This window comes from Ambystoma mexicanum, chromosome 6p, assembly GCF_040938575.1.
Source record: "Ambystoma mexicanum isolate Mex_15411 chromosome 6p, UKY_AmexF1_1, whole genome shotgun sequence".
Lineage (NCBI taxonomy): Eukaryota > Metazoa > Chordata > Amphibia > Caudata > Ambystomatidae > Ambystoma > Ambystoma mexicanum.
In genome coordinates, this window is record NC_090935.1 from 924,848,820 (window position 1) to 924,920,908 (window position 72,089).

Sequence of the window (72,089 nt, forward strand, 5' to 3'; positions counted from 1 at the left end):
ACCATCCATCTATATAAAACACAAAACATAACTTTACACGCAGGTGAAACTAAGTATACGCTTAATCATCTCTTAAAATGTGCACATAAGGTAACATATCATAACACATGAACATACACCATGCAACACAAAAATAGGAAATTAACCCGCCATTCATGCAATGTATGGCCCTAAGCTTGACGAAATAGGCTTAAGAAATGTGAAAACAAATGCATGAAACTGTTTCTGTTTGAAAAAGGGCTTGACCGTGGTGACCCGAGATTAGCCAAGCAACTGCATGCACCCAAATATGTACTTTCAAACCAATATAGCATGCTGAGTCCTCAGAACAACAATGTTTATGTGTCACAGATGTAACACAAAAAAAACCCCAAAGGGGAAAAAAGTTCACATGGAAGAGTACTATATTAATTTGAGTACCCAATAATGGAAATAGAGGCGAAGAAGTGAAGGGAGCCCAATCATGATAAATTCACATTTTCTTTTTTAGTTTATTACCATTATAAAATTGCATAATATACAAACATCAAAACAACAATAAAATAGATGAATTAATTTTAATATAAAATACTTGTCAAATCTAATGCCTTAAAACATTCAATCGCAATTTGATTACCACAATTCATAACCTCGTATTACTCAAGGTAAAGCATCACTGTCTCATTTTCAAATTTCATTCGAATAGCGGAGATGCTGTAGAAAAAATGAATGGTTGACAATAGAAAAAAGTGCCAAATGCAACCAAGTGCTAAGTGCCAAATTGTTAACAATGGAATAAAGTGCTAAATGCAAAAAAGTGCTAGGTGCCACAGATTGCCTGGAAAATCCATTGACCAAGGATTGCAGATTCAAGGTGTATCATTAAAGCTTTAAAGAACTGGTCCGGAAAGACTGGGATGAATGAAAGTATGGGGATCCATTTGGCTCTCTGGGCCTCCCCTTGAGCTCCCTCCATCCTAACCCAGGTGTAATTTATCTAACCCCAAAATCTCCCAGCCATTCTCTAACAGAAGGTAACCCATACTATCTAAGCCTTTCTAACATTGAAGTGGAAGCCTAAAGGGCATGGCCCTTTCAATCTATCACTCTCCAGGACTTTATAAGGGAAACCTCTGGTCTGTTTACACCAGGAATCTCTCTTCCAGCCTCTGCCCTTCTGTCTGTCTGTCTCTCTCTCTCTTGCTCGCTCTCTATTGCTCCTTCCCTATCTTCACTCACCAACTCCCATGAGCTTCCTCTTCTCCCTCTCACTCTACCTCTACCATTTTTCTTCCTCTACCTCCCTTCTGCCAACCTCATACTACCTGCACCTCACCCCTCTTACCTCTCTCCCTTTCTCTCTGTACACCCCTCTCCTCTTTTGCACAATTAGCCGTCTATCCCTCCGCCTCTACGTCTTACAAACTCTTTCCACCTGTTTCACCCCACTACCTTCCTGATGTTTTTCTCTGCACTCACCACTACTAGTCCTTCTACCACCTTCCACTACCCCCACTCCCACTGACACTCGCTAAATCCCTTGCAGCGGAGTGCGGTGAGAGTGTGCAGTCTGGCAGCGGCAGAACATTGTAGTCTGATACCCAGCTCTATTGTCAGAAGGAGGAGTTTATTGAGGAGTTTGCTGAACAACCCTGCCGAGTCACGGAGCGAGTCACTGAGTGTGGCGAGATTGTGCAGTCCTGCAGTCCGGGCAAGGTGGGACAAGAAGCTTGTAGTGCACTAAGTGACAGCTTTGGTGTGTTGGTGTAAGAGATACAACAGGTGGACACCACAGGCGACGACCGGTCCTAGTGGTCCCCTGTTAACACATGGAATGTCTTGGACACACTAGCAAAACTGGTAAGAGAAGATGCCAAATAAAGAATCTTAAAACTCCTACCTTGACATACCACCTTGAAGCGCAGGCTGCCTATGCCGTTTATGGAAAATTCGAAGCCACTAAATGATATTACATTAGCCTTGAACTGGGTGACTGCAGGGTGGCCTCTACCATCCTTTGAGCCCAAATCACAGAGCAGGAAATCTGTAAAGAAAGTAAAGGCACACCATTATGTCAGAATACCTATTATTAGGTTACTTGCACAAACCCTCAACTTGGTAGATCTGCAGTTGTAGGAGACACATAAATATTTCTAAATTGCGCAATGGCAAGCTGAGCATATCAGAAAAAGGGTGCATAGCACTTCAAGTCCATGAAGAATTGGAAAAGCTTAGTGTTGCACAGCAACCCCAACTGGAAAGGAGTACTTTGGAACAGAATGTTCCTCATAAAGAAGCGGAAGACACTAATAGAGAATGTCAAAGTGAAATTGTGATGACATCCAAGGGGGACAATGTAGACAAAGGGGAAACCTTCAGTGAGTCTGTGCTGGAAGCAACCAGCATGCCAAGCTTGTACTCTGAAGTGTTGGGGAATGGTCATGATACAAACGAGGAGGCCTGGGTTCCGAGAAAGGGGCCAGCACGAGAAACCGTGATTGACATGAGCAAGGCTCATGTAACCTTTGCAAATCCCAATCTTTTGCCAACTGAGATTGTTGTGGGTGCAGTGATAGACTGTAACTTAAAGGAGCAACTCACAGGGCCTGGGATAAATGATAAACATCAACAACCTAAACACCATCTCTGCAAATAGTGACTATCTGTATGTACTGGACCATTCCTTCGGGAATCTTTGTAACGATATGGATGGCATCATGGAGCGCTCCCACCGAACATCTAAAAAAAAGCATGCTCCACTGCCACTCACAATATGAGTGCCCTAAACAGCACCACCATTGATCATCAGAACATGCACAGGACAAGACAAGCTCAGTGCCTGCCATCAGATGACAACTTCTTCACTCCTAAGAATATTAAACTGTGGCATGATTCTAACACTATGCCACAGATGGAAACCTTAGGACCAGCATCGATCTCGGCACTACATTTAGTGCTAGAATCTCACTTGAGGTTATATGACAATGTAAATTTGTTGTTGCAAGAAAATGCCTCAAAATGTAACTCTATGGATCAAGGCCTGACTAAATTTCTCACTATGAAGGGAGACAACTCATGTCAGTGTAAGTAGGCGGTTCCTGAATTTGAGATCAATAAAAGGGTAAAGGAAGTGGTCCTGGGTAGGGCTGAAAAATAACCTCAAGAGGCAGTACAGGATGAAATGAGGGAGGAACAGCACAAGACTCCATAAGAACATCTAGTGAATCTCCCACACCCCTTTCAGAGTTATGCCTGGAGCAAAAAGACACCCCTCGGGAACAGCCCTGTTTGGTGGAGGAGGTGCTTACCATCAATTACTTGGCAGGAGAGGAGAGTGGTTGAGAAGGCTGGATATGGGTGAATAGGCAAAAGAGGAAAGGAAAACTACAAAAGAAAAAGAAAATCCCCAAATCTTCTAGCCCCAAATGCCAATAGGTGAAATAATTCCAGAAATGTCATCAATGCCCTCTCAGGAGAAGAGACTGATGAAAATCAAACTCCATCAAACACGATGGCAAGAACTGCAGGCAACAAAGGAGCTGCTTCAAAAACTACAAACAAGAAAAAGCAATCTAAAATAACAGTTTTTCCAGAAAGTCCTGAGACACGTAATGTGGACCCTGTGCCTTCCCAGAACGCCTTTACCTCTAACAACACCAAAAACGAGCATGGACCTCCTGCCGTGCCGACGAGTGTGGTTGTGAGTTCAATCAAGGCGTGGAGGTTGCTGCACATAGCAGCGAACCCCAGCAGATCCAAGGCTCCAGCACACAGCAACCCGAACCAGAGAATTTCCAAGGAACTATAATGAGCTGGCAAATCAATCCACAAATATGCGGTTGACTCCACATCAACAGAGGGCAAATGATTAAGGGATTTAATGCTATACCCCATTTAAGGGCCCTAAGATTGGATGATATTCAAAGGGTTGCGTTCCCAAACAAAGGTGCTGAGAAGTCAGTCTGCTACTTTGTTTCCAATCTGATTGCTCAGACTGTGTGGAATAATCGACATGCACTCAAGTCCTTTGGCTATCAGTTGGGACAATTAAACAAAAGAGGATACAGAGGCCTATCTGTTCCCTGTGCCATTGGCATTAGCACGAGAAACAGTGACATCAATTGACTCCGGAAGTTCAGTAAAGGCAAGTATGGACTTGGAGAACTGGTCTTGGCTGGAAGCCACTATTGAAATGTTTGCCAACACAGAGGCCAAGCAGATGAGTCTTTGAGGGAGGCCCCCTGAATGTAATGTCCTGGAATACGTGCAGCTTCCACAAACTAGTTGGACACCCAGGAATGGACCTAAACACAACAAGTGTGATTCTTCTACCAGAAACTATGTCTACAAATACATTTGAGCTTGACGGATACCACATTTACTGTAAGCTAGCATCCCAAGAGCCATAAGGACGACCAAGAGGTGGCCTTATAATTGCCATTGATCTAAGCTCACTCAGAGATAAAAGTTAGGTCTAAAGATCTGATGGCTACTAACCTCTACCTTCCACACTTAAAAACGCATGTAATTATTGTGAATGTATGTTGGAATCAGGCAAATAGTAAACTTTCTGAATTGCACTTGGAATTTAGATCTCCTGTTCACATAATGGTTGGGGATAGGTAAAACTGAATATCTAATTGTGGGAGGGGATTTAAATGCAATTTGTGTACAAACACAGTTTAGGGGAGGGTCTGAATCGGTGCAGTTGGGTGCTGCATGAGATCAATATCTTGTAGCATGGGATAATCAGCCCTGTTTGCCAAGGGAACAAGACTTAAACGATGTTTACACATGGAGTGAGGTGTCCAAGAACTATGATAAAATGTTCATGGATGTTAGGCACAATCATATGCATCATATGCCCTTTCGGACCACTACACACAATTAAGACTACCAGTGTCAGTACAATTTCACCTTTGGTACAAGCCTGTACTACACAGTAAAGTGGTAGTGATGGCTGAGCAGCCAGACTTATCTCAAGAGTAAGGTGAGCAGTACAAGAGGTTACACAAAGGGCTAGCAATTACAGTGATTCAAGCAAACACTTACTCAAGGTTTTTTGGTAAAATAATATACATTTATTTACAGAGTCATTTGGAAAACATTTGACTAGCCAAAGCAGCTCAATATCACAATCTAATACACTACAGTTCACAACCAATCGGTTTCTGAACAAGTTAAGCTCCCCTGAAGTGGGAGCAAAATGGCACTTCAGTTACTTTAAAAAGGGGTAAAAAGACAAGGTTATAAAAATCAACAGCACAAATACATTCATAGGCAGGGCAAAGGGTCTCAGTTCACTACAACCATCAATTCAATTCAATAGGCCTGGGCCAAAGTCAATGGTTCATAGTCTTGTATAGACTAGCACACTTCTGGTAGTAAACTGTTAAGTCTTTGCCACAGATCTTAGAAGAATTTGGTCAGAAGAAAAGTTAGATGTTGGTGTAGGGAAGGACAAGCCTTCGAAGTTGGGAAAGTTTCACAAACTTTCACCGCGGCCGAACAGAGTTCTGCACCGCACTTGCACAGTACCTTGTAAGTGAAGAAAAGCTGTAGCTGAGGCAGTTGTTCCTGGCAGTTCCTGCAGATCTCGCTGTTCCTGAGCTTCAGTCGTGGGGACAAGAAGTAGGTCATCGGGAGGCTCCTGCACTGCCCAGGGAAGAGGCCCCAAGCTTGGAAAAGCTACGGTTTAAGGCGTGAGTGCCTTAAAGACCACAAAATGGTATCCTTACAACTGGATATCCGGTTTTCCACAGCACTCTGCAGACAATTCGACCAGTATGGGGACGGTGTCCCCAGGCGGCTTACAAGTTGGTTGTTCCCACCAAACTCAAGTGAAGAAGTTAACCTTGAAGGGCTTCCTGTCGATGGAGTTTCAGGCAATTCGGACCTGCAACAGGTCTTCACCGGTGGACCAGGAGTTGCAGCAGTCGTCTTCCTTAGACTAAGCACAGGGAGTTTCGGGCACCTAGCTCACATCCTGTCCACCCCAGACACTCAGGCACCAGAGGAGGGCTTTAGCACTGAAGCCCACCAAAGGCCAACAAACAAAGGGACCAAACCTGGTATGGTGCGCAGAGACAAACACGAGAAGGAGCTTTCCAAAAAGAAATGGTGACAAAATATGACCTGTTTTTACAGATTGGTCTGGGTCTTGAAAAACATGAATGACCCGATTTTTAGCTACCAGTGTTCGTGGTCGGGAAAAATCATGGTAGTTTGTTTAAAACCACTGCCACCAGCCATGTCAAGTAGGAAAGGGTAACATTTGATTGTTACATGAGTGTTTAGACTCAGGGGAAGCTTAGCAACCCCTCCAGCACTCTATAGTAATATAGTGTGTGCTGGTTCTGTACATTTAAAAAGACTTATAAAGTCAATTTAACTTTACATGCTCTGGGAGACAGTAGTCAGTCCCAGAGAAGGTATTTTAACCTTGGGGAGTCTGAAAGACACCCCTGTGCCACTGCACTGGGGGTGCTGTGTTACACACATAAAAAGATGATGCCTATGGAGTTGTTTTAAAACTCCATAACCAAAGAACACAAAAGTAAAACACATTGAAAATGAAAATTTCAAAGTCCCAAAATATAGCAAAACAGCTGGAGAAATCTAATGTAGAGGGAATTTAGGACTTGGGTGAGAAATCTCCCTAACACTGGACTGCGTGAAACATCTCTCTTCTAGGGGGCAAATAAAGGGAACTAATGTACATACCCATTTTTTATTTATTTTATTTTAGTATTTGTATAGCGTGCTACAACCCACGGGCATAGAGGCGCTGAGAAGAATATGTATGCAGGCTTGCTTAAGGGTTACAAGATAGCGGCCCAGTACAATGGATTAATACAGTTACATAGTTTACAATGGGTTACATGTCAGGTACAGTAAGCAATACAGATTCAAGTGGTGGAGATATAGGGAGAGAGTCATAGTTTTACAATGGGTTACATGTCAGGTACAGTAAGCGATACAGATTCAAGTGGTGGAGATAGAGGGATGGAGTCAACCAAAGAGCTTAGTCTTCAAGGCTTTACGGATGGTTGTGTGGGATTCGATCATCCTGAGTTGGTCAGGGAGGGTGTTCCAGTGAGTTGCAGCCAAGGTAGGGAAACTGGAGCCACCGGCTCGCACTCTTCGTGTGTCTAATCGTCTATACTAGAATCAGTGTCCTGATGACAGTTTGGTGCCTACAACAGTCCTGCTTTATATATGCTGCACCTATTCTAGCTCCACCCTTCACCGAACCAGAAACACCAAAATCTTTTGTGTTGACAACAATTGCATACTACTACTCATGCAGCAGTACATGAAATAACAGTCACTTTGTTTGATACTAACCCACACGTATGCATTTCAATTTGTGTTGTGCATACCTCACATGCCAAATAGCCACATGTCTATTTTTAAATATGTGTAAATGAAACATTAAACTTTGTTTTAAGACATTACTACTTCCTGGTGATCTTCTTAGGCTAATATATGTTAATCTAGCCTCACTGCAAATACAGGGTTACTTCCTGCGCATTAATGATAAGGGTAGCCTCTGACTCTTTTTGCTCTTTCGCTTCCTTTTTATATGCCATATGCCCACACAAAAAACAAAAAAAACTCTGGGTGTTGAAGGTGCGGTCACCTCATTGCTAGAGGGGGCACCCTATCTTCTTTTGTATGGGGGTTGCCCAATCATGGGACTGGGGGTTACCCCCTTACGTTTTTGGGGCTGTTCTTTGAAGAGGGGTTAGAAACGCTGCCCTTTCTCTCCTTGTATGTTATTATTCCCCTTGTCATCTGACTTAGATGTATTAGTCTGAGCCTTTTTGTGGACTTGAGCTCATAAACTTGTCAGCAGCTTTTGCAAGCTCCCTAGGGTATGTGATATTCTTGTACACTCAATTCTGGAGTAACCTCATCTTACATTTTAAGTACACTGTCACATGCAATCAAATTAAAGCCCTCAAATGTATAAACTTTGTTACCTATAACACGACTGTTCAGATACGTTAGAGATAGATGTGCAAGCACCTCACTGGTTTGACCTCTTTTCTCCTGTGGTACTGCTCGCAGGTCTTGTAGAACTTCCTGAGAATGGCAGCCTTAATTTCCCTATAAATGGGCCTGTCCTCAGGAGCAAACTGAATAATGACATCAGTCCCAGCCATTGGTAGGCCGCTCAGAAGGGCACAACTCCTACCTCACTTGCTGCATTCTGACCTGTAGGAAGCAGGCATGCTCTTTAAAGCACCCTTGGTAAAAAGAAAAACAGAAGGCCACTACCCAACGAAGTTGCCTGATGCCTGAGGACTCTGTAGAGAGAGCCTGGGAACAGTGTCAGACAAACACTGTTGAGACATGGACTAGTAAGGCTTATATGTATTTATTAAATTCATTGTGCATTTATAAGGCACTTGTAAAGGTACAACAGCTAGAACAAACAACAGACTCCCTGGAGGGAATTGGATTGCTTAACTCTTGGAGCTTTCCACTATCCAGTAGGCGGAGAGAAGGAGCGACTTCTCATTTACCAACAAATCATATGGTTGGGAAGGGAGCCAGGTCGGATTGACTCCTTTGTCATCAGTCTATAATGGGAGAAAACCTGTAGGCGCATGGAGTGATTGGGTGCAGCATGTGTGTGAAATGCATAGCCCTATTAAAAACCAATTGAAATGGGTGAGATTAGGTGATGCACTGACCACAATAAACTACCAGATCCTGGGAGGAGGATTGGAGAGCCTGAAGCCTGAGATTTCAACCCGCAGAAGGAGGCAAGACCTATGTGGCAGAAACCCTCAGGTGAAACAGGGAGAGAATTCTCATTGGGGTGAACTTTAAAATGTGAGAAGGGAGAGAGAGAGAGAGAGAGAGAGAGAGAGAGAGAGAGAGAGAGAGAGAGAGAGAGAGAGAGAGAGAGAGAGAGAGAGAGAGAGAGAGAGAGAGAGAGAGAGAGAGAGAGAGAGAGAGAGAGAGAGAGAGAGAGAGAGAGAGAGAGAGAGAGAGAGAGAGAGAGAGAGAGAGAGAGAGAGAGAGAGAGAGAGAGAGAGAGAGAGAGAGAGAGAGAGAGAGAGAGAGAGAGAGAGAGAGAGAGAGAGAGAGAGAGAGACAAGGCCCTTGGTAGGATGGCAAGATCAGCTGTCTGACAAGGACCCTCAGGTTAAGGGATGTTGAGTTAAGGAATTAGGTTAAGGAATTAGAACACTAATCTAGAAGCATAAGCCAGCAATAGGACAGAGAGATAGCTGAACTCTACGTTGCCCACAAGGGTGAAGCAAACACACTGAATAATGGTATGTAGGGCACCCCATACCTGTTAGACCTGAATACATGGCATACTGAAGTTGAGGGAATGCCAGATACTTTGTGGGCTCCCAGGGCATTTTCAGACAGATAACCACTGCTTTGCTAGGCCATAAAGACCCTGCATATGGAAACTAAGGCACAATATCCATATACTAGTGACATGACAGACACGAGGTTCGATTTCCAAACAAGTCTGGTTTATTTCAAAGTACGCTCAGTCAGCTGACTGGGGTCTAACATCTCGCAACGTGTGTAGCCAGATCTCGTGAGACGCAATAGAGCAAGCAACGCTCAAGCAGCAATATGTATGTATAACATATAATCTTTGAAGGCAATTCAAACCGCCCATAATGTATATTTTTAGGCTAGGGTTCGGTGATTGACAATTATGACAATTTTGACAATTATGACACGTTATGACGAGTCTCTATTCAGTCTAAATATACTTATTCTAGCAACAGTAGTAGATACAGTTTTTTGTTATGGAGAACATAAAGCTCTTAGTTCAGCAAGGATATCATGTTCGTAGGAGAGAAACATTCCTTTGCACGTTATCTATGTGTTTCTATTCATGAACCAAGGGTCAGACAGGTCTGAGGCAGAAAATACCAGTCTCCATGAAGGAGTACCGCTAAAAGAATATAATTCATGCTTTAACTGTCTATTGCTACAGCGTTTGTAAGACAGGCCGGCTCCTGGGCCACTGATTAGATGCAGTTTCTGCTCACCTCCAAGGACTTCATTTGGGAGAAAAATAATATATTTTGGTATCGTCTGGCATTCCTGTCTAGGTTGATCTTTCAACATGCAGGCTGTGGCCTCGCACCGTGCATGAGTTTGAAACATAGAATACATTTTGCGAATCGCTTTTGACAGAAAAAAGAAAAAGCAAATGGCGGATATTTCACAAAATGTACGCCCTCTGGTTACATTGACGATTCTGTGTATGCAATGTTTGTCACATGATGCGATTGGTTTCTGGACAACATAATATACATACATACTATAGGGTTGTTTCTGGTTTAACAAACCCTCCTTTTGGCCATAAGCCAAGAGCATCATCTATACATCGCATCTTCATCTGACCATGTGTCTAATTCTGAATTGCCCATACTACTATAATCATCATCTGAAATATTAATTGCCATTGCCATGAACTCTTTGATTGTTTCATATTCGTGTTGGGCACCTTCACCCAACATGCAAGGGGGTTTCATTTTGATTGCAGGTACACATTCATTTACAACTTGAGAGCAGAGGATTGGCAGGCATTGTATGCAACAACAGCACAACATGGCAATTCCAAGTATCGTGATCAAAATTGCAATTAGTTTCCATCCCCATGATCGCAGCAGTTCCCAAAACCATAAACTTATATTCAGATTCCAACCAACTGTGTGGACATGAATATCAGAACTCAGGACATGCAATTTCCTGATTGCTTCAAATATCGTGGGGGAGGAGTCCCTTACGAATATGCAGCACACTGACCCCACAATTTTGCACACACCTCCACGATCAGCCAAAATTATGTCAAGGACCATTCTATTCTGATGTGTCATTAATCTGACTGTTTTCTCTTCCAATGTCATATTATAGAGTATGGGCCTCATTACACGGTAGGCGGTAACCATGGCACTATTAGCGCCATGGTTGCCGCCGGTATTTTACCGAGTCCGCCTTGGTGGATGGCGGAATTACCGCCCTACTCCAAGGTGAGCGGGGGCCGTAATTCCCCATTCACCAAGGCTCTTCCCCATTCCCATTTTTGCCCCCATAGGGCATAATGGGAATGGGGAAGGTGCTAATTACGGTACAGCAAATTGCGGTACCGTAATTAGCTCCGAGATCCCTTTGCGGGACCCGACTTTAACGGCTGGTAAAACCAGCCGTTAAAGTCGGGTCCCGCAAAGGGAACTCGTAGTAAGGCGATAGGGGTTTACTGGTACCGGTAAACCCCTACCGCCTACAATGTAATGAGGCCCTATATCTGTAGTTTCATTTATCTTTTTTTCTAACACCCTAGACAGTTTCCTTATATTCCATGAATTTATTGCTTGTCCCCAAAATGGTATGAATGACTTTGCTATATCGCTTGCAGTAAGTCCCACTACATCATCTCGCCGTGGCCTAAATCTGTATAGTTTTTATATTTCTCAAGTTTTGGAGAGAAATACACCAGGGAAAAGTATACCCAAATAACACGTCCCTCCCCAAATTCTAGGTAACCATGGATAGACCTGACCTCCACATATAAAATAAACAGAACCTCCTATATATAATGGTTCCCCTTCCTTTTTGAGTACTGCAGTATTCATGCATCTAGTAAATGTTCCCACGGGATAGGAACCCTTTTTCCGTAAGCAAAACGGGACAGAATGTGGGCTGTAATTAACAGTATAGGAGGGAGGCACAGCATCCTTATTCCCTACTGGAGCCATGTTAAAAGTGAGTACCGATTTGTGAGGCCCAAAAAGTCTATCTACTTGTTTTGTTGTTACCATGCTTGTTTTGCTTGCACCTCTAAATATGAAACAACCCACCAGTTCCAATGCCACCCTTTCAAACTCATATATGTTTGTTCCATCCAACTGACCAGTATCACTGCCATTCCATTTTCCGTAAAATAGCATTCTTAATGTTGCATAACATGCAGTATTAAGCAGTAAATCTGTACATACCAACCCATTCTTTTCCACCATGCTTGGGCAAATGAGAGCAGACCCAACAGTTGGACCTGTTCAAGATAGCAAGTGTCATATTCGTAATCAATAACAGTGTATTATTGTCATAACCTTTTCTATGTTTCACTTCTTGTGAGGGGAGAGTGTAGGAGAGCGCATGTACTGGGCTACTTGTAGTAGGAGCATTGGTAGCAGGCAAAAGATACTTCAAAGGATGCACAGTTTCCAGATACCAGAATATAGGGATAGGGACCAGTATTGTCAAAATGCAAAACAGTATCATAATTATTGCCTTATTCTTTCCAAACCAATTTTTCCCAGGAACAAGCTTAGTCTCTATTTCTACAATATCATCAGCGTTGGTGCAGGAGGGAGCAGGAGTGAATGTAGGCATTGTCTGTAACACTTATCTCAGGAAAGGTTTTCAATGTTCATCGTGGAACAGTTTTCCACAGCAACACACATTAACAGCAAAGCGTCAAAGTTGCAGCAAAGCATTCAGGCCAGTTCAGGCTAGCCTGCTTAATGAATGACAGCATACTGATGTGATTTCGCACAGGGCTCCAAAAAGGCAGAATCAAGCATCAATTGTGTCAGCACCATATGACCCCCACTTGTCCATACGGGGTCGCACTGGCCCTTCACCTTTTCAATTGTAGCACCGGGAAACCGCGTGTCAGAGCTTTCAATATGATGCAGCTTGATACAGCTCATACGTTCCTTTTCCCTAGGCCTCCGTTTCCCACTTCATCCATATTGGGAATAGTGGCAAAACAAACAGATCACTTCTGATTTTGTGAACGTAGATTGTACCTTATTGCTCTAGGTACAGAATGATCGATGAATGCACTCTCATTTCCATATGCAGAATCCGTGTCAGCTTGTGATGCAATGAATGATGACGCGGCAGTACTCGGACAGGGTGGAGGCACCTTTCCCCATTCGATCTTTGTTGCAATCTCCTCAGGTACTTTCTCGGGCTTAGGAAGCACTTCCGTCAAAGAACTGGTGATTGTATCTTTGTGATCAAGTGCAGCTGTACTTCTTTCGACGTCAGGATCAGGCAGCTCTTTCAAAGGAAACGGAATTCTTTTCGTGTGTGTTGCGTGGATACAGGACTTGCGGCCATCCACTCTGACTGCAGTCTGTGTAGCCAGGAGCACCTGATAGGGCCCCTTCCATCGGGGTGCGAGCAAAGATTTTCTCTCAAAATCTTTAATGAGTGTCCAGTTGCCAGGCTGCAGACAATGTCCTGGGCCAGTATATCTGACAGGAAGAGCCTCCTGCACCTGCTGATGAATCAACTGCAAGTTTTGAGTTAACTGTTTACAGTAATTAATAAGCAAAGGGTGTCTTGCAGACATTTTGGCTGCGGGGCATTCCAAACATTTGATGGTCTCCCCTCTCCCCATGATTATTTCATAGGGGGAGAGTCCAGTCCTTGCCTGTACATATTCGCATGCACAACAAAGCTAGTGGCAATGCATCAGGCCATTTCAAATTACTTCCCTCACAGATCTTACTGATCTAATTTTTCAAAATACCATACTGGCGTTCCACCAAACCGGCACTCATCGGGTGTCTAGCTGAATGGAACTGTTTGTCAATTTGGAGGCCTGCACATATTTGTAGTATCACGGCTGCAATAAAGTGTGGGTCGTTATCTGACCATATGACACGGGGTAGGCCAAAATGGGAAAAGTACTCTTTTAGCATAACTTTAGCTGTGGTCATAGCTGTACAATCTTTCAGGGGATATGTCTCTACCCATTTGCTGAATGCACAGACAACCACAAGGACATACTTATAGTTTTGGCACCTTTCCATTTCTAGGAAATCAAAATGGAGGACTTCAAATGGCATAGAGGGGGGGGCCGAAATGTCCTGTTGGTGTTGCTGTACCTTTTCCAATGTTATGTTAATGTTAATGTTAATGTTAAAGGTCATTTGTACCGCGCACTATCACCACCGAAGTGGTCCCCTGGCGCTCTGGCGGCTCTGAAAAGGGGAGGAGAGGGGGTGGGTTAGTAGGAATAAGCTGGAAAAGTGCAAGAGAGCAGTGATGTGCTGTTGGCAGCCTCAGCCCGGTGGTTCCGTCGGCTGGGCTTGGGGTGTTTTATGGTCCGTAGTCGTCGTGTGCTGTTGTGCAAGTCTATGTGTGGTTTGTTTTGTTGTTGCATTGTTGTGAAGTTTGTGCGGATTGCTGCGTTTAAGGCTTGTGGTTGTGTTTGGTTATAGTTTGAGAGGTGTATGCAGATGGATGGAATTGTTAGCTGGTTGGTTAGTTGGCATTGCTGTCCTTGCAATTGTGGGATTCCATCTAGGTCCGGTACATGCTAACAGTCACATTTCTATCTAGATGCCTGTTGTAAACAAGTCATACAATTTTGGACCAGTCTGTCAGCAGTTTTTCTAATATGTGGATTATGCCATACAGAATCTAGATGTTGAATCATTTTCTTCGCACAATGTGTGGTGGACTGTGGGCCATAGTGACCATCGCCGTTACATAGGCGTTTGGCAACATCCATCTTTTGTTCTGCTTGTCCACCCAACAACCCTCAATGTCTAATTCTGCTGGACCATCATACCATGCTTTTATTTCATCTGCAGTAGCTTCTGCTTGCATTTCCTTAACTGTGGCAATCCCATTCTCTATCATGCAGGGAACTTCTTTCATTTTTTCAACATACATTTTTGTGTGTAAATCAGTGGCAGTTTGTTTCGCAATTCTGTCTGCAAGTGCGTTTCCCTTTCCAACGTTACATGTTACCTTTTTATGCGCTTCACATTTCATTATTGCTAATCGTTTGGGAAGCGCAAGTGCAGACAACAGTCTCACTATCAAAGTGCCATGTTGGATTTTTTGTTCCATGTGATGTCAGGAAACCCCTGTCAGACCATAATCGACCAAAATTGTGTACCACCCCAAATGCGTACTGACTGTCAGTGTATATGTTTACATTAAGCTTTGCAGAAATTTCACATGCTCTGGTTAACGCTATTATCTCTGCAGTTTGTATTGAGCTGTATGGGATTCTTTTGCTTTCTACAACACTTTTCAGTGTAGTGATGGCATACACAGCAGTTGATGTACCATCAGGTAATTTAAAACAAGAACCGTCACAAAACAGTTCTCCATCTGGCTCTTTCTGTGGCATATTAGTTAAGCCAATTCTTCCTTTTGTCTCTTGTTCAGTAACCATTTAACAATCATGGGGGAATTCTTTTTTGCCCCCTTTTTCATTGGGAGGGGGCATTACGTCGGCCGAGATTTAAAGCGCTAAACCTCTTGATTTGTATATACAGTGCAAACAGGACAATTTCATACCTTGTTAATATAGCTGATGTAAGGTGTTGCGTCTGCGTTCTATTTAAAAGAACGTCCACTGAGTGGGGCACCATGACGGTTAAAGTTTGACCTAAAACCATACCCTCGGTTTGTTTTACTGATGCGGCAGCTGCAGCAACAGCTCGCAAGCAGCATGGCAAAGGACATGCAACAGGTTCCAACGTGGAAGAGAAGTAGCCGCATGGTCTATTTCTCCCTCCTTGTTCCTGAGTCAAAACAGCCAAAGCACAACCATTGTTTTCATGCACAAATAACTTAAAACTCTTGTCATAATTTGGTGTGCCCAAAACTGGAGCTGAACATAATGCAGCTTTGAGCAGGTCGAATGCTTCCTGACATTCCATGTTCCATGGCAAAGGTAAGGAAATATCTTTCCTTGTCAATGCCACTATTGGTTTCACAATCATAGAGAAATTGGCGAACCACTGCCTACAATATGAAGCCATGCCAATTAAAGCCCTGACTTCTTTCTGCGTTTTTGGAATAGGAATATCAGAAATGCTTTCTATCCTTTCTGGTGTCAATCTTCTTCCCTCCTTCGAAAGGAGGTAGACCAAGTAGGCTACTTTCTTTTGACAATACTGTAATTTCTTTAATGAAGATTGTGTCCCTGTTCTGCTAAATGTGTCAATAGTGCAACGGTACTTTCTTTACAAATTTCTTCTGTGTCTGCTGCTATCAATAAATTGTCTTTGTATTGTAAAATAACACAACCTGCTGGTAGTTCTAGCATATCTAATTGTTTTTTTAATGCTCTACTATAAATACTGGGACTTTCATTGTAACCCTGCGGAATTGGTGTGACTGTAAATGATTGTCCACCTAGAGTAAAAGCAAATAAATATCTGCTATCTGGATGTACTGGAATGCAGAAAAACACATTCTTCAAATCTACAACACTAAAGTATGATGCAGATGCTGGGATCATAGCCACAATTGTAGTCATATCCGGGACTAATGGAAATTGTGGATTAACAACTTTATTCACTCCGCGCAAATCAATTGTGAAATTACCTCATTACCTCCTTTCTTGTAAACTAGAAGAATCAGACTATTACAAGTGCTGCCAGAATTTTCTTCAATTACGTTTCTTTTAATCAAATTCAACACAATGCATTTCAATGGTTTCTCTCCTTCGGCCGAAATTTTATATTGTGGAATGCACGGCAAAGTAATTCCTTCTTTCAAAACAATTTTCACTGGCTCTACTTTTAAACAACCAACATCATTGTCATTTACCGTCCATATACAAGCCAGCACTTTCCTCAATTCAGTCAGTAATGGCTTAGACAAAAATTGTGATACAAGTGTCTTTTGTGGCGCTATCGTCAAATACACTCCATCAAGGGAACAATAAATAACTACATTCAATTTCTTCAGCAAATGTAATCGCAACAAATTCTCACCACAATTGTTCATCAAAAGGAATGGGCAAGACTCGGTGAATGGATGTAGTGTTATAGGTACTGATTGTGACACTGGACTAATTACTGGTGTACCTGAGAACCCTAATGAGACATTGTCATGCCCTGAAAGTGGTATATCTAAAAACCTGTTGATGGTCGATCGAACATTTTTGTTCACCTGTGTCCACTAGAAAAATGTGTTCCCTATTCCCAACCTTCATTTCTGCGTAGGGCCCTTTCTGGTCTAGGGGAATAGATACTGGTTCCAAACCCTGTCTTGGGCTGTCCTAGTAAAACAATACATCATCAGATGTAAAATCGATATGCATTGTACTGATTGTCAAAAACATTTCCATCACTTGTGCTGTTTCGCAGTTGATTTTGATTCTGATTCCCCTGGTTATTCTGAAATTGTGGCGCTCTTTGGTTTCTATTCTGTCCTTGTGTTCCCGGGCGACCTCTATTCTGTCTTCTCGGGAAAGCCCCATTTCGATACTGTATCTGCGGGCACTGTGCTTGCCAATGGCCTTCTTGTCTGCAATAGGCACATTGATTAATCCCTATTGGACCACCTTGCATGTTGGAAAATTGGACTCTGGATTGTGCGTTCCCACCACCTCTATTATTGTTTGGCACTTGCTGCATCAATACTCTCGTTTTCAAATTCCCTTTGTCCCTTATTTCCTTGTCCTTCTCCACATTTATTCTGTTATCTTAATACTGGGCCATTTGTAATACCTCACTTTGTGTTTTTTCTTGCCATGCACTTTCAGATGTCATTATTCAATTTAGAATTTTTGGTAATAACCCTTGCACAAACTTATCCATAAACATTCTCTTCCCGGGTTCAGTACTCAAGTCTCGACCACTAAAATCTGCAAATATTTCTTCAAATCGATTAAAATAATCCATCGCTCCTTCATCTTTGCCCTGTAAACAAGCAGTTAATTTATCCCAAACTATTCTCTTCTCAGGCTCCAAAGTTTTCAATTTCTCTATTATTCACAATGGTAAAGTCAACATGATGTGCGGCAGTTTTTCTCCAGCCTTTCTCTCACCATTAATTCTAATCAAATTCTCCCATGTGTCACTTAACATCGTAGCGTCATTTATATTTCTAACCTGTTTCCATATGTCTACAAGAAGAATCACAGGAAACAATAAATCAATGTCACTTAATGTAAAAACAGATGAATTCAAAACAGATTTGATTTCTTTATAGAATCCTGACGGGTTTATTCTAATGTCAGGGATCGTCTGCCTCATATGATTTACCTCTTGTCTGGAAAAAGGGACATGTACAAAATGTGCGATATAATGAGCTTCTATCGTGTGTGCTGCAACCGTTCCAGTGGCAGCAACTTCTAGTTCTGGGACAAACGTGGGAGGCACTTCCCTCAAGGGTAATTGCAAACTAGGTGTTTCTACATTTGCTCGTTTACTAAGCAATAAAGCTAAATCACGAGTAAAAGCAGTCACTCCAGTTTCAGGCGAAAAAGCTCTTTTGTAAATCGTTATTAAATCAGCAGGACAACATGTCTTATTCTTCATACATTCATCTTGCAAATACTCTACCATGACCTGTAATACCTTTCTCTGCATTTCTGCTGTATACTGACTAAACGTATCATGCACTTCAATTGGTTAGATGGCGGCATCTGACATCCATCTAAGCGCATCTCGCGTACAAATTCTCATCTCCTGACTAACCTGTTTCAACAGTGGAAAAAAACGTTGCTGGACATCTGACATATACTGTTTATCTTTCTTTATTATTTCTCTATGCAATTGATCAAGCTTGTGCTTAAACACAAATATTCGGCCTACATGTTCTCGTACCTTCGACACATTATCCCACAATTGAGAAGAACAATCAATTCACGCAACCCTTGCGCTGCCAATGTGTCAGTTAAATTACTCAATTTTTTCACAAGATAATTAACCATGTATTCTTGCAATACCTGCTGTTCACTGAGGCCTCTATGGTCAGATATCGAGCTTTGCACGGCTGCTTCATCGCCATCTTCAATATACGTTTCTGCCCGTTTCTCAGCTCCTCTTTCCTGTCTTTGCTAACTGTACTACGAGTCACTCTACTGCTTCCTTGCAAAGGCCCCACCTCTGTAGAACTGCCTACCAAAGCAGCTAACTCATGCCCTGAAGGTGGCAGAGGAAATAGTGTCATGAGCACAGGGGGAGATGCTACTGGTGCAGATGGAACAACGGGAATGGGAGGTACATAAGGAGGAGGTGCAACTGGGTCAGTATTTTGATGTTCATTTCTTCGTTCATCCAATATTTTATTTATTAGCTCATCTGATGGATGCAAATCTTGCTGTGGATATATTTCTTTTTGTACGCCTAATTAGAACGCCCTATCGATGTGCCTAAGGGCCTCTGTCTGTTGATGCTGATCAACCTCTAGCGTGTTCTCTGCGTTCATTTTATGTCTGCGTGCTTGTTTCTCTCTACTTCTCAAACGAAGATTAGCTTGCTTCCTCCAGTCTCTCACGGCGCCCTGTCAATGGTTTTGACCCATGTTGAATCAATAGACTGGGTAGATGTGGGGATGAGCTGTCGCCACCCATTATTCTATCCCAGAACAAACTAAATCAATAGACTGGATGCATGTCGGGATGAGCTATCGCCGCCCACATTCACGCCAGAATAGGAGAGCTGCGCAGTTGGCACGAGACCACTCCAAAGATACAACCTTCTTGTGGGGGGGTTCCACATCACCACTCTACTGTAAGGATGCCATCAAAACAATGTTAAGCAAGGGTCCTATACTATCAAGCAAAAGACCCCTCTATTGAAATGCAGTAATTCAAGACAACTCAAAAATGGATGCAGTACCGACAAATTCCCCAAGGTGGCGCTAGCGGTCTAAACTCTGACAGGGAAACTGTATTTAGGAGTTGCAAGAGGGGCAGGGACTTCAAAGCTTGTTGGTTAATTGGAAACCTTAGCCACCTGCTGTTCCCATAGGCCAAGAGGCTGGGAAACCTTAACACCTCAGAGATTCCCACCCCAGGAGGCAGGATATCACATGACCCTGTTGATTGATTGAGGAGAGACTTCCAGGCAGCCTGCTGGAGCCCACACAAAAGGCTCTTTCTGTTGAATGGGGTATGTTAATTTTGAGTGTTTCCTGTCAACAGCCCTCAGCCAGCAAGGAGAGACATGTGATCACTGACCCACCCAGACTCCTGGAGGCGGACCCAAACACTTGGGGGAGTTGAATTGCAACAAATATATAGTTTATAGAAACAGTGATAATTTATTGTAACCAAATGACAGGAATGTACGACTTTGAGAGTCTTAGTTTGAAAAATGCCCTCACGATTTGAGTCCAAACTCCAATTTGTACCATGTTCTGGGGCAAAACCCTGCTAATTATGAATATTGTGGACAATGTATTTCAGCTAGAGACATGGAAAGTAACTGGGATATATGTGGAAGGGAAATGTACCTTTGTATAATTTTTGATGAAAAACCACTGTTGCAAAACCCACTAGAATCGAAAATAAGTTGCCATTTTTGAATGCAAGCTCCTAGAAACGCCAGAGTCGGGACAGGGACTATCTTTAGTAATATATGATGTGTGTATGTGATGTCAACAACTGTGTACATGGGAAATATGTATTTGGATCAGGAATAGATTTGTGTGCACATTGACCAGGGGAGTGTCATTTCTGCAGGTCATAAAAATGACATCACTCTGACACACTTCCCTTCCCAAATCAGGGACCAAAGAATCTATTGACCTATCAAATCAAGAGAGGGACAGGCTCAGTTATGCCACGCACACACCCACTTCCAAAACACATAAAAAGAGGCTGCTGGGACAGGTAGAGTGAGGCAATTCCATTTTCTGCGGGACGCTCTGCCGGGAGACTCCAGACTTCAAATCCATCAATCTCCAAAGACCAGAACTTTACTTCAGAACTTAAAGCAAGGGCCTAAACCCACAAACTGAGAACTCTTCTCAGCAGGCCTCAGCATCCTTAAAATAATTTTCAAACTATTCTACAGCCGGGCGAGCTGTTTGAATTCTTTGCCAAGAACAATTGCCAGAGACCAGACCAGAGATCCAGAGAACCACAGGCCGCTGTATCCAGAGAGCTGACCCAGACCGCTGTGAGCAGAACCAGAGATCCGGATCGCTGTGAGCAGAACGGGTGCCTGATTGACCCGCCGAGCAGAGAGAACCGAAGTCCAGTCCAGTTGACCAGATCCGTGACGAGGCCCATTCATTTCAAAATTAGGGGTGAGTGTCCGCCAGAACTGTGCAGAACCCAATCTCTTAGTTAAAATAATCTAATTCAAGGTATTTTAACCTAATTAGAACAGCCCCCTAGAAATCGTGTCATCTGTCATTTTTAAAGCTGCACAACTGTCACCTGTCAATTCTGCAGCTGCAAGCTGTCACCTGTCATTTTGAGTTTTACTTTAAATCCAAAAATCTACCTTTATTAAATCATCCATATCTCCTGACCCGTTTGTGCTAGGAACTAGTAATCGCGAGACACGCACTTGCAAAATATACCGCGATTTGCGATTTGGCCCGATTTCTTCATCTGTAGAAATCAGCAGCTTTTTGCTTCTCTTTGCTAAAATTTGTTTGCAATCTGCTAATCATTCATAGAGTATTGTTAAAGTGAGCCTGAACTAATATAAAGTAGCCATCACCTACCCTGAACCTCTAGAGGGAATTAAAAGCAATTTTAGCACCTTTTCACTTCCTTGCAAACCACATTAAAGTAATTTGCCTGTGTTTAAAACTCATCCGTGTTTTCCCTGAACTTGCTGGGAGAACTGGAACTGTGTATTGCATTATAAAGTGTGATTTGTTGGGATTCTTGAAGACTGTGTGCTCTCCTTCCATTTCTTGTATTGCATAGGGGGGGAGTGAATTGTCAAAAGACAAAGTGACCATATTACCTTTTGATAAAATCATAACAAGTTATTTCTGTACTGCATTTTATTCCACCTTGCGTTTCCTTGAACCATATAAAGCATTCTTTCCCACCTTATTCTTCCGTTCCTATTCATAAGTTACCTCTTGCTGACTACTGCTCATATTCCCAACAATTCATTATCAATTTATTTATAGAAGTGTGAGATATATATATATATATATATATATATATAGTTTAAATTTTCAAATAAAACTTTTAATTTGCAAAACAAACCTACTTCTTGGCTCAGTGGGGTCAGGGGGATTCTAAGAGGGGGGTGTTATACAAGGGTTGTCATCCAGAGTACTGAACTGGATATAAAAATACATCAATAAGGGTTTTCCTCAGCATCCCAGCTAGGCATTGACTTAGATGTAGTGTTGATTGAATATCGCTTCCAGCCCCAAACATCTCTCGATCCTGGCTCGACGGCTTCGTCCTCGACTTGTTTTTGCCTTCTTCAAATTCACTGTATTCGATGGAGCAAAAGGGAGAGGGTCCCTGTTCGGGCACCATTTTTTGCTAGGCCATAAAGACCCCGCATATGGAAGCTAAGGCTCAATAACCACATACTAGTGACACAACAGACACGAGGGTCAATTTCCAAACAAGTCTGGTTTATTTAAAAGTATGCTCAGTCTGCCGACTGGGGTCTAACGTCTCGCAACTTGTGTATCCAGACCTCCTGAGACGCAAGAGAGCGAGCAATGCTCAAGCAGCTATATATATATATATATATAACACGTAATCTTTGAAGGCAATTCAAACCGCCCATAATATATCTTTTTAGGGTTGGGTTCGGTGATTATGGAGAACATGAAGCTCTTAGTTCAGGAAGGATATAATGTTCATAGGATAGAAACGTTCCTTTGCACGTTATCTATGTGTTTCTATTCATGAACCAAGGATTCAGACAGTTCTGAGGCAGAAAATACCAGTCTATGCGAAGGAGTACCTTTAAAAGAATATAATTCATGCTTTAACTGCCTATTGCTACAGCGTTTGTAAGACAGGCCGGCACCTGGGCCGCTGATTAGGTGCAGTTTCTGCTCACCTCCAAGGACTTTGTGTGGGAGAAAAACAATATATTTCGGTATTGTCTGGCATTCTTGTCTGGGTTGATCTTTCAACATGCAGTCCGTGGCCTCACACCGTGTATGAGTTTGAAACATAGAATACATTTGCGAAGCGTTTTTGACAGAAAAAAGAAAAAGCAAATGGTGGATATTTCACAAAATGGACGCCCTCTGGTTACATTGACGATTCTGTGTTTGCGATGTTTGTCACATGATGCGATTGGTTTTTGGCCAACATAATATACATATCATACATACTATAGGGTCGTTTCTGCTTCAACAGTTAAAGATTAGGGGAGGGCACGTTTAGTATAGGCTTGAAGACATTTTTGTTGGTCAAAGGATTATGGACATTTCTGTTTTAGGTAAAGGCAAGCCTGAAGGCTAAGAGACTTCATAAGCCTAGGATTGGAACATCTATTGGCCATTATTGGATTCTTGATTAGATCAGACTAAGATGTTTCCAATTAGAAAAATACTTGTTAAGATTCCACTTTTTACTTTGTTTTACAACCAAGAGAGCATCCCGAGGTATAAGGACAATACCAACCCTACGTGTTAGGTTAACCTTGCATTGGCACATTTTTTTAAAGTGCCTTTTATTATTGCTAGATATCACCCACTGTCCCATTAGGAGTCTGCCCATCTGGCCTTGTTCTGTCAGCTCTTAACAATACACCTGACTAACCACCTATGAACAACTCCTTTGTATCACATCTCGGCATCCTAAATGCAACATTGGCACCTTGCTGCAGCCATTTTTAAATGAATGGCATAGTCATACTTGACCGAAACATTCTGTTGGATTTTCATTGACTTGAAGGAACAAAGGGAATATGTGTTGAATATGGAAAATATACACAAAGGGCACTGAGGTACAGAATGCAGGTGAATTGGACCGACAAACAAGTGGCTTGAGGGGGTCCTCCCAACACTCATCCCCAGGGCCGCATAAAAGGTGTAATCAGCAATGGAGGAACAGGGTTTGTGTGCGGAAGGAGTTAAGTGGGGTTTACTGAATATTTGCGGAATTTAATTTGCGCTCGAATTTGGCGACATTTATTATACTCTAGTTCATCATGTATGAAAAAGTTTTGTTAATTTTGTATATTTTTGGGATATTAGACTTTGCAATCAATGATATGCAATCAATGATATGTCACACAGGTGTTATATTCCAGTGCTCTGCCCCAAGACTCTATCTTCCTTATGAAGCTGTAACTCACAGAGCTCATTCGGGGCCCAAGCCTTGGTGCTGCACAAGTTTATAGGCCACTAGTGCTGCATCTTCTCGTTATGCATGATGCAAATACAAGTTGCACTGCCACAAAGAAAATCAGATCCTTCAGTAAACTACAGACATCAACTGGTTATTTTTTTAAGACAATAGCTAACCCAGTTCAATCAGAGTACCTGTGAAGTGAAGGGTGGCAACTGCAACATTCCTGCAATCCGCACACCCATAGCATCTTCCCTAACAGGACAGGAAAATGAATGGCTAATACAACATCAGTATTAATTACTCAGCAACCCATACCATCTTATTCGGTACTAACAAGCAACATTTGTTTACCATCCACAAGTCTTTAAGAAAGTAATTAACTCACAAATCAATGAGGATTGAACCTACTAATTAAAAGAAAGAGGAATGCCTATATCCTTCACGGCACCTTCTGAGGAACCGCCTACATTAAGACGGGGAAACACCTGTCGAGATCCAGGCACTTTGATTATATTGGAACCTACATAAGGTTCAGGTACTCTGATTGAATTGGAATCTAGAAAGCTTTACAGTGAATCCAACTGAATTTCATTTTATGGTTTTTCTTTACTTTGAGGTCCCGGTACCCTCACCGAATTGGAATTCACAAGGGGCAAACTTACAAGTCTCAAACAGTGAATCTAACTGAATTTCCATTTTGGTTTTCTTGACTCATAAGTCCAGGCACCCCAACAGGATTGGAACTCACAGGTTCATCAGTGAACACAACTGAATTATTTGTTTGTATATTACTTCCAAATAATAAAGGAACATAATTGAATCAATAATTGAAGGTATCATATCCTTTGCTTGTTATCCATTTCAAGGTGCAAACAATACATATGAAGACCCACAATGCATACAAATCAGAGGCACACACAGGGAAACTAAAGTAAGGGAGAAAGAAACAACATCACCAGAAAATGTCAATAACATTAAAGTTAATCTTCATGTATACAAATAAATTGTGTGTTGGAGGCCTGCTTATGGCCCGTGTATGTGCACCATGAGCTGCACTTGCACATTCTGAATGCTCACAAGGCCTAGTATGTCCGCTTCTATCTTTCATTGTTGTATTTGTTTTGTATCCTCATGTCCCTCCCATGCTGTCCTGTGAGTGCTTTGGAAAACAATTTACTTGACAAATGCACAATAAAATCAATAAATAAAATAGACCAATTCCTAAGGAGAGTTTTTTAAGAACATTCGATACGGTAAACAACTAGATATAGAGCACCTTTTGAAGTTTAATATTCTGACTATGAGTGAACAAAACCAATGGCCTAGATATGTGATGTCATCAGTGATGTCATCAATGACATTTGTGATGTCATCTTTAATGTCCTACTTGTAACCATAACGTCCATTTTATAAAGTGTTTTCACTGAATTTCATAGGTTTTTATTTGTGCAACTTAGTTGCAGGGACATTTAGTTGAGAACTTAATGCAACAAAACCCCTGAAATACAGCTAAAGCACCTTAATATAGGCCCCTTGTTGTGCAGCCTATGACCACAATATTGACATCACAAATGACATCCCAGATTACATCACTGATGACATTTTTGATGACATCACAAATTACATCATCTATGACAACACTGATGGAATCTCTGATTATATGACAACACTTATAGGCTATCGCCAGTGCCCACAGCATTTGCCCATGCCCACTGCATAGTTTGACACATTATGCGGCCACTAGCCATGGCTTTCAGCAATGGTCATCTGTCAAGGCCTTCGGCCATGCCCATTGTATATTTTAACACATTTAGGTGCCACTAGCCATGGCCAGTGGCCACAGCTTTCGGTTGGGCCCACTGTATATTTTACAACAGTAACTGGACACTAGCCACAGCCTCTGGCCAGGCCCACTGTATATTTTACCACATTAAAGGGGCCTCTAGCCATGGCCTTCATCTATGGCCAGTGGCCATGCTCCTCTGTCACATTAAGGGGCAGTAGCCATGCCTTTTAGCCATAGCTAGTGTCCATGGCCTTTGGCCATCCTCACTGTATATTTTCTAACACCAATGGCCCCCTAGCCATGGCCAGTGGTCATGACCTTCGGCCATGCCCATTGTAGATTTTACAACACTCATTGGCCACTAGCCATGGCCTTCAGCCATAGGCAGTGATCCCAGACTTCAGCCATGTCCACTGTATACTGTAACACATTAAGGGGCCACTATCTATGACCTTCACCCATGTCCAATGGCTATGGCCTTTGGCCGCGCCCACTTTATATTATATGTGCAACACTAACCAGCCACTAACCATGGCCTTTGGCCATGCACTGTGTACACAGACTTAGCTATGGCAAAAGCCACTGCCTAAATTATTTAGTTCATCAAAGCTTGTATTAGCTAAGTCATAAATGCTATTATTTCTGATGTCATTGTTAAGGTTTTCAATCAGGCAATACACCCGGGTCTCAGCCTAGCATGAAATGTACAAATGAAATACTTATTTATTATGTCTATAGGTTCAATATTCTCAGTGATATACCACTCAACTCACACCCCTTCTCAAAATACACCCAAGTCACAATGGACCAGGAATCAGGCTGGTTGGTTATGGTAATGTTTATTATTTATTTAAAATTCAAATCAAACAAAAGTTTTAAAATACGGGGCAGCAATCACCAATGTGGTGACAATACAAATCAGAAAATAAGTAAGGCAGTTGAATTCACTTATAGCAACACAGAATATAAAACACAGGGAAAGAACAGTTTTGGCTCGTTGAAAAGATGGCATTTAAGTTAAGGTTTCCCCCTGCAAATTTCTCAACTCACAAAGAAGCAATTCGACACAGATGTGAGTAAGCAGCAGGTATTCAGGAATAAAAGAACAATGTACATGGTTTGAAAGCAATCTTCCCTCCCGAGACAAGAGAAAAAAATGTTTTGGAAATTTTACACTTTTTTAAAATGACACTCGAAAATGGCTTAGAAAAACAATTACAAGTATGCAAACATCCTTAAATTGATATAAATTCCTATGGGAGCAACACTGAAAGGATCCTAACAAACATAAGCTATAAGATGAGCAACAGTACACACTTTAAATCAGAATGGAAGCATGGGAATACTTTGAATGGGAAAACACACGTGTAAAACTTTTGCAAAAAAATGCGAATTCCTGCCTAAATTTCTCTATGCGATTTTTAAGAAAAATGGGTCAAATAAATTGTTTCTGCATACTAGGGTATTCAGGCTGGTTACCAGTTTGAAACACAGTAAGCTCCAGAGTGGTCAGCAGAACCAATTCCCGCACCTCTGCCTTGGAGGACTCAGTCGGATTACCCGAGGGAGGATTAAGAGTTTGGGATTTCACAAGACAAAAGGATTGTAAAGAAGTTATCACTAGCACAAGGAATCAAAGCAAGGTTTCAAGACAAGGGTGACAATATTACAAGTTCTTAAGTTAAAGATAGGATGAGTTATAAATTGGGATAGGACAATGTAAGGCAACTATACTATGGGTTACTGTGATTCCTATTGATACTTACAGTCCACTTTAAATTAAGATTTTGGACCAGCAAGGTTTCTGGTCATCTGGATCGGGTCTACAGACAGCAAGGCACTTCTGGTGGGATAGGTCAGCTGGGTGGTTCTGGTCAATTGGACTGGCACCTCAGACTGGACTGGATTGGATTGGATTGGCCCTTCTGGTTACTGGACACTGTAGATCAGATGGCGAGTTTCAGCAGGCAAGCATTCTTGGTAGCAAGCCAGACTGGATCAAAATTATTTCCCTTAAGTTTTGGGATGGTTTCAGGATTTGGGCCTAGCTGAAGTAGAGTTCAGCAATGCTGAGGCCTTGGTTTGGTAAAGAGTCTGGAATCAGGAACAAGATGAAGAATTCAGGAACAAAGCGTCACACAGAAATCAGGATGGAGTCAGGAATCAGTGTCTGTCTGTGTGTTGTGAGGTTCCCTTTTTTATCCTGCCAAGTCACATCACTAAGTGTATGGTAGGGGCAGACTTACAACCCACATCCACCAGGCTAAGAGTGGTCAAAGGCACAGTTCCCTCCTTGCTCTTTGTTGATAGGATGACAGAAAACGCTGTCAGGTTTAATGATGTTACTTGGGACCTCTCACAGTTATTTGGACCACAATTTTACTTTCCCACAAATACATATTTATATTCTTATTCCCTATAATAAAATCAGACGCATACATTAGATATTTTGTAGGTTACATTTACATCTAACTCCCAAGTTGGTACGACCTGGCGTTGTCTTTCTGTGGAATTTTGCCAATTTTAATCATAAAGGTTTGGCCTAACAATTCCTAATTCGGTACATATATGCGCCATCACCCATAGAACATGGGTACACAAAATTAGATTTGCAGCATTAATAGTTTCTGCACAATTAGTGTTTTTTCATAACTTGTGTTCCTTATGCAGTAAAAAATCCTACCAAGTTTTCAAATGGCTAGCATGAGTTCAAAATTATATGTATGTACTTTTCACTCATTTACCTATTCTTGCTGCCAAGTTAAATGTCATGAAGTTTGGTGGCAAAATAAGCAATTTAAATTCAAAATCCATGTCAGGTTTTTTTTTTTTCTTTCCTTCACAAGTGTGAGGAAATCGCCAGTCCTTTGAAGTTCAATGAGAAGGCTCTTCCCAGAGAATGGAACATCCTGCCCCTCCCCTTCAGGGATAAGTGCTCAAGCCTGCCTTTGTCTTTGCCTGGGGCCCAGACAAAAGTCTGATGAGGTCCTTTGTCATGAGTATGTGAGGCCTCCCCCCAGTAATTAGTCCTTTCCTGCCAGCAGTGAAGTGTCAATCTTTCCCAAGCGGAGGACTGTCAAAGCAGAATTGTAATAGTTAATTAACTCAAGACAGAATTTTAACTTTAAGTTACCTACATCTTTCATTAAAACAGATACAATAAACACAGTTTATAGGAAATTCATACATTAGCAATCCTTTGACATTTCTTAAAGAATTAGGCCTTTCAAGAAAAACATGCTTTCCAGATAGCCGATTTTGCACTTTTTTCCTGGAAAAACACATTAAACTGAGTGCTTTCAAATCCGCTTTTCCTATGCAGCACACACATTTTATTCAGCACCAGTTCTTCCCTTAAGTGCTGGGATTTGTTTGTAATATGGCTACATGTATCCAGCCTTTGTTGAAAGCTTCTGTCTGCACAGCTGAAACTGTTACATGTTGTAATTTTAGCTGCATTTTTCCTGTAGAACTGATAACAAATGTTCCTGGACTGACTTTTCCCTAGATACATTTCAGAACTGCTGTCAATCAGTGAGGCCCGTTGAGTACCATTTTAATCTCAATGATTCAATGGAAAATAAATGGATCTAGCGCCAAAAACAGCACTTTTGAAGCTTGCAGAGATACATTTTAAAAGGCATTTTCAGATGTCAGCACAATCCTGCTGCTTTGCTCCATGTTGAATGTAACGGAACCCACTGGCATGATTCTGCAGTGAGAACTCTGTTTTTCACCACCCCCTGATGGTGTGTGGCAGGGTGTGCAGCTTTTTGTGGCTGTGACCCAAACGCAGTTTTGCAGATTTGTGCCCGCACAGAAGTCAGCCCACCCATTTTGGGTTGTTTCTTTCCCCATTTGTAAAGTGATGTAGTGTGGAACCTTGGAATGGGTCAAAATATCCCACCTCATCACAGATGTAATCAGTGGTGTTAAATATCATGTAAACAGTGATGTCAGTGATTCTATCAGTAATGTAAAAGACAATATAATTAGTGATGTCATCATCTGTGATGTCATCATTGTGGCCATAGGCTCAACGACAGGGGGTGAAATTTTTAGGTGGCTTTAGCAGATTTTCAGGGGGTTTGTTGCGTTAATTTCTCACCTTAATGACCCTGTATCTAAAGATTTTTCCTTGAATTTCAAGGGTTTTGTTGTTCCATAGATTGTTGCTGCACCACTGGCCATGGCCTTTGGCCTTTGGTCTTTGTCCTTTGGCCATGGCCAATGGACACAGTCTATTTTAAAACACTACCATTTTACCACAAAATCAGACAAATAGCCATGGCCTTTGGCTATGGCCAGTGAGAACAGCTTACTGGGCCCACTGTATATTTGAGAACACTACGAGACACTAGCCATGGCCGAGCAGGGCGTTTGGCTGTGACCTTTGTCCAATTTAGAACACTACCAAATCACTAGCCATGGCCTTCCTTAGTGCTTATTCCAATATCAATTTCATCTGATTTATTATTTGCACTTACTGTATCATTGGGTCTGTTATACAACACAGCTATACATTGCCAAGGAACAGAATCAAAGGCCTTTTCGGCCAGCTCGTGTGTTTTAGGATTTTTGAGTCTTGTACCAAAGCATTTGTAGGTTTAAAGTGGTCTTTTGGCCTGTAACAAAAAGGCCTGTTCCTCATTAATAATCTCTAGGATTATTCTAGCCAATCTATTTGTGAGGTTCTTGCTTAATATTTTCATGTCCGTGATGATCAGCGATAGTGGTCTATTCGACCCGCCCTTAGATTCTTGTTTGTCAAGCTTCAGTAAAAGTATAATCATAGCCTCACTAAGTGAGTGTGGCTGCACTCTGCTCATGAATGATTTAACATGAATGTTATGGAAGCGCAGAATCAGTAAGCATTCATATTTAGAGTAAAACTCAACTGGCAACCTGTCATGGCCAGGGCCTGTACCATTTTGTAAACTAGATATGGCCCATTGTATATCTTTTGTGGTAATTGGTGCTTCAAGTGTTTTGTGTAAATTGTGTGTCACAGAAGATAATGCAATACCTGCTATAAAGGATTTGATTTTATTTTGGTTCAGGTTAGTTTTTGTTAGTTGGTGTATGAGTTGAATGAAATTCTTTGCATGTATTATTGTATATGGGTCATAAGAGATAGTACCATCTTTCTACTCAATGTGATCGGTTTTCTGAGGCAGGATTTTGTGGTTATCCAGGCTAGTTCTTTACCAAATTTGTCACCAAATTTCTGCTGAAACCTTCTATATTCCCTAAATTCAAACGTGTTCTGTCTATCCAAAGCCTGTTAAGGCACACCCCTATATGCTCACACCAGAAAGAATACAACCCACTATGGAAAAAGGCCAAGAAACTCTTGCAAGGATAACAAATGTTCATTTCCACACAAAAATGGAAAGCAGCAACAAAGAACTCTGTTGCCACAGAACGTGTTGCCGAAATGTGTACAAGCAAGATCTTATAAGAAGACACACCATCATAGGTGATGTCATTGTATACAGTGAAAACCTGCCTAGCTGGTTGGTACCACCCTATACATGGTTGGTCTGCTCGATAGGGCATGCTAGGTCATTGGTCCCAACCCAGTCCATTCATCTTCCATGACGTCGGTTCTGCTCGGCTCATCGTCTGCAGGGAACTAGGGCCAAAGAAGCAATTAGCTACATTTATAAACAATGCTACTCTATCATTATACAGTGCACCGGGCAGGCTCGAAGACTGACACAGGGGGAGTCTCAAGGTCACACTAACCCACACATATTTCACTCATTCCTGATCACGTCATCAGCTCCCAAGGCTTCCACCCTCACTTTTGAACTGTAATTTATCCTTCCATGTTCCTCGATGTACAAACCATGTCATTATCAAATAATGGTGGGAGGACCATACTCTTAGATCTTTGTGGTTGATTGGTTTATGACCGGTGGTCTGGAGTCAACTGTATCTCGGAATTCCGAGCTCTCCAGACTAGGGAATGTGTAAGGGCTGTAACTTGTAGTTAGCTGGGTGGGGGTTGGAGGCCTGCTTCGGCTTGTTTGTGATAACACATACACCAAGACACCTAGTACTGTCTTGTGGGCTTGTGGGGCACATTCTTTTACAACAAACATATTTGCAACAACCTTAAAACAAAGATGGGTTTCTGTGGAAGTTGGTGTTGTGGGCCTCTATCATCAGTGTTTGATTCTATCGAGATTTCCCATTCAGGCTTGCAGCCTCTGTCTAACACACTAACTGCATGGACGTGTGGGCCCTGTGCTTTGACTATGGCTACTAGTTCTACAGAAAATGTCGCTCACTTGTTTACGTGCTCTGTGTCTAAAACACATATTATATTTTGATCATGAGGGGACTTTTAGGACACCCCCCTCCACCCTGGTCTATTATAGTTCTTTGAATGGGGCTTGTCTCACCCTAAAGTGCCAAGGGGTGTGTGATGGGCTTGCTCCCTTCCTAACACCTGGTTTAAGTCAACCTGTGTTTCGCTTAGCTGTTTCAGAGCTGTGGGTTCTGTGTTTCATATTCTTAATTTGATGTTCTAGTGTTTGTATTTCCCTCTGAAGAATGTCCCTGATACCCCATGATATTGGCATTAGAAAGCCCTGTGTGGTTACTTTGTGCTATTAGATTAAATGGAGTCTATGTTAACATTGTTCATTCATTTCATTTTCTTTATTTGACATTTGACCAATAGCAGTAAAACACATAACAAGAAATAACAAGTGTCTTAAAACAACAATTGGACAATAAATATAATTAGCACCCTGGGCAAGTGAGCTAGTCAATCAGGTGGCTAGGAACGTAGGCTTGAACTGCAGTTAGAATCCCACGTTCCAAGCCGCCTGATGGCCGCCTCCCCCCACCGCCATCTTTCCCCCACCCCCGTCCCCGTTTGTTTTTCTTCATCAACTCCTCGCACCCCCACTTACCTTTGTTCGGCCTGGCTACCCTTGCCGATGCAGCCTCAGCTTCCTCTCAGCTTCCCATGGCTGCCATGGAAAGGGAAGACGGGCTCCGAACGGAGCCCCACTTCCCTTTCCACGGTGACCATGTTGATAAAGGATTTTCCTTCCTACAGCGGGGCACGCAAGGCATCCCGTTGTAGAAAGGAACCTACTTTTTTTTAGCACCTCAGGTTGCCACTCTGATAACCCGGGGTGCTAATGGCCTTATGTACCTGTTCCATGGGGAACACCTGGGGATAAAGGCCCTGGGACCATGTTAGGGGCGATGGGCCGTTACCCCCAGTGTTGCCTGTGAAACAGGTACAACATTACACACTATACTATTAGAAAGCTGCTTAGCAGAACCAATCAATTAAAAAAATAAAACAGGGATTTTGAGAACAGTAAAACCTAAAAAAACGATTTCAAACCATTTGATTAACCTATGCCAGATGTACACACAGTAAACACTGTGAACAACTAATAGAGGCTTTCTTCTGGAAATTGTTCACTTGAGCCATGCTCTGTCAATATACATGCTTGTCATAGCAGTAACTTTACCATTGTTGGTAGACTTATACAGGCAATTGGCTTCATTGACTGACAGAATGTTCCTCTCTCTCAAAATAAGTTAAAGTAAAGCAATCTAAATTTGCCAAATCCCGGTCAGAAGAACTAAACATAATCTGATGTTTTCCTTGTTATGTTTTCATGTTGGGGAGAGGTCTGTAACCACAATGTTCTAGTAGTAATGGATGCGAGCAGAAAAATGCAAAAACAGAATTTCTTAAATATTGCCCTAGCATATGCTGGCTCTCTTGTGTCAATATTATTTTCTCTTTTGAAATATAATTAGTGGGACCAGTAATCTCTGGCCAACATTAATCTTTCTGTATATACTAGCGTTCTCGCTTTAATATTTTTGTTGCATGCTCTGTTTGCAATGATGTTTGCATTAGAGCGAATGCTATCAGTATTGATCCACATACATTTTAGGTCTAGAGAGGGCAATACTGATTTTTCATGTATGCAACAGCAAAATGATACTCTGCCTGTCTGTAATAGATGGTCCCCACTGCCTCCCTATATTTGGTCAGGTTTGGTGAGGCCGAGAGACGTACCCATTGTGGTGTGGACTTGTGGACTATATCATCCAGGATGCTACCCTGGGCGAGTTCAGTTAGTAACATATATTTACTGTATTTGTTTTCAGAAATGTGTATTCTAGACCCACCAGTATTCGAATGTTGTCGATAGCCCCATATTTCTGCACCATACATGGCAGTGGCCTTGACCAGCAGATTATGGACATCCAGAGCAGGTGAAAAATAAACACTTCCACAGCTTGAGTGAATTTGAGAAATAGATGCACAAATAACTAAAATTATATACATATATTACAGTGCCTGCGGTAGCGGCCCTGTAGTTATGGTTACGTCGCTCAACCTATAGGAAGAGTACTTTTTGGGTGGCTTATAACTCAACCCCCCCCTCTGGACTAATCCTCAGCAAACTTCGCAAAAACAGTATATGACTCGGACAGATCGATTCCACGAAGTATGATGAGATTTCGTCAAGGAGGGGGGAAGTTCCACAGCTTGAGTGAATTGCTTCCATGCTCGAGCTTTATGCTTGTTTTTTTTTTTTTTTTTTTTTTTTTACTATGGGTATTCCATTTACAATTATTTGAGAAATAGATGCACAAATAACTAAAATTATATACATATATTACAGTGCCTGCGGTAGCGGCCCTGTAGTTATGGTTACGTCGCTCAACCTATAGGAAGAGTACTTTTTGGGTGGCTTATAACTCAACCCCCCCCTCTGGACTAATCCTCAGCAAACTTCGCAAAAACAGTATATGACTCGGACAGATCGATTCCACGAAGTATGATGAGGTTTCGTCAAGGAGGGGGGAAGTTATAGAGAGCGTCCCAAAATGTGTGTTTTTTCCCATAGACGCAATGGAAAACGAATTTTTGCTCATGTCTACAGCCGAAACCGCTGTATGGATTTTCACCAAATTTATGGCAGGAGTTGCGGCATGGTCACGAAAGGGTGCTTTTGCAAATTTTTTATAAATCCATCTATTAACAGTTTTTCTAAATGACCAAAAAGGTTGGCAAGAAGAATTAGTCATATTTAGTTGCGTTCTGCTGACCTACTTCCCTATTTAGAGTGGGACGTGCTTTCGATTGGTCCAGAGAGTGGCATGAGGTCCACAGACATCGGGCGCACCCGCTGATTGGATGATGAAAAGCGTGAGGTGCATCATATTTATGGAAGCCTGCACCATGTTGGATTTGCGGACAGGCATAGCTGGCCGCAGACAGCACAGTGGGGATAAAGTGTGGAAAACACAGTTTGGATCATTTGGTGGTGGGAAGAGGGGCTGGGAAGGGTGTGTGGGTGAGTGGCAAAAAGATGATATGAGGATGCTTTTGTAGGTTGAAGAAGACAGGGCAGGTGCAGCAGCTGTTTGTGGACAGCACTGTGGACACGTGGCTTGGAAAAGATATTTGGGGGACATTTGACAGCTGTAATAGGGAATACAAATGGTAGGGAAGTGGAATGAAGACAATGTGGAGCTGTTTTTATAGGTGAAAAAAACGGGTTTGGGAAATGCCGCTGAATGCGCAGTCTATATCGGAGTGGAACCATGGCCGTAGGTCATGACCCCCAGAATATGATCACTGGGTACAACCACCACAGTAGTAATATGTGTATAGTAATTGTAGGTACTGTAGTGTGAGTTCAAAGCGTTTGTAATATGAAGAAATTATGTAATTGATGTGGATGTAATTTGACACGCAGGAAAGTAGGTACAATGTTAAGTGGCTGTAGATTACATACAATACACCAAACGTTTATTTGCCCCAGTGTTAGTCAACATTGACATAACAGGCAAAGGAGTTTGTATTGCCAATTTGCATTATGAAAGTGATGGCTGCAGTCTCTAAAAGTTCGGAAAAAACGCAGAACAGGTTATCATGCCATGTTCTTTCTAGAGAGGGGCGCCTGCTACTTTTTTTGTATTTTTGTAAGGAACTTGGGGTTGGTCACCCTAAGCTACCTGGGGCAACACAGATGTGGACCCCTTGCTCACTGTGCTCAGAGAGGCACAGATCCACCTCACTGATGAGGCCCAACAAGGCTGAAACATGTGTACGAGGTTGCTGTTGGTACTCTTCTTCAAAGGAGGTTTGCCTGTCATTTCGGTGCTGGACTGCCCTTGTGGGTGGGACAAAGAGTGATATTCACATGAATATTCCTCATTTGTGAAAAGTACAGCAAGCTTAAAGTGATGTCTGCAGACTCTCAAATTGGGAAAAAACACAGAACAGGTTTTCATGCCATTTTCTTTCTAGAGAGGGGCGTCTGCTACCTTTTTTGTATTTATGAACATGTGCTTGTGGCCTTTGCATATTTACATCTCACTGTTGAGGGCAACAAGGGACGTGTGCATGAATCCAGAACTGGAGATGATTGCGGGAATAGATGCACACAGAAGCTAGTAAACCTCTACTCTACTGTTTGTGTGTCTACACTTTTACGTGATCCTGTGTACTTGTATTTATATTACTATTATTTGTTCAGGTTTCAGCAATTATGGTGGTCAACGTGTGAGGCTTTTGTGGTTGGTGTAAGGGTGAAAGTCAAGACCCTTGCATTATGCTCAAGGCTGTCTGAGGCGTGGGAACACTATATCTGCAGATCTTTTTGAGAAACTAGTTTTATTCACGATATCTTATATCTTGTCACTGCAAGTCTCTGCTGTGGAAATTCCTCCCATAGCAGAACACAGGGGACAGATTATTATTGAATTGTAGGGAAATGCATCCATGTATGGACAGCGCCGGAGGTTGTTTTTTTAAAGAAAATGTAAATGTATTAGGTACAGGTGCATCAATAGCAGTCAAATGGAAGTACATATTGTGCTATGTGGCTTACTTGAACTATTTCGTTGTTTTTCAGCACACTGACTGCATTAATATTATTCACTTTTGAGGCATGTGGTTGTAAAAACGAAATTGACTTGGGCACGCTGTGAAAGGTGCATGAATGGTCTCGTTGTTTTTTGTCCTTGAATACAGCGCACTAAGTATTTGAAGGAGTAAATGTGTCAAAATCCACAAAGAAATGATAAGATTCACAATATTTAAAGCGATGTTGGAGAGTAAAGTTTCTATTTCGGAAAACTGTGTTTTCAAGGGATTGATAATCCGGTACATCGGAAGAATGGATTTGCAAAACGCAATTTAAGGAAGATTTTAAATAATATCTATTGAAGTGTGGATTGAAAGTGTACTGTGTGCCATATGATAAAATTCCTGACGGATGAATGGTCAATTTGAGGCAAAGAATAGACACATGTGAATTGACACTAAAATGTGTAGGCAAAATAAGAATGTACTGTGTATATTTAACTGTAAAGTGGTTACTGAAATCTGTTTTTCACTTCTTCATTTTATATAGTTATATAATCCTGATGTGCACATGTCATGGGTACAGCCTACTGGCCGACAGCTTTTTCAACAGTATTTAGACAATAATTATTAACAACGGATATGTAATACTGTCATCTGGGACGACCGTCAGACAACAATCTGTCCTTTTGCGGTTGTAGTAACAAGGAGCAACATTGGAGTGTATAGGTTTGAGAAATGTGCGGATGTCAAAGTGTTGCTTTTATTTCAATTTTAAAGCACTAATTTCTCCTCTGAAATGGAGCGTCATGCGTGTACATGCGTGTACATTATTGGCTGGTCATGGAAGATAATTGTTGGTGAAGAATTCAAAGACTTGCATTGAATGAATTGATTAGCAGATTTGGCATTTAAAGATGACCGTTGACAGTTTTATTGACAATGATACAAAGTTTGGTAGCTATGAACTGTATTTCAAAAAGTCAACCAAGTTTTCGTGGACTTAATTGATTTTTTTTTCATTGTGTGGAAATGAAAAATGTTTGTTACAGTCCTGAGGACTGTTGTTTTCTTCAAAACAAAATGTTTCTATCTTTTTGTAAAAAGAAACAAAACCTTTGCATTTGCTGTAGATGTCTTTGCTTAAGTTCCATGTTTTGCATTAGATAACCTTATGACGTTGGTGATGACATTGGCTACGCTGCCCACTGATGTCATTGAAATAGGTGGAGCTTATTTTTAACCTATTGCGATGTTAGGGCTATGGGATGGGTGGGCTAACGTAATCAGTGTCGTGATGGCTTTTGAAATTAGGTCATAGAATCTTATTGAGTCTATCTACTTTATTGATAAATTTACAGAAGATGAAGTCTATAAGATTTTTTTTTAGTGCTTTTTTTTGTTGTGCAGGTTCATCAAATGTCACCACATTTATAAGCCTTTAAAATATTTTGGGACCCCTAATTTTGTTCCCATTTGCCAAAGCAACACCACACTTTGTAGAACCATTCAGAGTCAGGCCTAGCATGATATTCCAAAATGTCATGCAGTTTCATTGAGCGACCTGAAATCTATAAGCCACCCATAAACTGCTTTTCACCAACCCTGTAATGCAAAAATAGGCATAGATGACCCCGAACATCTCTGATTTTCACTGACGTCACAGGACTGCCCGGACATCTGGACTGTTTGTGGATGTCAGAGTTGAACAAAAGCCAATTTCTTGGCCTTTTTAAGGCCATATCCCATCCCATCCTCATCACCCCTCACCCCCCAGCGATTGTTTCACTAGTTTGGCGAATGCAATGTTGTTTTTTAAATATTTTTTCACTGCGTTGTTTGCGGACAATGTCGGCTGTCCACAAATCCAACATGGCGGCATTTCCAAATATCTGACTCACCTCATGCTTTTCACGATCCAATCAGCGGGCACATCGATGTCTGTGGACATCACATTGCTCCCTTGGCCAATCGGAGGCCCGTCTACGGACGCACAGGGACCGAACCCAGATATCGCTAATTTGCTATTACCTACTTTTTGGTCATTTAAAAAAAAGTACTGGATGGATTTACATCAAATTTTTAAATAATCTCGCTTTTGGGACCCAGCCGCCACTCCTGCTGCAAATTTGGTGAAAGTCCGGCCAGTGGTTTGGCCTGTAGGCGTGAGCAAATTCCCTTTCCATTGTATCTATGGTAAAAAACACACATTGTGGGACCCCCCTATAACTTTGCCCCCCTTCGCGAAACTTTGCAGGAACAACTTTACGGGGCTATATACTTTTTCAGCATAGTTGTGTGAGGTTTATATTTTTCATAAAATGGTACTTGTGAGGTGTGCGATCCCAGTAAATAAGTGACATTTGTTAGTCAGATTTGTAATGAAGTGGTATATTTGTTTTTATTTTTCATACAAATGTGTCTTCCATATGTTGGTTTCATACATCCTTTTCCACACTCGAAAGTTACTGGTGACAACACTAACATACCAGTCTCCACAGCTGTCAAGACCCTTGGAGTCTACTTAGACTCCACACTCGATGGCCAGACAGGTCAGCGCCATCTCATCTGCCTCAGCCCTCACCACCAAACTAGTATATGCTATTAAACCCTTTATCACCACCCAAAACTGCTTCTCCATCAACAGAGACAGAATAGGTGCCAGGCTGGACTACTGCAACACCCTGCTGGCAGGCACCTTCACTAAAAACATCAACAGACTTCAAATAGTACAAAACAACGCACAGCCCTTCACATACCCAAAAAAGAACATATTACTCAGGCCAGACGGGATGTCCATTGGCTCCCACTCAAGGAAAGGATCGACTTTAAAGTCCTCACCCTCACCCACAAATATATCAATCTCTCTGCACCATCATACCTATCAGAATCATTAAGCAAGAACACCTCTGCCCATCCCAAAAGAATCCAGCACGAGAACCAACTCTGGGTCCCCTCCATAAAAAGAACTTACGCAGGCGGCATAGGCTTGCCCTACCTAGCGCCCAAACTCTGGAATGCCTTACCCAATGCGCTCAGAGCAGAACCCTCTCTATACTCCTTTCACAAATCCCTTAAAACCACCCTGTTCACATAACCCCACAATACTCTGGCCTCCTGCCGTCCACATACATATACCCTGCTGGCGCAATATATGTATATATCTACTTACTCTAAGATGTTTTATTTGCTATTCCTTTAACACCTAAGCTGAATTCACAACTGTAACTAAATGCAATTTCTTTGTAAATAATATGCCTTCCTCCTTTCTGTAACCAGCAAGATTATCTGTAACAGCGCCACAATGCTTTCAGGCTGATATGCGCTTTAAAAATATGAAGAAATAAATAAATACATTACTGAGAGGTTCAATTGCAGGAGATGGTGGATCGTTATAAAGCCCCTCAAAGTGTTCTGACCATGTTCTCTTTGGGATATTGCCATGCAAAGTATTTCTACCTAGCAGAGGTACAACATCTTGTTTCTCTGATGCTTGGCCCAGAGTTTGAGCTAATTCAACATGTCTGTCTTATTTGCAGGCTCTGTGTCTCCTCTAGCTCCTTCCATTAATTTGATTAGGACCTCACTGTCATTCTATGTTATATGACCATTCTTTCTTGCTGCTCGTGTGCATTTTAAGCAAGCCTCTCAGTGCATATCTCACATGTCTTGTGTTTCAGCATATAGCGTGTATATGTTTTCTGAACTATTGGGCATAAGTATGCTCTTCATGTCTAAGTGAAGTTTGACCTATTGTTTGCATAGCTTCAAGATGAATATATATTTGCTTTGTGTCTATTGTGTCTATGTGTGTCAGTTTCAACAATGACGTTGCTTGCTTTGAAACCTCGTCACATCAAGTTCATTTGTTATTGATTCTGCACGTTCACCTCGACTCTGATTGCTTCATGATAAGGTCAGTATGGGTTTCTGAGTGAATACCGCCATTTACATGAAATGGCAGTGGGAAAGGAAAAGTCTCCATAAATGATGCTCTTCCATCGTTCCTTCAATAAGGAGGCAGGGGAGGGGCTGATGCTACAGATGACAGCTTCATCTGTCTCTCGAAATTCCCCCCTCTGATTGAGATATCGACCACATCTCTGAGAGGTCCTTCGTCCCATTGAGATCTTTTGGAGTCTAAGGCCCTCATTACAACTGTGCCAATCCGGAAACTACGATGGTGGTAGGCTTACCGCGACCATTGATCCCGGACAGGCAAAGTACAAGTCTGCGGCCTGGTGCCGTGCCGCCAGCCAGGCTGCCCTGGCGGGTGGTTCGGCACCTGGCCACAGACGTCCATGGAAGCATCAGCAACGATATTAAGGGTGCCAGTGCTTCCATGGTCCCCATTCCCATTGAGTCCAAATGGGAATGGGAATTAACAATTGCTGCCGCCTGACTTACCGGACCGCCGGCGCTGTAATGTCCCGGTTATTCCGGCAAGTCAGGCGGCAGTAATTCATTACGGGTCCAGCGGCTACCGGTCAGCATTTTCCGGCATGCTTTCCACCGAACTCGTAATGAGGACCTATATCTTTGTCATCCCGGCTAAGGTCACCAGAATTTTTTTGCTGTTTATCCATGCTCCAGGACATGTAGCAGCACTCCCCATCTGGTTTTCAGAATAGCAGCATCTGCAAATAATTACAACGGTTTCGGGGATAACAACATTTAGAACCTGGAGGGATAATAGTACTTCGCTTCAACTCCAAGTGAGGTAGATCATTGGTTATTTGTATATACACATGTACTCTAGTGTCCATATTTATCATGATCTTCATTCCTTACGCCTTTTTAGCCGCCTTCTTGCATTGGCTGATGATAATACTCAGGGTGCAGAATCCTAATAGTATCAGCACTATTATCGTTATTACTATCTTGAATGTATTGGCCAGCCAGCAGGGGACCCAGGAGAACAGATATGTAAACCAATCTTCATTCTCTATTTCTTCTACCCCTTGATTATTTTCATGTGTAGGTCTGACAGCAGTGTTATGGCTTCTGGGAGGGTTCTCTTTTCTTCGTTGTTAGCAGGTGTGTAAGTACAGCAAGATTCACAAATTTCTGGACAAGCACTGCCCTCCTGGGCTGTTATTAGATCTAGGGCATATCTATTTTGGAGGGTTATTGCCTTATGGCCCTTGGCTCCTCTTTTATTGCATTGAAGCCCTTTACTGTGAAATGAATTGTTGCAGAAGCATCTGATGATCTGCAACCATTTAGCATCAGTATGGGGGGTCAGGGAGAAAAAGAGCATTTTTGCTCTGCTGAACAACCTGTTCTCCCATGTTATTTCATTGACCGTGCATTCCAGTTTTTTTAAAATATAGTTGCTCCCTTGTTTAGCTCGGTTGAGCTCAAGGGATAAACTCTTCCTTGTGGACTGTGTATCCATCTTTGAAAAATATGTAATGTGTAAATCACTCTGTGGCACTACCAACATGGGTATGCTTATAAGTTTGGGGGAAGCTTAATGTATGCCATGTACCCACAGGCCCAATAGTGGTCCATTAATAGAGCAATGCCTATCTTAATGCTAGGCAGATAGAAAATATGTGTACACACCTTTTGTTCTCCCCTACCTTCATGCAATTTTTTTTACTGAAACATAGAGTGGCGTTCCTTATGGGTAATATGGATGCAGGACCTGTTTCATCCTCTACTCATGTGAGAAGTTTGGAGTATTTGGTCCAGTCCCTGAGACATTTATTGTTTGTGTTCTGTACTACTTCTGCAGGTGCTGTCAGGAGGGCCTGTGCTTTACAATCCATCACCCCTCAATCCACCCTGCTGAGGCATACACCTGTTCATATATTAGTAGTTGGGGTCTCTCCCAGCACACGGGGACTCCAAGTGTCTCCTTACCTTTCACATTGGGCACTGCAACAACTTTGCATCTGCTATTGTGAAGTCTCCTTTGTTTTGGCCTTCCTTCATTTTTGGGTCATCCATCATTGGCCCTCATTACAAGTTAGCCGGTGTGGATTTAACGGTGCCGGTAAAACCATACCAGCACAGTTTCTGGACTGGCTAACTACGAGTTCTGCAGGTGGGTGGTGTTACTGCTGCCAGGTCTGTCCTGGCAAGAGTAACGCCACCCGCCTGCAGAACTGCCACCATTAATTACGGTGCCAGTGTTTCCATGGTCCCCATCCCCATGGAGTCCATGGGAATGAGGAGTATCGTTATTCCGCCTCTGGAACTACCGGACCACCAGGGCTGTAATGCCCCAGTGAATCCGGCAAGTCTGGAGGCAGCAATTCATTCTGAGTCCGGCGGCAGCCTGCCGGTTTTTCCAGCACGGCTACCACAAGACTCGGAATGAGGCCCACTGTCTTTGGTGCTATGTAACTATTCTCAAAGGGAAACAAACTCTTTGACATCATTTGTAAGGTGGCCCATCGTCCTTCGAATTGTTCTTTAGTTGTGCATAGTGCAAAATGGATTAAACGGTGGGCATTGTGTGCAGGCACATCTGTCACCACAAATATCCAGGAAGTGCTCATGAAGTAGGGAATGAGAGAACACACAAAACAGCTCCCCTCAGACATCTCCCTCCCCATGTGTTCATACCGCAGATTATTGTTTATTCGTGTGAGTCAGCCATATAGGCGCTTACATGTTGGAAATCTTCCATGGCACACCTTTTTAGTCTTTTACTCTAGTTAGTGACAACAGAGACGGGTTGGAAGTTTAATTCATCCATTATAGGAACAGGGGTCATATTAGTATGCTTGGTTGGGGTGCTTGATAAAGAACTTATTCTTGTAAGCAAAAAGGATAAAGAAATAAAAGAAACAACAAGTAAAAAATGTAGCTATAAGCATACCTGCTACTGTGTCCACTGTTTGTAAAGGTGCATGCTTGTTTGGTTGTCTGCGTGCTAAGAAGGTATATCGCACAAATGTGAATTTCTTAATTTTTCCTTATTTCTTTACTGGCAGTACTGTTCCTTATTTTTGTTCTTCTTGTCCACTCCAGCTGTGAGTGGCTGCACCTGCAAACAATTGTCACTTATAGTACAAGACAGTGTTAGTGCGAAAGGAATTGTATAATATTTTCTATACGCATTCTCTGGACAATATGATAAATCTTGGGAGTTTCACATAGTGTCTTCAGCGTGATGTTTCAAGATTGGAGAGCTGAGTATGAATTAACTATATAGGAAAATCTTGCCTGAGCTAATTCTTGCAGAGGTGACAATGGATGTTCACTCAGTTTCATGCATGCTGGTTGCTTGTGCATAAATAGTTCTTTTGGTAATAAAAAGGCAGTGTTTGTTCTCCTATGAGCTGTAGTCAGTTCCTCGTCAACCTCATCTGTGTTCTTATCTCTTCTACCCTCTCTTCTACTTCAAGGGTTGCCAGCAGGGAGGTCTCACCTTTATTGGGTTTAATGTCACTAAGGTGTAGCCAAGCTCGCCTTCCTTGAATCTTGATGGCCGTGGGGCTGGTATTTTCCACTAGGAATGGGACGTAGAACCTGGGTTTGCTCCATGTTCTAGGGAAACCATTAACACAAACCAGATCTCCTGGGTATAACGCTGTTAGTCATCTTCTCCATTCTTCTTTGACCCCTCCTGCCGGGTTTTTATCTGTCTAGACATAAAGGAGACATTTACCGTCAAAGCAGCCAAATACTCATGCATTTCTGATCCAAGAACAGTAGATGTACTTTGGGCATCTGTTAGCACTTTAGTGGGAGGAGCAAGAGGTATGTGCATATGCATCCCGTCACCAGGTCATGAGGAGTTAGGTGATGGTCAGAGGCGGGCAGATTGCGTAATGCAAATAGGGCCAAAGGTAGACAATGGAGCCATCCTTTAGTCGGGGGCAAATTTATTTTTGCTATTCTTTCTTTGAGAAGACCTTTGAACCTCTTGAAAATCCCACTCACCTGTGGGTGAGAAGCAGATGAGAATGTATGCTTGATAACCTGTAGAACTGTAATGTGTTTGAAAAGCTCATTTACAAAATACAGTCCATTATCACACCAGACGACCTTGCACACACCACATCTAGGAAAGACCTCGGGTAGAGGGAATTTGGCAGAACATGTGGCATCAGGGCAAGTGCACGGACCAGCCATGTTCCACCTGGAAAATGGCCATACAACTACCAGTAGGAACCTAAAGCTGTTAAAGGTTTCCATCGTATAGAAATTGTCAATGTGTAGGCGCTGAAAGGGTCCAGTAGGACTGGGTATTGCTCCTCTCACTGCTCGCAGTGTGTCCCGCTGTGAACTGTTGACATATCATACAAATAATAATTAACACAAACACATACTCGGTCAAATTGGGTGTAAACCAGTCCTCCGCAATCAGCGCTGCAAGACTTTCTCATGTTGTGTGTGTAGCTTAGTAGAGATGTTCTAATGCTATTTTAAGTAATGGAAGCGGCATCACCGGCTTGCCAGTGTTATCTTGTCGCCACAGTGCATCAGTGAGGGATACTGGGCACCCCTGTTATTTGCATAATTCTTGTTCCTCTTGTCGTGCACAGCCCTGTTTTTCTAAAATCTGTGCAAGAGGCAGTGACTTAAAGCCTTCTTTCATCACCATGCTACATAGTCTTGTATGCTATTTAGGTGGAGTGTTGAATTCAGAGATCTCAACGAAATGTGCTGCTTTTTTGGCTGCTGTGTCCGTAGCTTCGTTGCTGCAGGAAATTACTGTAACGCTCACCTGATTCCCGCAGAGGCGCCGGTCTTGACTGGGTGAATGCCGTATCTTCAAAGGTGATGTGTAACACACGGTTGGCTCTTTGGGCTGGACCTGTGTGCACTGTATGTCTGACTCGAAGAGTAAGATGTCTGCAGATAGAAAATATGGGATTAATGAACTGGGGTTATTGGGTGCCTCTCTCCTCTTCCCTTTCTCTTCTCCTGTAGAACCCCAAAGGTTAACACCCTCACCTTAGGTAAGTGAACGCCGAGCTCTCCATCTGCCTCGGGGCAGGGTGCCGTAACCAGTTTCTTCACTGGATAAGGGTGCAGGCCTCTTGACCTCAGAGGACTGCTGTCCGTCGTTAACTGCACGACCGGTAAGTTCTGGGCACTTCAAATGTCTTAAAAGTCTTTTGTAATGATATCTCTTGTTTTGCAGGGTTCCGGCGATGGCGGATGGCGGGCTGATGAGAGTTGAGGATCGAACCCGCGTGAGGAATAGAAGCGCCTGGAAGCACGTAAGTAAACGCTTGTAGCCTGCTTCACGATGCGCACTAACTGTCCCTTTTATCTTGCAGGTACAAGTTCGGAGCTTTAGAGAAGCTGAAGGGTGCTGGAATACTCACTGGATTCGGCGTGGGAAGGAGTAATGGCACGTGAGTAATAAAGTTGCCCAATGTCTTTAAACGCACCTTCTTTTGTCTTTCAGATGCGGGATGCAGCGCCGAAGGCCTCCGGAGCGTGCGAAGAGCTGGTAAGCTTTTGTCTTTCAGATGCCGGAATGCAGTGCGAAGACCTCTGGAGCATGCGAAGAGTAGGTAAGCCTTTGTCTTTCAGATGCCGGAATGCAGCGCGAGGCGTTGGTGACAGCCGATGGACCAGGTAAGAGATGCGCTGCCACTGAAGACCGTAGTGCTAACCTGTTCTTTCTTTGTCTTTACAGGTGCTGCTGAAGACTGGATTCCAGGATGGTAAGCCATTGTTCCCTTAGGCCCAGGATCAGAAGCAGAAGACACGATGAGCGTTCTGCTGCAGAGAATGCAGAATAACGCAAAGCAAGATTCATCCATCGGGTGTGGTTTAAATAGCCTCCTGTAGTGCTTAGGTGTCTCCTTCCACAGCCACGCCTAGGTAAGAAAAGAGTTCCTGCTTTCCAGAAGAGTTCCAGTGTTCTGAACCTAGGGAGTGGCTCCTGCCCCACCCAACAGGAAAAGTAGTCCCAAACAGAAGAGGCTCAGGGGTTCAACTGGCAGGTAAGTAAGCAGCATGGTCTGCTGCAGGTAAGTCCACCCAAGCATTATGAGCCCGGCGCTTCCAGCGCTGGGACTGGGCATCTTTATGAGCCTGGTGCCACTGGCGCCAGGACAGGGTCCAAAAGGTCCCAATTGGGACTGGCTGGCACTCGGAACCGGGGTTATGGGTCTGCTTCCAAGGGAGTCGGGCAAGTCCTGATCTTTTGGAAGCAGAGATCATGACAGCACCCCCCCTCAAGGCCCCTCCCAAACCGGGCTTCTCCGGGGGTTTGGGCTTGTTAGGAAATGTTCGATGAAATCTTTTGATTAGACGAGGCGCGTGGACATATTCTGCAGGTTCCCAGGATCTTTCTTGGGGACCGTAGCCTTTCCAGTCAATCAGGTAAAATAGTTTAGATTTGGAGATCTTGGAATCCAGGATGCTTTTGACTTCAAACTCGAGTTCTCCATCAACTAGAATAGGTTTTGGAGATGTAGTTAGTCGGGTTTGAGGTTGCACGGGTTTTAATAGAGAGACGTGGAAGACCGGATGTATCTTCATGTGAGGGGGCAAGTCCAACTTGACCGCTACTGGATTTACTATGGTAGTGATGGAATAGGGACCAAGGTATCTTGGGTTGAATGTGCGTGGTCCTTTTAGAGGTAGATATTTGGTGGATAACCAGACTTGATCTCCTACTTGATATTGGGGGGCTTCCTTCCGATGTTGGTCTGCTCCTTTCTTGTATTGTTCTTTAGCCCTTTGAAGGTGAGAAACGGCTTCCTTAAAGGCTTGGGTGATTGTAGAATGCAGGTGGTCTACTGCTGGTGTTCCAATATCTTGGAGTGGATCCAACTCCGAGGTTCGAGGGTGACTACCGTATAAAAGAAAAAACGGGGTCTTCCCAGTTCCCGAGTGGACAGAGTTATTGTAGGCATATTCGGCTATCCAAAGGATATCTTTCCAAGTTTTTTCAGTTTGTTGTAGCATGCAGCGCAAATACTGTTCCAGAGTTTGATTGGTCCTCTCGGTTTGTCCGTCGGTTTGAGGGTGGTGGCTGGTCGAAAGTCTCACATCAATTTGAGCCGACCGACAGCAACTTCGCCAAAAATGAGAAATAAATTGACTACCTCGATCCGAAATTAGAACTGAAGGAAAACCGTGCAGTCGGACGATGTTTTCAAGAAATTCTCGGGCCAGAGTTGTTGCTGTTGGTAAGCCTTTGAGTGGAATGAAATGCGCCATCTTGGAGAATAGGTCCACGATTACTAGGATCGTATTGTATCCGGAGCATGGAGGTAGATCGGTGATGAAGTCCATAGAAAGCGTATGCCAAGGGTGACTACCGTATAAAAGAAAAAATGGGGTCTTCCCAGTTCCCGAGTGGACAGAGTTATTGTAGGCATATTCGGCTATCCAAAGGATATCTTTCCAAGTTTTTTCAGTGTGTTGTAGCATGCAGCGCAAATACTGTTCCAGAGTTTGATTGGTCCTCTCGGTTTGTCCGTCGGTTTGAGGGTGGTGGCTGGTCGAAAGTCTCACATCAATTTGAGCCGACCGACAGCAACTTCGCCAAAAATGAGAAATAAATTGACTACCTCGATCCGAAATTAGAACTGAAGGAAAACCGTGCAGTCGGACGATGTTTTCAAGAAATTCTCGGGCCAGAGTTGTTGCTGTTGGTAAGCCTTTGAGTGGAATGAAATGCGCCATCTTGGAGAATAGGTCCACGATTACTAGGATCGTATTGTATCCGGAGCATGGAGGTAGATCGGTGATGAAGTCCATAGAAAGCGTATGCCAAGGGCGAGGCGGGATGTCAATAGGGCGTAAGAGGCCGGCTGGTTTTTCCTTTTGACTCTTGTTTTGGGCGCATACTCCACAGGACATTATAAAGTCTCTGATATCTTTTTTCCAAGACGGCCACCAGAAGTAGCGCTTGATCTTTTCCGAGGTCTTGGTCATACCGGGATGTCCTTCCATTAAAGAATCGTGATAACAAGAGATTACCTTTTTCTGTAAATCTGTGCTGGGCAGGTATAACCGTTCTTGGAAATATAATAGGTTGTCCTTCACCGTAAAGTCCTTTCCCTGCAAATGCCAATTCTGTATGTCTGCTGGAATTACCAGTAGCCTGGCTTTATCCTTAACTTCCTCTATGGATTGTGTGGCGATTACACCTAGAATTCTTTGTTCGGGAATGATAGGTACAGGTTTAGGATTGATCAAATGTTCTTCCACTCCCATCCGAGAAAGGGCATCAGCTTTACCGTTTTTTGTACCAGGTCGATAGGTAATTATGAAGTCAAACTCGGCAAAGAATAGTGCCCAACGGAGTTGCCTAGAGGATTGAGCTTTTGCGGTTTTCAAATATTGCAGGTTTCGGTGATCTGTAATCACAGTAACGGTGTGTCGGGCCCCCAGAAGATAATGCCGCCAAGCCTTAAAGGCGGACTTGATAGCTAGAAGTTCCTTATCAGTAATAGTGTAATTGATTTCAGGAGGCGAGAATTTGCGGGACGAAAATGCCACGGGATGCAACTGATTGGTTACTGGATCCTTTTGTGATAGAACTGCCCCCATGTCAAGGCTCGAAGCATCAGTTTCAACGATGTAGGGGAGTTCTGGGCGAGGATGTTTTAAGATCGGTGCAGAGATAAATCTAGTCTTCAAATTCTGGAAAGCTTGTTCCGCCTCGGTAGACCATTCAAAACGTTTGTTTTTCTTTAACAAGGCGGTGATGGGCTGGACTATTCGAGAGAATTCGGGGATAAACCTGCGGTAAAAGTTAGCGAAGCCTAACATGCTTTGAACACCTTTTATGGAGGATGGCGATGGCCATTTGAGAATTGCATCGACCTTCTTTGAATCCATACGCACTCCGCTAGGTGATAATATGAATCCCAAGAATTCAACTTCAGTCACGTTGAAAACACATTTTTCCAACTTAGCGAAAAGTTTGTGTTGACGCAATCTCTCGAGGACCATTTTCACATGTTTCCGATGTTCAGTTTCCGATGAAGAATAAACGAGGATGTCGTCAATGTAAACAACAACACACACATCTATGAGCTCTCTGAGGACATCGTTCATAAAATATTGAAAGGCGGCCGGGGCATTGCAAAGTCCGAAGGGCATGACCTGATATTCAAATAGCCCATACTTGGTGCGGAAGGCCGTCTTCCATTCATCGCCCTCTTTTACTCGTACCAAGTGGTAGGCTCTTCTAAGATCCAGCTTTGTATATATGCATGCTTTTCTGACTTGGTCCAGGAGTTCAGGGATCAAAGGTAACGGATATCTATTCTTAACGGTGATCTGGTTCAGGGCGCGATAATCTATACAAGTTCTAAGGTCCCCTTCTATTTCTGGAACGAAGAACAAAGCTGAGGAAGCAGGGGACTTGGAAGGACGAATAAACCCATTCGCTAGGTATTGATCCAGGTATTGTCGGAGGTGAAGATTCTCAGGCTCGGTGAGGGCATAAATTCTACGGCAAGGAGGAGTAGATCCAGGTATCAGGTCTATCTGGCAGTCATAAGACCTATGAGGAGGTAGAGAGTTAGCCTGATCCTTCCGGAAAACATCTTGGAATTCTAGGTATTCAGGAGGTAACTGGGGAGCCTCCGAGGAAATTGCTGCCAGTACAACACCAGGTCGAGGGTGACAAGTAGAGACACATTCTGGAAACTGAACCGTTCTTGCTCGCCAATCGATCTGAGGATTGTGCTTCTCTAACCAAGGAATTACTAGAATTATCTGGAACTGAGGGGCCTTGATGACATCGAACACGATCTTCTCATGGTGTCCATCTTGACTGACTAGCGTCACTTCTTGGGTGGTATGCGTTACTGGTCCGGAGGCTATCTCCGTACCATCCACCGTAGTAATGACGTCCTTTACAGCCTTTGGACAAAGAGTCAGATTCATCCTCAAAACCATTTCATGATCCACATAATTGCCGATGGCACCGCTGTCAATGTAAGCTTCAATCGCATGTAATCGATCCAGATGTTCAGGGCTAATGAGGACCATAGGTATCACGAAATGCGAGGTCACGGAACTGGTTTTAACGCTCGGCAAGAGGACCTCTATTCTTGTCGGGCGAGGTCGTTTCCCTGCTCAGAGTTTGTGACCCTGGTAACTGCAGCTCCTACTGCCTTCTTGGCTGGTTTCACCGGACAGTCTCGAAGAAAGTGCCCCGAGTTTCCGCAATAGAGGCATAATTGCAGCTGTTTTCTCCTTTCCCGCTCCTTTTGTGTTAGTGGTCCTTTCAGGCCCCCTATTTGCATGGGTTCCCCAGAGTCTACTCCTTTGGTAGGAGTTGGTGGTTTGGAAAATACTCGAGCATCAAACTTGGAACGATCGGCCTTCCTGTTCTGCAGTCTTTGGTCAATTTGAACGACTAAGTCAATATAGTCTGAACAGTCTTGCGGGGGATTCACTACTTGGGCTAACACATCTTTGAGCTCTCCACGTAGACCTCTATAAAACAGCGTAATCCTTTTGTCCTCTGGCCATCGAGTTTCCACTATCAGTCTGTTGAAAGACGCAATATAAGCCAAAAGGTCTTGATTACCCTGTCGCAATGAAAGGAGCTCATTGTCCAAGGCCTGCCCCTGTGAATGTCTTGCAAACAGTTTTTCCATACTGAGCTGAAAAGCTTGAAAATCATGGAGAACCGGATCATCTTGATTAATTAGAGGGATCGACCAGTCTGCCGCATTGCCACTAAGGTACGAAAGCACGAAAGCTACCTTAGCTAGATCAGTTGGAAAGGCTGCTGGCCGGCATAAGAAGTGCAACCGGCACTGATTAATAAATACTGCAAACCTCTTTGGGTCACCAGAAAATCGTTTGGGCGGAGCCAGAGGTACATTCCCAGGTAGGTTGATCTGCACTGGGTTCGTAGAGGATGTTGAAGGAAGATTTGCCCCTGATGCGGGTAACGGAGTTTGTCCGGCTTGTGACTGTAGCAATTGTCTAGCGAGATCATCTGTTCGCTCCTTGGAAATAATCAGTTCCCTTCTTAGAGCATTCGTTTCCTGACGGGCTGCATGCACTTCTGCTCTTAGTTCCCCAAGTAACTGGGCTAGCTGGTCGGTATCCGAGGTTTCCATAGCGCCTGGGTGGGAGTTTTGCGGTAGGCTTTGCGTTCTGTAACGCTCACCTGATTCCCGCAGAGGCGCCGGTCTTGACTGGGTGAATGCCGTATCTTCAAAGGTGATGTGTAACACACGGTTGGCTCTTTGGGCTGGACCTCTGTGCACTGTATGTCTGACTCGAAGAGTAAGATGTCTGCAGATAGAAAATATGGGATTAAGGAACTGGGGTTATTGGGTGCCTCTCTCCTCTTCCCTTTCTCTTCTCCTGTAGAACCCCAAAGGTTAACGCCCTCACCTTAGGTAAGTGAACGCCAAGCTCTCCATCTGCCTCGGGGCAGGGTGCCGTAACCAGTTTCTTCACTGGATAAGGGTGCAGGCCTCTTGTCCTCAGAGGACTGCTGTCCGTCGTTAACTGCACGAACGGTAAGTTCTGGGCACTTCAAATGTCTTAAAAGTCTTTTGTAATGATATCTCTTGTTTTGCAGGGTTCCGGCGATGGCGGATGGCGGGCTGATGAGAGTTGAGGATCGAACCCGCGTGAGGAATAGAAGCGCCTGGAAGCACGTAAGTAAGCGCTTGTAGCCTGCTTCACGATGCGCACTAACTGTCCCTTTTATCTTGCAGGTACAAGTTCGGAGCTTTAGAGAAGCTGAAGGGTGCTGGAATACCCACTGGATTCGGTGTGGGAAGGAGTAATGGCACGTGAGTAATAAAGTTGCCCAATGTCTTTAAACGCACCTTCTTTTGTCTTTCAGATGCGGGATGGAGCGCCGAAGGCCTCCGGAGCGTGCGAAGAGCTGGTAAGCTTTTGTCTTTCAGATGCCGGAATGCAGTGCGAAGACCTCCGGAGCATGCGAAGAGTAGGTAAGCCTTTGTCTTTCAGATGCTGGAATGCAGCGCGAGGCGTTGGTGACAGCCGATGGACCAGGTAAGAGATGCGCTGCCACTGAAGACTGTAGTGCTAACCTGTTCTTTCTTTGTCTTTACAGGTGCTGCTGAAGACTGGATTCCAGGATGGTAAGCCTTTGTTCCCTTAGGCCCAGGATCAGAAGCAGAAGACACGATGAGCGTTCTGCTGCAGAGAATGCAGAATAACACAAAGCAAGATTCATCCATCGGGTGTGGTTTAAATAGCCTCCTGTAGTGCTTAGGTGTCTCCTTCCACAGCCACGCCTAGGTAAGAAAAGAGTTCCTGCTTTCCAGAAGAGTTCCAGTGTTCTGAACCTAGGGAGTGGCTCCTGCCCCACCCAACAGGAAAAGTAGTCCCAAACAGAAGAGGAACAGGGGTTCAACTGGCAGGTAAGTAAGCAGCATGGTCTGCTGCAGGTAAGTCCACCCAAGCATTATGAGCCCGGCGCTTCCAGCGCTGTGACTGGGCATCTTTATGAGCCTGGTGCCACTGGCGCCAGGACAGGGTCCAAAAGGTCCCAATTGGGACTGGCTGGCACTCGGAACCGGGGTTATGGGTCTGCTTCCAAGGGAGTCGGGCAAGTCCTGATCTTTTGGAAGCAGAGATCATGACAATTACGTCTCTTCCTTTATCAGTTCACCACAGCGAATGCTGATGGTAGCTGCAGTGCGTCAATGAGTCTGGCCACTAATGGAGCAGGAAATGTGGCTCATGAATGATAGGTAGAGAGACCTTCTCTAACTGATGACAGGTATACATGATACAGATCGTGTCAGTGTGTAACATGTTTTTGTGTATATTATTAGGTCAAGCAAGAGAAAGTGTTGTTTTGATAAAGAAATTATCAGTGAAGAGTATCAAGCTGACTAATGTATTTCTTTGTTCTTGTTATTTATCATTTTTTTGTATTTTCTTTACTTTTATTATTAATTTCAATAGTATGCCTTTCATCAAATGTGTGGATTCATTTTATTTGATATGATATAGTATGTAATGATGTGTGTTGCTCTCTGAAAATCATTCTTTCTCTGTCTAAACCAATTGTCAGGAAACATTTCCATTAAATGTTCATACTTTTGTTTGAGGAACGTTGATATATAAATGTTGGTTATGTCAGGACAAACCAGCAAGTGATTTGAATATCAACAGAGTTTTGCCTTGGCAAAGATCAGATTGGTTGAAACATGTGTCAGCAAAGTTTAATGTTGGCAAAGGTTAATGTTGACAATGGCTAATGTTGATCATTGTTAAGGTAATTGCTTGAAGAGTAGACTAAAACTTGTATAGGATTATCAAGTGGTGAAGTAATAAGTATCTAAAAAAGTACTAAAGACAGTATTGTCCGGAATTTCGCCACATCGTTGGTTAAATTAAAACCACCATGCAAAATACCAATGATGCCAAGTCTTTTTTGAGTAATTGAAACTAGAGCATTGAGCTTTGCACTTCTACTCTTAATTCCATAATCAAGCATGCTGTTAAGGCATCTGCCAGTATTAAACCCTGCCTCTTTTACCGTGATAGACCTACATATACTGTTGACTTCACATAGGCGGAGTCGGAGTATATTGTTGTCTCCTCATCCTCATGCATTTCGGGGGCACAATAAGCATTATTAATTCTGCTGCTTGTATTGAGAAATGTAAAGGCAGTCTTACACTTACTGTCACTTTGAAACCTCCATTTTGTTGTGATGTTTTCACTGCATACCCCATATGTGTTTCCCCTGAAACATGATCAATAGTTGATGACCCGTCAATAAAAGGTGCTCCCCCTCCCTATGAGGGGGTTTTTAGTAATATGGGTTATGTCATTATAATGTTCTCTGAATTTATTGTAGTCATGTATATAATCTCCTTCTTCCACTGGGTCTGCTATCAACGTTGCTGGATTTATCACCCTACACCTGATAATCTTTATTGCTTGGCTTAATAGAATCCCTTCATACCCAGCCACTCTTTGAGTCATTAGTGTGCCTTTTGGTTTTTCAAGAATGGCAAATGGGTATGTTCCACATACAATATTACATCACAACCCATTGTAATAGTTGTTGATTTCTCAGTTTTATTTTAATTTTATTTTTCATTTATTGTGCATTTGTTAGGCCCTTATACGGTAAGTCAATTCTGTTTCATAGCACCCATAGGGCAGCAGGGAGGCAACATGGAATTGAAAAACAATGAATACACTCAAAAGATAAAGACAAGCCTATTATGCATTCTGACTATTCAAAATGTGTAAGTGCAGCAAGAAGAGGGGAAGTGGGGAGTGGTGGTACGTGCTGGAAGGTCCATGCTCTCTTGCATTAATATAGTATGACCCTGGAGTTGAACACACTTTTCCCTGATCTGTAAAGGAGATGGTCCTGTTAAGCCTACTCATCATATGCCTTCCCATAATGTTAACTGGTGTCTGCAGGCAGTATAACAGTAGCATGAACAGGTTCTGTTCCCCAATGGTAGGCTGTCAGTGAAGGGAACCAATTTTGCAACTCCAGAATGGCATTGCCTGACATTGGAAATCTTCCCTTACTAACACAGGTCTTGTCACTCCTGTATCTACAGGAAAGGAAAAATATTTTGTCACTGATCATTGCCCCCACTCATGGTTCCTCTTGTGGGTCTGGCATAACAGATAGGATTGAACACATTAAATCAGTCCGTAGACTGTCCTATTGCGAGTACAAGCTCATCCCTGTCCCTGTTAAAGGATTCCCCCACTACCTTCCCATTCCTTATTCGCGGTGTGGGTTTCTGTACTCCTGTGCTCGTGTTCCAGGTTGCCATGGTAGTAATCTGCTGCACTTGTGCCTGGGGTTGCATCTAAGTTGGCTGTGTCTGTAGGGATACTTGCTGGACCTGTGCCATGGGTGATTTTGCTTATATTGGCAGCTTTTCTATATTTTATATTTTCCTGCGTGTGTCTGATATTGTGTGTGATCTTGGGCATAGTACTCGGTTGACCCTGCACTGTTGGGTCCTGCCATTTCTGTTGTCTGCTTCTACACACTCAAACAATGTGTCCAATTTGCCCACACGTCCAAAACTTCTGGGGTGTTCCCCCTAATCTAAGGGGCCCCCATTGAAGACCCCTCCTTGTGGTGCTTAGATCCCGTCCCCTCTTCCTCTGGGTGCAATCCCTCTACCTCGTGGCAATATTTGTATTCTCTGCTTTCCTTGAAAATCCTTCCAGCCATTCGCTGTCCTTGTTGTGTGTCTTGTGCGATCCCTTCTTCGCCACTTGTCAATGCTGCACCTTCTACAGAAAATTTCGATAACTTCTTCTGAACTAACTTTGCTTCTTCTATTCTCCTTTCCTCAAGCTTCTTTCTCACCTTTCCTTGTAATAATTGATAATGGTGAACTATTGTCAGCTAAATTTCTGGCCACGGTTTTTCCTCCATCCCCGCCAGTTTTATCAATTTTCTCTGCACTTGCTCGGGTAATCCTTGACATAGGATGCGATAAAAAAATATAGCTATGGTCTTGTCCAATGGCTCTCGAGTTTTGAGACGCCAATGCTCTTGAATCTCTTGAATATACACAATGGTGTCCTTGATTTCATGCATCCTGTGTGTCATAATCTTGCTCATATCTAATGTGTCAGGGTTTTGTTTTCTGGGTGCTTTACATACTGCCGCCCTGAAATTGTTAAATTGGGCCCCATCCTGAGCTGTCTTTTGGGTGGTCAATCCGGGGGACCTTGCTCGTCGTCAAATATCATCAGCCCTCTCCCCAATGGTGGCTGTGAGGAGGCATTTCATGTCACCCACTGCCAGTGTCATCCCTGCTGTCATTCTTTCTAATTCGTAAATCCACTTTCCTGCCTCCGATGTCAATGTAATTAATGTACAAATTAAGTTATCTTTGTCCATTTGTAGCCAAGGTATGTAATGCGGCTGTCCTCCTCTTTTCTCTAATAATGGGAACTGTGCCCCTCGTGTGTTATCTTGGAGATTTGTAAAATTCTTAGTTTTGGTAAATTAACCCGTAATGCTCACTTTGCTGCATTCTGGGCATGTCCTTAACCTATGTGCATAAGGGGTTGTTTCTTTTACACTATGTGATTATTCCTTCAGTTGCTTGGGGTGCACCAGGTATTTGGCTGTCTCTGCTTCATGTTCTTCTAAATCTAACCACTCAATTTCTCTTTCTGTATTCACTACCGGTGATGGTCCTTGCCCTGCTACCTCCTCTTCCTCATGATCACTTCCATACCTCTTTTCATCTGAACATATTGTCCCATAATTGCTGTCACTTTGTTTGTCCTTTCTATTCACAAAGTCTAGTTGTTTCAGAGAGTTGACCCTGTATATTCCTTTTGGTGCCTGTTTCAGTACAATCGTCTCTCTTGTTGGAGATCTTACTATGCACCTTCTCACGCTATGAGTATCCCACTGTCCTTTTTGCTGCTATATAATTGGCCAATCCTCCTGCATATTGCTGCTCCCTCATCTTCATTTGGAAGAGTATGATTCCTCATTATGGCCTCCATCTCCCGAGTACATCTCTCTCAACTTCTCTGTTCTGCTCATTTCTGTCCCACGCTTTTCACATTCCCTTAAAGTACCTGCTTCTAGATGTGCCAATGAACATCTTTCCACCTCATTTCTCTTTCTTCTTCAATCTCCTTTGCTTTCTTCCTCTTTCCCCACCTTCTCTCTCCCTCTCCATTCTCTTTTCTTCTATTTCCCTACTATTCCTTCCCGTCATTATCTCTCTCTTTCTTGATTTGCCTTACTCTGTTGTTTGCTTTCTTTCACTTCCTCCATTAGGTTTGACCGTTCCCTCTCTTCTTCCTACAACTCCCTTCTTTCATGTTCTTTCATCTCCTCTTTTTCCCCCTCGTCTCTTTGGTTCCCCATCTTCATCCTCCGAGCCTTCCATGTTGCCTCCACCCCGATTTAATTAGCATTTGTGCTCCCACCGACTCATTTGGTGTTATTACTTCTTCCCCCTATCCTTTTGCCTCGGATAACCTTACCTGCAACTCGCTGCGCTCACTGTATTCAATGCAAATTGGTAAACTCCTTTCAGTGTGTCATTTAGCTTCATTTTTTGACATCTTCCTTACTATAAGCGGGTGGTGCATATGTGGGGTTACTGTATCTCATTGAGTGGGATGAATCCCTGTCCTTTGTTTGGTGGATCAAGGCTCTGGCAAGAAGAGGAGGAGCTGAGGGTGCCATGCCCTCTCCTTCATGTTGTTTAAGCATCCACTCCTTCTTTTGGGGTGGCTCTTCCACCTCATAGCCAACCATTTTCCATAACTCTATAATGGCCAATCTCTTTTGCAATGTGTTGCCCTTGTATACAACATTTAAATATGTGGTCATGTGTTGCAGCATTTTCTATTGGAAGACTGTTTTTTGGGGCCAGGGCAAGAACATCTTATCTGCGGTCACCCCGACCCACTAAGCGTGGTACTTTTTGATCTTTTCTTTGTACTATGGTGTACTTTTCTTGTTCCCGGCCGCCAGGGTTTTATTACCCTGGGGTTACCAGGAAGTCAGGCAGCGGTAGTTTTTTTCGGGTCTGGTGGCAACCCGCTGGTATCACCGGCAGGGTTACCTCCAGACCCGTAATGAGGCCCAATGAATCAGATACCATCTAACCCTATCTAAATATTTCAATAAAGCACAATGCCCCCTAAATGTAGCCTGTACATATGTGTGGGTCCTCCTTTGACTGTTCTGTGACCTCAAGTATTTGCAGGCCATATTTGGGGGCAAACCTAGCCAAATCCGTGCCACCAAAGCATGCCTATGCCTCCATGGCCCCTCCCGCAGACAACACCACAAAATCTTCTGTGCCAGGACGCTAAAAAAAAATTGAAAACATTGTAATACTCAATTGTTTCATTGAGACATGGATCCCAGTAGGACAGTTGGGCATTTTAAAAGCCTTTGTGGGGGATTAGCAGCATCCTATCCTTCGTCACATGGTTTGATTGGTAAACCGCGAGAGAACCACACAAACAGCATTTTGGGAAGAAGTGTGAAAGTTGGTTTGAGTTACCATCAAACAAGTTCAACCAGGCCTATGCCTGGCTTAAACAAATCGACTCCTTGTTTTTGCTTACTTTTTGACAGAAAAGGATCAGGCAGCAACACGTAGGCATAATTTGTTTTCTAAGAAGAAATTCAAAATGTTCAATTTCCTTTTAATTCCCAATGCTATTTTCATAACAACAGAAGTAATGCATCAACAAATCTTCATTAGCAGCTTTAACAAGGCTGAAAATAACTTGTTAGTCTGCCAAAAGCCAATTTGAATTGCTGAATTCTCCTGAGACTTAAGCAGCTTCAAGCCTGGGGGAAACACAGAAAATGATCATTTAGTTAGAAACCAGCTGATAGGATGTACAGAGACCTACGCCAAGGTGCTGCGCTCAGAGCGTGCTATAGTGGGTGGATGAGCGAGTCAGAGTGCTATATGTGCTATATTCAGAGTGCTATATTCATTTCATCAGACGGTGCTGGGAACACTGTGTTGTGTTTCGTTTGCACACTACTTACCTGATAAAGAAGTGTGATGAATTCAGAGAATTTGCTCTGCTTCGTAATCACTCACACGATAAAATCGTGAAGCCTGCCTTTTTTTGGTGGTGATTTAGTTAAGGTGGCACATGGAATTGTTCATGAATCAAACTATTTGAGTGGTTTATAACTAAGATGAGAATATTTTTAAAAGAAATGCTCTCTAACATTACAAGCATAGAGTATTTTAATGTGTATACTCTATATTCCCAAAGCAAAACGTGTGGTTGGTAAAAGAAACGTCTGTTTTTTGGTCTTCTGTTTTGCATGTTTTCCTGTGTGTCATACATTGCTGGAGCCTCTGAGGCCCTAGTAAGACCACAGCTTTCCCGAGGGCCAATCAGTAATCCGCCTGACATGCTAACACTCATCATATACAGAGCGGCTGGGAAATCCTGATGAATGACCTCAGTGAGGTTACAGTGGAAACTGGTGGATTACAAGAGGAATACCCCTAAATGATTGGCTACCAATTGTAGATTTTGGTTATTGATGTTCATATATGTTGTGCATTGACCTGGTATTGTATATATATGGGTATGAAGGAAAGTGGGTTCCTTGAGTCACAGAATACCCTTGATCAAGCTTTTCATGTGGGTAGCTTTAATGTGCCTGATACACCATGTGCAAGGTATACACATGAGGGGATGTCCACAACTCCAGGTAAAGTAATAAGAAGGCATGACAAACAGACCACTGGCTATCCACACCCTAGACAGCCCCACATGTAAATGTCTCTCCCTAGAACATCAAAAAAAACAGTAGGCAACTGGTTTCCCCTCCCTTTACACTTAACACCAAAGTGTGAATACACCAATAACCCCACTTCGACTTAATTACTTAGTCAACATAAACGTGGCAATCATATATGTAAAAACGCTATGTATTCCAAATCTAAAAAAAACAGCTCATTACACAAAAACAGGCATCAAACAATATGACAAAATATATACTCAGACAGTACTCATCAATGTGACTGGGGGTTAGCAGTAAGTGACACTGTCATCAAGTGTGTGACATTTAATTGGTGTAATCACTGCCCAGATATATATAGGTATATTGATAGCCTAATCAGAGTTCAAGATCTATTCTGATAAAGGTCTAACGGTCTCTCAATTTACACAGTTCTGCTACCTGACAATGGGAGCAATACAGACTTTCAAAGCAGTCTCATTGTAGTCGACACATGTTTTGGCCCTTTTGGCGCAATGCACTTTCTTCCTTACGCTTGCGTCACCTGTTAGTAGGGCCTCATCAGGACATAGACTTAGTTTGCAATAGAAAACCCCAATTTTGAGTTCTGAATAGTTAATACAGGATGTGTAGGGATCTTTTCCTTCCACAAATAGTCATCATTGCCCTATAGGAGTGCTTAGGAAGCTTCACTCTGTCCCACATATACATGTATGTATCTCTCTCTCTCTCTGGGGTGTGGCGACTAATAATGATACTTCGCTACTGTGTAGCTTTGTCTGACTCTCCTAAACAAACACTCTGGCAGGCCTATATAGCCGGGAAAACCTCACATGTGTTGGTGTCAGCTTGCATCTTCGATGAGGGACATTCATTCAAATGCACACATAACATTCCACTCTGACACATTTTACTCCGACATCACAAATATACCAGCCTCCAAACACATTAAACTATACTTCGCCCTCTGTTACCCATCAGCACATTCACCTACAACATACAAACTCTGCAGAAAAAGCGAAACTAGGAAACCACAAAAAACCATGAAGAACAACAAGATATGACACAAACGAAAGCACAATTCGCCCAACACTAAAAGGAAACATGAGCAGAGTGAACTCCCTTAGCCAAACACAACGTTCCCCTCCACAACTCATATGTGGACACCACATTAACCAATTCAAGGTAACCTAGAAACCACTAGGGAATAACACAACACAAACCACTCTGCGTGCCGTCAGAAACCTAACAATAATAATTCGGCAAAAAAATAAAGGCCAACTGCCACACAAAGCAGGTACACATAACATCAACACAGACTAAAGCTGTCATGCAACATGCAGAACCCTTATCCACGACGCACAATGTAGAGTCATTCTCAAATAGAAATGCTAAAACCACACCACTAACCACCACCAAAACATCAACAGTATCTATTCTGCCTGATCCACATACCAATCTAGTCACAACGCCTCACTGCACCCTTGAACCTCAAAACCTGAACAGACCTTATACACCTTGCCTAAATGCCTTCTTGCAGCACCTAACTGCAACCTAGATCCTCAACACCTAAACAGACCTACAGACTTTAGCCGCACACCTCCTTGCAGCACTGCACGGCAACCTTGAAATTCAACTTACCCACACTGGTCAGCTAATCAACTCCTTGCAGCACCTCACTGCATCTAGACACCTTTGCAACACCAAACCGAACCCGACCAGTCAGTCCGTAACCATTGCAGCTATGGATTTAACATCATTAATAGATCATTAATAGACTTACATAAGACTGACATGAATATAACACACCCACCTCATTCAAGAGCAAATGGCCTGGATCCATAACCCTTGAAACACCAAACGGCCCTCAATCGGCCATGCCAAATCCACTTTAACACAGCGCTTCAACACCAGAGTGACAATACCAAAAATGTACGTGAATATATCACATACACCTTACTCAACCACAACACAACTATCCCCAATTCGCCCCAACACCTTGCATCAAGCATACAAATGTTAGTACCCCACGTCATGAAACTGCAAAGTCCCATCAAAATAAGACCAAACACTCGCTGCAGACTGAATGCACAGGACAGGCAACAATTTCAACATTCCTAAATTATTATACATTCCTGAACAGAGAAATATGTGCAAATAGCACCGCACCCACATGTCCACCTTTGATCGAATGAAATGCAGACCACCCTGCACCCACATGTCCATATACACCATAATTGCAGACAACCCTGCACCCACGTGTCCATTCCTATCGCTATGGACCACCCTGCACCTATTAGTCCATACATCATGAATGGGAATAGACCCACACCCACTTGTTCATTCCGATCCATGCTGCCCACACTGCACCCAAAAATAAATGACTCCCTAGGCATGAAACCCTGACCTACCTACGTGTGGCCACACCATGAAAATAGCAGCATCAAATAGCAGGCCTCCCAGACCTAAACATCAGCCCTCTAACCCCCTATATGAATCCTTCTCCATATGCATGCGACCACTACATAAACACGAACAGCAAAAAACACCGGTCTCTAAAACCAGTGGTCGAAGTGTACGAAAAGAAGTAGTGGAACTATGTTCCCTGTGGCCTGCATCCACACCCCACAAACCTCATCACCACGCCCCCTTCCACACAAAATACAAACACCCAAATACTTGCACCTGCTGTTTAAGGGAACGTTCAGTGCAATGCACTGAAAATGCAAGCTGCAACGTCTTCATACACTTTTATTTTAAAACAAAACCATTCTGGAACAGTTTCTTTTTAAAATAAAAGTATAGGAGCTGTAAAACGTAATTTAAAAAAGTAGAGGAGCAGCGCTCCCGACAGCTCCCGCTCACTTCGACCACTGTCTAAAACCAAACTCACTGCCCCTTATTTTCATTTTTTCCATAATCCTCACCATGCAGCTAATTAATTTCTTGTCAGGGAAAAAGGGTCAATCTCACCAAATGCTCTGCCCGCTCCTGTAAACAACTGTGTGGGCTCACGTAACTTGCCTCGATTAGGGAAAACACTCTCCATTTTCGCTGTCAACACGCTTGAGAAACATTCTTTTCAGCTCACTGCTACCCTCTGCATTCTTTATTTCCTGCTCATCGCCGTTCCAACGACTGCCACCTGTCGATCGGTCTAAGGACACCGTATTCCTGTTGTGCAGTGCATGGACACACATTGTACACTCCACCGATGTCACCATTGTTATTTTCATAGCTGCAGGAGAAGAAACACATCTAGCGTGCTGGCTCTACACACGCGGCGATGCCTCTCGCCACAGCCAACTCCTGCCTTCGCTTTACCTAGGCTTGGCCCACAGCTGCAGCTGGCAGCACTCAGGCTGCCATCCTCTCACCACACTCGGCTCCCACTCCATTCCAAAGTGAACTCCCTACCTGCAGGACAGCAGAGTTGTTGTCATTCCAGAGAAGCCTCCATCTTCCTGCACTCGGCAGAACCTCACAGAGATCCTTCACCAGCCTGCACTCGCCATCAACTTGTCAAAGTGGGCCCTTTGCTGTTTTTTGATCAGAAGACTCCTGTCCCTCCAGCCTGCTACATTTTATGATGGTTCCATACCTTCATGTTGGTATCCTTTCCTGCCAGGTAATACGCAACTCCAACCATCTGGCACTTTCAGGGCTGGCCCCCTCACTGTTTCTAGCTGCTTGATGGGTGTAGATGGTTTCTCTGGGGGCCAGGCTGTACCTTTGTCTGCTCCCTCGGCCAGAGCACTTCCGGTCTGGTCCTCTACTGCATGAAAAACCACCATATCACAAGTGGAGTAAAGTAGGTTCCTTGAGTCACAGAAGACGCTTGATCAACAGTAGCAGTTCCTTGGATATTTTCCAGTTGCGAGCAATGGTAATTCTGGCCGCTAACAGAGGTTGGGTCACCAGTAGCACTCCAGAGCCCGACTTCGACTTCGGGTAAATATTGTCACAGGACATCCCAAGAGAACAATCAGTGTTTCAACTGGCAAGTCCGCACCAGACATATCCTTCATCAGAGCTAGAACGGACACCCAAAAGGTATGAATCACAGGGCATGACCACCACGTGTGGTAGTAACTTCCCAGATCCTGTTTTGGATTAATGTAATGCGATGTGAGAGGAGTTTGGTACCATCTATAGCACAATTCAGACATACTCTCCCTGTTCGTAACACATTTGGAGGATATGTGATTCCTGGCAGCGATGTCCTCCCAGACAGTGTTGTCTATGGCATGCCCCAAATCAGCTTCCTAACAAACGATATAAGAAGGGTTTAATGGGGGCGTGGCATGAGCTCATGTAGAGCAGACATGCACTGCTCAAGCTCCCACCGAGATCCTTATAATTTCTCCTGCATGCAGAATTGAATGGCATTGTAAGCATAGCTGGAACACTAAATAAGGAGCACACACAAAGGACTGAGCTGTCTGCTGGAGAGGCAGAGAAACAGTGTTACTGGAGCCTGAAAACCGATGCCAAAAAATCGCAGTGGAAACCAAGATGGTGACCGAACGTGACCTTCCTCACCAGAAGAGCTGACGAGCGGGAAGCAAAGGGCACGAAGGGCCAGATCGCTGCAGGCTGATGCAGGAACTCAAAACGAACAGCAGGACCAAGGCGCAAACTGCCCCCGAAACCTCCGAGTGACAAGAAGAGGTGGTGAAGAGCTGATGAATGCAGGTTAGAGGAGCTGGCAGAATACGCGGTGAGTGAGCTCTGAGAAAATCCCTCAACACAACGAGAGGGTTGGCTGCGACTATGATGGGGGACGCAGTAGTACACTGCCTGCGAATGCAGTGAGAAGAGGGTGACTACAGCGGTTGGAAATGAGCAGGCAAAGGGCAATTATATCCGGATCAGTGCATAACAAGAGGACATGTCAACACCAGGTACTGTATGAAAGTCACAAGAACTCCCGTAACACTGAGCAACAGAACAGGGAGTTTTAGGAGGCGACAGACACCTTGGCATATGGGGAGGCAGCTTGAGGGACAACTGCGGAAGGCACCTAATTAGCTTGCCTGGCTCGGGTGCTGAGATAAGTGATGCTGCAGACCGCATTTAGCACCCTTACTGCATCGAGGGGTGGTTGGAAAGCGCTGCAAGTCTCTTGCAGTCTGATGGCTTACTCGGTCAGTACTGGCGGCCTTTTGTGTAGTCTGGACTCAAACACTACAAGTTCCTTCCCGTCATCTACTATAGGCAATAAAGAACATTGGTGCCCAGAACTAGTAGAGTCACGATCCTGGTCCCTGTTTGGGGCGGACATTTGCGGAGCCTACTGTGAGGAATGCTTACTGGAACTACATAGTAGCCACAATCTGGTGGCAAGTGAGTGGATTACGGTGCCACTAGATACACTCCTGCATACGTCGTTGGTGGACGAAGTGAATAACATCACAATCAGTTGCACTTTGGCACAGACTCCTAGTCGGACTGGGCAAGGAATCACATACTAACTGCAATGGTTGCCATGAGCAGTGCCGGGGGTGAGCTGCCTGCAAATCTGAATCTGGTGGACCCACTAAACAATACTATACAGTAGAGCAACAGCCTAGAACACACTACGCATAGAACTTACTTGGATATGTCCCCCAAGGAAAAACAAACAGATGGGCTAGATAACAGACTCTATTGCAGGACAAGTGACGACCCAGGATGTAGCGCCCTCAACTGGGCTGGCAACCGGTGAAACATTGGCGATGCAAGGGGATCCTCAGGAATCCATGTTACGGGCCGCTATCCTAGATTTGTAGAACGTCACTGGAGAGTAAAACAGAAGCAGTGAGCATTGACGTGCAATTACTTCGCCAGGACGTACGATCACTTGCAGAGAGGGTTACAACGATGGAGATGACCTTTAAGGAAATGGTCACCGCCACAAGTGACCTGACAGTGAGCAGAATGAAGGAACTGGAATCGAGAAATGCCATATTGGAGTCGCGGGTGGAGGAAAGTGTGGGTGCTTGGCTTACCAGAGGAAATGGAAGGCAGAGACCCAACGAGATACATCAAATACTTTCACAGGGAAAGCTGTCACAGGGGTTTGCAGTGGAAAGGGCACACAGGTCCCTTCAGAAGAAACCCCCGCCTGGATCATATCCAAGGCCGGTTGTCGCCAGGATCCTAAGCTTTAGAGACAGAGAGGTTGTACTTCAGTTCTCCAGAGAGGGCGGTACAGTGCAACATGACAATGCCGCAATAGCAATATACCCGGACTACACACCCATGGGCAAACAAAAGCGTAATATTGAACCCATTAAGGCACAGCTCCTATGACTAGGAATAAAATACATGCTAATGTACCCACCCAGACTGAAGATCATACATAACAGGAGAATTTAATTTTTGGAAACACCAAAGGTGGCAAACATGTGGCTTGAACACAACAATCTGGAAAATAAAGAGGGGGAAGACGCTGTGGATGACTGAAGCCGCCTATCTGATGGACGCTCAATGACAGCACTAGAAGGGTTGTGATGTACTGTGGAGTACAAACCATTGTTCACCTGTCATGACTATCCTAATTTTTCGTGGACGCCCAGCTGAGGTTTGGACAAATGGTTTCCTGGAACTGCCGGAGGGGCTCAGGTCTTGTGGAAGCCACAGTACATATCATATGCTCGACCTGAAATACTTGAGTGGCATACCAGGGTCGGACTGGGATAAGAAATAGGCCCGGACACCCAAAATAAAGTGGCCCACCCCTCGCCTCAAAAAAGTGGCCCACCCAGCGCCTCAAAAAATGTGGCCCTCAAACCATCATCTGTGAATCGTGTCCATTCACGACTTTGCAGAAAATGATACTTATGGAGGGTTCAATTGTCTGTTACATTAAAACACAACTCATAAAATAACATAACTTTGCATACAGTTGTGTGACAGGATCCACAGCTCTGAGGTGCAGGAGTAGCATGAACCAACCACCACCACTGCGGTATTTGGACTGCTGCAAGTCAATGCTTATACAGGGCTCCGCAACCCCAGCAGGGAAGGAGAGTTAGGGTCACAACGGTTGGATAGGAAGAGGGGGGTGGAGTAGGGAAACCGGAATGAGGTTTAGGGAGAGGTTTTGGGTAGGTTGGGGATATTAGGGTGAGGTTTTGATCACTGCGCACGCTTCCAGCAAGCTGTTCCACTCATGGAAACACACGTCCCTGTTTCTGACTCTACACACATATACAATATCACTTTAGCAGTATACAAAGGCACAGCAACATAATAAACACACGTGGAGTAGTGCAGCACTTATCTTAGGTTAGTTGTCACCAGAGTATCTCTTTGTTGTCTGCTGCGATTCCGTTGTGCCAGGATGTGTCGTAGTAGCTGTTCAAATGGTCTGACATCTCAGAAAAAAATAGTAGCCAAAAAGTAAAGCTGCATTGTAATTAACGTATGAAAAACACAAAGGGGCATGCAGCAATACAGACATATATAGCAAGTGAATTCCTGCTGTATGCACATAAATACGAACGTTTGTGTAATCATCCTACCCTCCACCACAGTGTGTGCTCTGCAACAGGGCCTTTGAGAAAAGTGTAATCCAGGTTTGTCTTTTGCCCTGGTGCACATTAGGCCTGGGTGCAAATTCACATTAACAAAACTTGGCCAGATTGAAAGAGGAGAGCGACTGATTCTCTAACTCTAATTTGGGTCCGGAGGAATAGGATAGGAGTTCTGCCTGGTCACTGCTGTTTATAGGCTGGACTGGAGCCTAGGGTGGCCGTGCTCCAGGGGCGAGACAAAAGGTGTGCATAATGAAGGTCACCATAGTGCTTTAAGTGTGCTATACAGGACCCCCTTAAATTACACTACATTGAAGATATACAGTCAGTCATTAGTGGTTACTTACCCACAGGGATGGGCTTGCCTGGCTGGCTGTTAGCTCTGCAAAAGCTAGGCTAGAGTGAATACTTGAACAGTAGCCTGCCTGCAAAAACAAACAAAGTAAAGATGACGAAAACCCAATAAACACAGTATATATCATACAAATACAGTGCAGGGCTTGTAACAAAGATATGATGGGGGGCCCTCCAAGTGAGGGTAACTTGGTAGATGGGCTTAAAAGAATAAAACCACTGAGAAAGGGGGCACTATGATTATTTATATTCAACAGTTTCTTACCCCATACATTATTTCATTGTGTCAGCCAGGCTCAGACTGGCAATAGGCTCATGGCAGAACCAAAAACACAAAATGCTGGTGAAGGGCAGTTTGTTTGGTCAAAGTAAGTGGGCCACTTTTTTGGCCAATTTGGACCAGTTTGATGATGATTTAATTCACTCTGTGGCTAGTAGTGCTTGACCAATGTTGCTGAGTAAATATTCTTTCAAATGCACAAATTGCATCACACTTCATCAAAAAACTCCCCCTTGGTTACTAGTCCAACTGTGTCTCAAAATGCATAAATAGCCATTTGCAACTGTGGGCCGCCCACTGCTCACTTGTTAATTGATGCGGCTGCCCAAGGCAATTTTATAGCCCCCCCACTAGTCCGACCCAACATGGCAGGGGGATGAGATGAGTATGTAATGAGAACGGAGGTCCACAGCTCTGAGGCCCAGAGGTTGGGTTATTTCGAGGACTTGGCTTGGAGACTCCCTTTAACCTTATTACACAGGTTGTGAGGCAATTCCTTGGTCCACAGTCTGAAACATGCATACTTCTAGCGCTGCAAAGTGGAACGCCCAAAACTGAGACGACAACCAATTTATAGGTGTTCTGGATTGGTTCTAAAAATATAAATCACCCCTTGTTCAGGCAAAGGGCGTGGCCCCGGGCACCCTATAGTGGTATCTCACCTGCCCCTAATTCCTTTATTCAAACTCCAAGGCTTATTACTGTAAATAAAGCTGATCCAATTCACTTTGAAGCAGGCAAACATTCCATGAATCGGGCCCACTAGTGCATGCAAGCAGTTTATACAATCACAGTCAATTTATATATATCACACTTTGCTGTTGTATCTCCTGGGCTGGGTTCACATAACACCGAATTAGTGCAGAATGCACAACTCTCGGGTCACGCCGCGGCCTTTGGCTGAAGCGGGCAACTTTTGGGGGCCGCTTTGGGATTGGTTAATACACGTTGTACTCAATCACCTGGTACAGCGCTCGTGTCGTATGCTAGCCAGCCCATGGTCCATCTTTAGCTGCTAGCCTGCTACATCATATTGGGTGTCAGTGTATGTGTGTTCGGGGGGGTGTTTTTTTCTGGAGGAGGGGTGCTGCTCACAACACAGGAAAGACTTTGCAAAGCATAGGGAAAGTAGGGAACACAATACATCGTCATCAGTTTTCTCTCGAGGCTGCATCCTAATTCCGACAGTTACAGTAATGTTCATTCATATTTATAAAACAAAAACACATTTCCGAAATTCACGCCTCGCCCTTCCGTAAACCCCCATCCCTGTCTGCCTTTCCGAATAAATGCCCTCATCTGATTTAGCAGAAAAACATCTATTTACAAAAAAAAAAGAACAACTCCACCCTACTGACACAGTGCTTAAAAGGTGAGGGCATACACTGATGTAAAAACGCACATTTATTCGGTCCGGTCACGGGCCAAAAAAAGATGTTTTCGTGTGCAAAATGATCCCACAGAGGCAGTTTGCCGTCGCTTTGGGATAGGCCCCGCTTTAAATTAGATGCTAGCCCTCGGGAAAAAAAACGCGGGAAGAAAAAGCTATGGTCAGAGACCGCCAGCATGCAAACCCAGCTGTGATGTGTGATAGATGGGTGCCCCGCAGGAGGGAGCGGTGGGGGGAGTTTCTTTCAAACTTTCGCTTCATAATCATACCAAAAGCATGGAATCATGCTGAGCTTTAGCAAATTAAACATGTTAGGGCAATTCAAACGAGTGAGGCCTTGCCTGGAAAATGGATAAAAGGCTGAGTCGCCGAACGCGTGTGCGTTATCCCATTTAATCACATTATCGATCTTCTAATAAATACCACATATGAGGTGCAAAACTACGTGAAAAGACCACCTATTTCTTACGGCCACCCAGGGGCCAAAAAAAAATCTATAAAAAGGGGTCCCTGATGGCATTTTTTTAAAATTGTAATGAAGGGCAACACCAGCACTTCTCTTCACTGTGGCAGAAACGAGTATTGGCAAAGCCAACAGCTTTGACTTTTGAGGGCATGGGCACACTATACACACTAAGATTGGATTCATTTTCTAAAGCAAACAAGATTACAAGAAACATATGTATCAGGTTCATTGGGTACAAGAGGTTTCTGGGGCAACTCCTAATCTTACTTGTTGGGTGGGTGGTCCTGGACCTGGATCCTGGTCCGGAAATGGAATCTGATATCGGAATAAGACGAAGAGATCAGAGCCGTGCTGCTGCTCAAGGAGGTGGCTTAGGCAGCTCAGCTGGTGGTGTGTGGCGGGTGTGGTGGGTGGCTCCTGTGCTACTGCTGTGAGAGCGACGTCGGTCCCCTCACCTCTCCGGGCGGCTCCGACTCTGTGTGTGCACACAGACAATCCCACTGCCTGTCAGTGCACTTGCTGCTGCCTGCTGCACTCTATGCGTTACTGACGCTATTCTGTCCTGACCACTCACTTAACTCACTACGCTCAGCAAATCAAATACAGTTTGCAGGCGCAGCAGCAAGAGGCCCATATACCCACAGCACACACACCACGGAATTGACCTTAGTGGCGTCACAGAGTCTGTGTGCGTGTGCTGCTACACTAAGTCATTGATTCTTCTTCCCTTCCCCAACGGCGGCGGACCGGCGGCCCCACCCGCAGGGCCCGGCCCAGGCAAAAATTGCTTTCAATTTAGCATGCAAGTGTTACTTCCTGCAGTGCAAAGTTGAAAGCAACTTGAAGTACGTGTGTTGTTATGGCCTCGGTGTTACAAACTCAGATTCACATGTAGAGCACGTTTTGTTAATTGTCTCGAGACAATTGACAATTGCTACCATTACACTTGCACTCTCTGCTCATCTCACGGCCTGGCGCCACTGCCAGCCAGCCATGCCGTGCTGGGCCCTGGATGGCCCGGCCCCGGCATTTACCCAGGAAGGCCAGGCCACACACGGCTGCGGCGGGGAAGGCCCCCCCTGGGCCTGCCGCCCATGGATGCTTACACAACTATTGCATGCAATTAATTTTCAAATTAAATCAAAGCAAGGTAACAACGTGTAAAAGTAAACACACACGTTGTTACCTTGCTTTGATGAATTCTGGGCTGCAGATTGCAGGTGCTGCAACAAAAAAACGGCCCAGGGGCCGGCTGATGAAAACCGGCCCCCCAGGGCTCAAGATCGTTCGGCCAGTGGCCGAAAGACCGATATGACCAGTCCGACGCTGTGGCATACAGATGTATGAACTTCATCGCGTGAGTGCAGAGGTGCGCAGTGTCACTGCTAGGTGGTGCTCCGACAACCTCAAACTTAATGTTATTTGCTGCCAGCTGTTTGCTGGCCCTCACCTGGTACACAATGGCTAAGTATAGCTTACGTCGCATGGATACGCCTGAACAGGGATTCACTGTTGAGCAATGTTTATTCCTGAGGTTCAGGGGGTTGTTGAATTTGGTTTTGTTTTTTTTGGTTTAGAGAGCACAATGAAGGTACGTTGGGTAAGGGAAGGTAGAAGCTCAGTAATAGGAGCTGGGATGAGTTAAATTGTAAATTACAATATGGTGAAAAGGTGGAGAGTCTGATCTACAAGTTACTGGGGAGTGAAGTATGGGACAGCAACAGGACACAGGCCATAATGTTGCCAGACCAGGATCAAGGGGGGCACAGAGTTAAATGTCCCTATGACATAAATAAAGTTTCTGTCCTGGAATGTTATCGTACTGGGATTGTACATGAGTAGGAATAGGGTGAGGGCGTACCTTAGACGGAAGAAGATCTCCATAGCCTTGCTGCAGGAGACTCACCTGCTGACTGAAGGGCAGAATCAACATTTGTCGAGATGGGGTGGTAAGGGATTTGGCTCTATGTTCTCGCAATTTGCTAGTGGAGTCCTCTTATGGGTGGATGCAACAGTTCCCTTACAAATAATCAGAGGTTTTGGCAGACAAAGAGGGGAGATCTATCTGTCATCCTGTGTGGATACCTGGGCCAAAGAAGTGTGTATTGTAAACTCCTACTTTCCTAACAGCGCTCTTTCGGCAGTAGTGTGATTTTACCAAGACGGGATGTAATGCTACTGTGGGTAGGGGACTTTAACCGTGTACAAGGTGTGCTTTTGGACAGGTCGTTGCCCCCTCCGGGAGGCCCCTCACTTGCCACGAGACTCTGAGCACAACCATTCCAGAGCTTGCT